The sequence below is a fragment of the Heterodontus francisci genome, chromosome 30 (assembly GCF_036365525.1).
Source record: "Heterodontus francisci isolate sHetFra1 chromosome 30, sHetFra1.hap1, whole genome shotgun sequence".
Classification (NCBI taxonomy): Eukaryota; Metazoa; Chordata; class Chondrichthyes; order Heterodontiformes; family Heterodontidae; genus Heterodontus; species Heterodontus francisci.
In genome coordinates, this window is record NC_090400.1 from 26327142 (window position 1) to 26399230 (window position 72089).

Here is a 72089-nt window from a genome sequence, read left to right on the forward strand (position 1 = left end):
AGTAACTAACAACAGTCACTGCAGTTCAAAGTACCTCATTGTAGGCAGAGTGTTTTGGGTTGTCTTTGAGGGTGTGATAAGATGTGTATGCAAATACAAATTCTACCATTTTTTCCTGTTCTTGTCCTTCTGCAAGTTACTTTCTCTAAGGCAGGCATCTTCAAAGTCAGGTGACAGGTCCTTATAATAACACAGAGGTGGGTTTTAAGCTGGGGTGTTTAAGTATTTAGCAGGCGTGAAATGTCGAAGATTGTGGCATCATGGGACTGATCAATTTCAACAGGAAAAGTGCATTATCATAAAAGCAAAATACTGCAGATGCTGGAAATCATTATCATTTTACTTTCAGGTTTTGCATCTCCAATACGAGTGAGTGGATGTGATGTGTCATGTTGATTTAAAATATGATCATTTAATTATGCTAAGTAGCAACAATTTTACATTCCCATTACTAATTCATATCCTCACTTTTCTCCTCCAGGGCCATCATGAAAAGAACAGTAGCCTACGGCCTTTCTGGATGACAATTTCTCAGAGCAGTGGATTCCTTCTGAGGATGCACCTTCACAGGACACATGCCAACCAGGCACCAGCACGGATAAATGCACTTTCATGGGTCCTGTTCGATAGTTAGTTGAGTTTTCAGCTGTTGAGTCATAGCTCGCAATGAGAGAGTGGTGACAGGGACAGCTGTGGAGAGCCTGTGTTAGAGGATGCAGCTCTCTCCAAGTGCTGCTCAGTTGGACAGGGATGCTGAATGCTAGGGGGCCATTTTTTGATGAAAAGGAGAATAATAGAAGGCCAGTATCAAATTTATGAGGTACTTGCAGCCACGGCAAGCACACTGTCTACAGTAGTATAGAGGATTGAGGGGTCAGGAAAAGCATTTGTGGATTGATGTCAAAGGCCATTGTAAGGATATTTTCCATGGATAGACTGTCTCCTCCATGGAACTTCAGTTGTTGCAATCTAATCAGTCCATGCAGGCCCTTAACACAGCTATGTAGATGATGGATGCCAACATGTCTGCTGCCATAAACAGGATGACAGGTACCTTAGCCATGGCCTTACAAGGCGTCACTGATCTGCCCCAAGTTGTTCTGCAGAGTAGGAGTGATGTGCTGCTGGCCCAGGAGAGGGATGATGATGAAGGGGACATGGAAGTGGGAATTCCACTCTAAACACTCCTACGTCTCACCAATCGCACCCTGCACCACCGCACGCCCCACCCCCCCCACCCCCACCACCCCCCGCTACCTCAGCTAGTACCAGACCACTTGCTTCCAATGACCAAATCTGTCCCTGCACAGGTACAGGTGGAGCAGTCTTTGGACAGGCCCTCACATGCTCCAATACGCAATAGTGCCTCTCCCTGTACACTCTCATAGGTGGTTAGTACCTCCTGTGAACTCAGCCCCTATGCTGGTCCCCTCTCAGTTGTCCACCTGCAGCTCCCTCCCTTTCCATTGCTGCTGCTGCTGATTGTCTTCCTTATCCAAAATCCAATCTGAAGTAACCACATGGGTGGCACAGTGGCGCAGTGGTTAGCACTGCAGCCTCACAGCTCCAGGGGCCCGGGTTCGATTCTGGGTACTGCCTGTGCGGAGTTTGCAAGTTCTCCCTGTGTCTGCGTGGGTTTCCTCCGGGTGCTCCGGTTTCCTCCCACATGCCAAAGACTTGCAGGTTAATAGGTTAATTGGCCATCATAAATTGCCCCTAGTAGAGGTAGTTGGTAAAGAAATATAAAGGGACCGGTGGGGAATATGGGATTCGTGTAGGATTAGTATAAATGGGTGGTTGATGGTCGGCACAGACTCGGTGGGCCGAAGGGCCTGTTTCAGTGCTGTATCTCTAAAACTAAAACTAAAAACACCACCTATCCTGATATTTTCTGTGTCAACAGCTCCAACCGTATGTCTCTCACAAGTACTCTAGGAAAACCATTTCCCAGAGGGAGCTGAGAAAGCAGCTTGTGAGTACTGAGCCTTCATTAATCTCAGCACAGCTGAACTTTAGCCAGCTCCATGAAGTGCTGCTCAATCATAGAATCCAAGAATGGTTACAGCACAGAAGGGGGTCATTCAGCCAGTCATGTCTGTGCTGGCTCTCTGCAAGAGCAACTCACCTAGTCCTACTCACCCACCATTTCCCCGTAGCCCTGCAATTGCACCTCCATTTAATGCTGAATTTCTTAACCTCCATGCAAGAGGTATTAGGTTTAAATTGTGGCAGAAATCTCAATACATTACCTTAATTTAAACATTACCATTACTAACCAACCTCTCCAGAGGGGGTTACTCATACAGATACAAACCTGCTGTGGTTAAACAGGCAGGATGTATGTTCATGGTGGGTTGGATTCATGTTTTAGATGATTGCTAATTTAAGCCGCTAACCCTATTGCACCCTTCATGGGCGTTGGGTATGTGGGATTAAAATTCTCCCCACTATGAAATGGCCTGAATATTTAATTCCACTCATCGAGGAGCTGGGGTGTTGCAGGAATTATTGTCTATCTTTGACTATCTTTGACTAAACTAAAAATAGAGGAGCTGAAAGCCATGGTACTGGATGCAGTGCAAGGACAGCTGATCTCCTGTGAGGGAGTTGTTATTTGGGGTGGAACCCGAAAATGGCAGATTTCTGACCAATGCAAAAATCACTGAAAACTCTGGTGTGGGGTGGGGGTGTGGGGGTGCAGGTAGTGGATAAGTCTGCAACCCAGCCCCTCCGTACCTGTGGGAGGTCCTGTGCTATTCCTCCACTTGCATCCTCACTAGACCCAATGGACCTCTCAACTGCTAAGGGATAGCATGACCCCTGCTCAGGGGCCAGTAAAGGCCCCAGAAGTTACCAAGCCAAAGGCAATCCAGCCTTAAGGTGTTGGTCATCTTTAAAACCAATAAAACTGAAGTCCCTTAGTAGCTGAAGAAGAAAATATCTAAGTATATTCAGCCTGGGAAGGGCATCCAGTAATTCTGAGTGGAGTGGCTGTGGGCTACTTCAACTTCCACCAGCCTCTGATGTACCCTCACAGGTTACCCACCCAACCCTTAGCCATGTTAATGACTGTTCTTGCAATTTTGAAGGGTTCATGGTCTTGTATCTGTTTCCACTAATGCTCTTCCACAGATGGAGAGTCACTTTGGTATTATGACTTTAAGTCCCTAATCAGCCTCCAAGTGAATGCAGATTCCTGTATAAGATGTTGGTCCTATCTCAGTTAATTCTTGCTTTTTGACCTGTAATCCCCCTCCTTGTTGAATTTCCCATTTCCAAGCTCCCCTGACTGAACAAAGGGATGAAGCAATGGCGATATCAGGCCAGCATCAGATTTCCCCCATGTTTCATGTTGTTTTCAGTCAGTGATGTTAATCACAGCTAAAAGTCTAGCTTATCTCCAGCATCATCAAAGGTTCCACTTTCTGCGCTGATGAAGTCAGGGTTTCAGCCGTGGTTTCTCCTGTCAACAGGAAATGCCCAACTGTGCAATGCAGAGCAGCTAGTGTTGGCGCTCTGTAATTAAGAGGCGAGCAGAAGATGATTATTAATATTTGAAATGGTTAACATGAAGCTCAGTGTAAAATATTTGTGCCAGATTGTTCCTGATTTGTAGGAAAGTTGTCACAGTTTGGGGACAAGAATGACCTCACACCAATCCTGAATACCGCTTTTCTTCTCAGGATCATGCAGACATCATGGTCATCACCAGATGGAAAGTCTGCACTGCTCTGCGTAGATAGTTGACTATTCAATAAAATTAATATGGAGGTGAGACCATGCTCACCATATGGTTGTGGTCTTTCTGCTTGCAAAATTTTCTGTAAATCAACTACTAGGAGCTAAGGGAAAAATATCCCTAGTTTTTCTCCCTCATCTACTGTCCATCGTTTATTTTTCCTACCTTCAGTCCTTCACAGAACTTCTCTCCTTTCTTTCCTACCTCTGTCTCTAGTATCTCAGGATGTATGCATGTATCGTTCTGTCTGCCTTCAATCCTTCTGAGTATATTCTAACTCTCTTTCCCTATTTCAGGTGCCTCAGAATGTCTCTATGTCTGTGTATCACTGGCTTAGTCTCTGAGTGTGATTGTCTGTTCCTCTTTCTTCCTCTTCCTGACTCCAAACCCTCATAGTGAGCATCTCTCACTTTTTGTGTTTCTAGCTCTTCAGAGCATGTGCATATGTGCCTTTCGATGCTTCCAGTCCTTTGGTATGTGTCTCTCTCTCCAGTTCTTGAGTGTCCATGTCTCTATCAATCAGAGTATCTCTCTTTCTGTCTCCATTCCCTCAGTGTTTGTGTGCCTCTCACTTTGTTTCTCACTATGTCGCTCTTTCTCAGTCTCCATGAGTGTTTCTCCATTCGCCTGTAGTATCTGATGTCCTTTTGAAGCTTTTTTACTAATCTGCTGACAAGCTCCTATATCGAACAGAATTGCCCTGCTTAAAATTCACCTCAGTTTTTGACAGCTGAGAAATGTATTTAATGTTATAAACCTTATTGTCACAGAATGGCGAGTAAAGGTTTCGCGGCCCTTTTTGTAAACAGACACAATGAAATGTTGCAGGCACATTGTCCCTGTGGTTTCTGGTACACTGCCACAGGTGTTGTTCTTTATTATATTGCTGATATGTCTGTAACCACACTACCAGGGGGCTGCTGAGTCCAGGTGCAGGATTGACTTGCTTCAGTTGCAATGCTTTTATAATTACAATGCGCATTTCTGAACTGGCTCTAGAGTCTGTTTTTACATAAACAGGGCCTTCAGACAACAGGACAGTTATACTGAGCAAATGATAGAAATATCACTACAGAGGGAGTCCATTCAGTCACATTGTGCCTGTGTTAGTGCTGGCATCATGTTGGAACTTCCTAATTTAATTTCCCTGCTCCTTGTAAGATTTTTTTCAAATAATTCCCTTTCTTCACACTGTAATTGGCATGGCTTCAATAGGCATTGTCCCTTTTCATCTCTCATTGGCTATCAGATGGCACAAGAGTGGACTGTTATGCTAACAACTAGGTCTACAAGCCCAGGCACTAGCTACCTAGCAATGATAAAGGAGAAGTGCCTCCGCAGGCTCCAGTTCAACAGAGTGGTAGCTACAGAGCAATGGCATCTGCTGTAAAAAGACCTGTAGCTAATCACAAAGTTAGTACTCCCTAAACAGAAACAGCAGCATGACAGGCTGCCCAATGTCATCATACTGTTGGATTTCTCAAAGTACAGCAGGTTATTGGTGGTACCCATTAGGCCAGCTAGTGCCTTGGCACAGTGCCAAGACCCACATTATCAGAAAGGGGTCCTATTCCATCAATGTAATGCCAATAACATCTCAGCAGTCACCATGGAACAAGTGAAGTCTGAAGGTAGAAGAACACTTGGGAAATAGTAACCATTTCTATTCAAATATTAATATCTTTTACTCCTCTTCTTGATGTATTTGTAGTAAATCTAATTTGGTTCGTAACTACCAGATTAAAAACTGATCTTAAAAAAGACGAGTCAAAGATGCAGATGTTTGACTGGAGATTAACTAATTTCAGTGGGATGAAAGGGAACCTGCTCCAAATTAATTGGTTGGAAAAAAAATGGGAAAACAAACAGTTGATTAGCACTTTAAATATGAGATAGAGCGATGCAAATTAAAGACATCCACACTGTGTGTAAATACTGGGGTTGTATGGATAGAGAGATCAATGGAAAAATAGGTTTAAAAAAGGTCTTATTGTAACCATACTATACAGAAGAAAACTAGGAGAAATCTGAAAGACTGTAGAAGGAAAGATAAAGGGAAATTAGAAATGATAAAGGGAAACAGAAATTGATTGTATGAACACATAAGGAGTGAAAGGACAGTTAAAGAAGGAGCTGGGACTATCTGGAAATGCAAGGCCCACTTTACATTTGAGAGTGAAGCAATGATGGAGATGCATACGTATTTCACCTCAGTTATTAGGTATGTGAACATGGGACTGTAGGAATACCTGGGGAGGATGTGGAAGAGCCACTACAGGAGATAATTCAAAAGGAAACTATATAAAATACCTAATGGGTCAGAAGGGAGTAAGATCACCAGGCCCAGATGGTATGCATGAAGAATACAAAAGGAGGCTAGGGAGGAGATATTGGAAGCATTAACTAAAATTTTCCAAACCTCAGTGGAAACAGGAAGTGTGCCAAAGGATTGATGGTGCCGAATATTATACCACTCTTCAAGTAAAGGTAAAGGGCTAAGTCAGGAAATGATAGGGTATATAGTTCGTCCTTGGTTGTGGGTGAAATTTTTGGGTGCAAAATTCAACTCTGTAGCATCCAGCAGCCACTTCTGGCACAACATGCCATCTTGAGAAGGACGCTTATGCAGGCATCCCCTGCGGTTGCCAGAATTTGTTGAACCAGTACTATTGCCTACTGGCTTATGTAATGCCCATTGCCCAAATTTGGACCATGTGTGCCCATTGTACAAATTTGTCCATCACTCTCCAGAGGCTGAATTTTCACCACAGAGGCGGAAGCAGGCGCCAGCTCTGTGTTTGGGTCAGAAACCTGCCTCCGGTGGGAAACTCATTGAAGTTCAGAGTTTCACGGGGCTGAGCCCTTAATTGATATGGAGATGGGCTTCCTGTCCACCTAGAGCCAGTGGGGGCAGGAATAGAGGTGGGTCAGATGAAGTGTGGGGCTCATTTAGACTCCCCAAGGAAGTCATCACTGAGGCTGTTAGTTGTCCTGAGGAGTGTGCCCAAAACCTTCCACTCCACCAGAGGGCAGTGAGATGTCTCAGGAGAGCCGGAGGCCTGGGGCAGAGCAGACCCTCGCTTCATCGATGCCGACCTGGTTTTAATGCTAGAGGCCGTGAGGAAGAGGAGGGAGGTCCTCTTCCCAGAGGAAGGCAGGAGAAGGCCACCTCTCTGTTCAGTGTCATCTCCTTCTGCCTCCAATTCCTCTTCCTCTCTTACTTACTGCTTCTGGTCCTCACAATGAACTGTCTCCTTCCAGAGCCTCGCCATCCTCAAGGTCCATAGATGGCCATGTTATGGAGAACGCAGCAGGCTGCCACAATAACAAAGATCCTTGCAGGAGGGCATTGGAGGGCACAGCCCAACCTTTCCAGGCACTGGAACCACATCTTCAGAAGCCTGAAGGCTGACTCAATGGTTGTACTCAATAAACAGGTGGCATTGGTTGTATCACCTCTGTACCTCTGTCTGGGGCTTCTATAAAGGAATCAGTAGCCATGTCTTCAAGGGATTTCCCTTGTGCCTGGGGATTCATCCAAATACTATGGGGGTTGGACTGAAGATCTGAGGCAGCCTGGACTGGCAGAGGTGAAGGAGTCATGGCAGCTGCCAGGAAAGTGAGCGCGCACATGGAGGAAGTTCCTGTTGTGGTCGCAGACCACTTGGACATTGAGGGAGTGGAAGCCCTTCCTGTTGATGGATCTTACTGGCCAGTCGCTGGGTGCCTTGATGGCCACATGGGTGCAATTGACGATGGCCTGCATCTGGGGGAATCCAGCGATGGAGGCCGAACCCAAAGCCTTCTGTCCCTGCAAAGCTGTGTCTGTCATTAAATTAAAGTACTGTCCAGCTCTGGCAAAGAGGGCATCAGTGACCAGTGAGATGCAGTGATGTGCAGCTGTTTTTGAGATGCCGCTAAGGTCTGCTGCTGATCCTTGGAAGGAGCCAGAAGCAGAGATGTTCAAGGCCACAGTGACTTTGACAGCCTCTGACAGGGCATGGCGACCAGTTCTGTAAGGTGTGAGGTCTTTGGTGATGAGGGCACAGATGTCTGTGACCATCTGCCTGGAGAGTCACAGTCTCCGGCGGCATTGGTTCTCAGTGATCTCCAGGTAGCTCTGTCTTTGGTGCTCAATCCAGTGTTGAGGGTTTGGCCTCCATTGCCTTCCTGCCCTTCTTTCCTCTCCTGTGGCCTCCTGATGCATAGGGTTCTGAACTTCCAGCGGTGGCTGTTATTCCTATTTGTCACTGTGCTCAAATTATGACAGGCATGCCCCATTGCCAGCTGGAACCTTCCACCTGGGCAGATGTGCACCCAACAGTCCATGGCAGCCTTGCCCCTTGCTCTCTGGCCCCATGATCTCAGGGGGTGCCAACCCCATTCAAAGCCTGGGTGCTGAGTGCTCAATCTCCCTGAGACCTGTGCAGTGCCAAGGACACCCCCTTGCCAAGTGCCCAGACTCCCTTTGCCCCACTGACCCTTTTATGGTACTGGGGTGACGCTCTGGGGCAGCCATGACTGGCTCCCCACTCTTTACCCGCCTGCCTTCAGTGGTCAGTTTCTGAAGGCATGGGTAAACTGTCCGCCCCTTTAAAAATTAATAGGTCAGCCTCTAATAAGCTCTTAATGAGCTCCTAAACTGTGTTAATTTGCTTCAATTGGAGTGAGAGTGGTATTCCTGTCCTGCCCTACCCCCACCCCCCCACATGACTGATTATTGCCGGCGCCAGGAATGGTGCCTTGAAATTGGCATGCTGCCCAGTGCCAGTATTTTTGGGGAACCCCTGCCTTCGTTCCTGTCTTCAGGGGACCCTGGAAATTCTGCACTCCACAAATTCTGGCCTCTTCAGCATTCCCAATTTTAAACACTCTCGCATTAACGACTGTGGCTTCAGCTACCTCGGCCCTAATTTATGGAATTCTGTCCTTATATCTCTCCATCTTGCTTCTTCACATTACTCCTTTGAGTCACACCTTAAGGCTTTGACCAAGGTTTCTGTCATCTGGCCTAATATCTCCTTAAGTGGCTTGGTATTCGATTGTGTTCCATAACGCTCCTGGGAGATTTTATTATGCTACAGACAATATATAAATGCAAGTTTTGTTGTTGCTATTGTTGCTCATCCTCCCCCGCTCTGTTATCCTTACGTAACCAATCAGGTCCAGTATAGCTCTTTGAAAGGCGATTAAGAGTTTAACACTTCTGTACTCTCCCAGTTTGGGCCCATTCCCTTTCCTTCATGTGCCAATTAGTCCCACAAGCAGAGAAGTAGCCTTGATCTGTTGCAAGGTTAAGGAGCACAAACAGCAACAGACAACTGCTCAACTAGTAGCCCACTTTGTGTGCCAGTAAATGACTGTGCATCATGCAAATAGGTAGCATTACAAGTATTTTCTGCAAAGCCATTTATGATTTCACAGTGACCACAGCTTCAGGTGTAAGTTATAATTTGTGTTTACGCCCTGCTGCAAAATAGTTATGCACAGTATGCATTCAAAGGGCAATAAGGTTGTTTGAGTGCTTTGGATGGGGCAGCAGTGAAAGAGTAACAGATCTTGAAGAAACACTTTGTGGCATATATACTTGAAGCAGCTATTTGATACAGGATGATGGTGAATCATTTTACTTTGGCAACTTTCCTTAGGTCTGCTGTTCTCTCCCTCCTTTGGGACCAGGTTCTCTGAGTGTAGGTGAGAGTATTCAACCTATCGGCTGTCTCCTGTTGCACCACTCTTTTCTGTTGCGAGCCAAACTGGCCCCATGGAACAGTAGAATTTTGCAGCACAGAAGGAGGAATTTTGACCCATTGTGCTTGCACTGACTCTGAAAGAAGTATCTCCAACCCATTCCCCAACTTTAGAGAATCATAGAAATACTTGGCTTTATCTAGCATAACCAACTACAGAATTCGTAGTTCTGGGCTGTGTGGGTGGCAAGTCTCCATGATTGAGAAAAGTGGCAACTCTAAAGCCTTATTTATCAAGTACAGTCAGAGAGGGACTGGATAGCTGCCAGTTGGAGAAGAAGGTCAGGGCAGGTAGTGCAAGAGTCCCCGGAGGGCATCCCATTTTCTAACCAGTATTCAATTCTGAGTACCGATGGGAAGGAGGGTTACTCTGTAGGGTGCAGTGAGAGTCATGATCGAAACACCATGGGTGACTCAGCTGTGCTGGGAGGGAGGAAACAGGGCAAGAGAGCAATAGTGGTAAGGGATTCTTTGGTTAGAGGAACAGATAGGGGTTTTTGTGGTCGCAGACGTGATTCCAGGATGGTATGTTGCCTCCCTGGTGCAAGGGTCATATCACCGAGCGGCTACAGAACATTCTGGAGGGCGAGGGTGCACAGCTGGAGGTCGTGGTCCACATTGGTACCAACGACATAGCAAGAAAGAGGTATAGGGTCCTGCCGGCTGAGTTTAGGGAGGTGGGAAAGAGATTAGTAATCAGGACAACAAGGGTAATAATCTCCTGATTACTCCCAAGACCATGTGCTAGTGAGTTTAGTAATACAGAAATACACCAGATGGAGGTGTGGCTGGAGAGATGGGGCAGGAGGGATGGCTTCAGATTTATGGGGCATTGGGACCAGTTCTGGGGAAGGTGGGACCTGTATAAGCTGGATGGTCTGCACCTGAACAGGACTGGGACAAATATCCTTGCAGGAAGGTTTGCTAGTGCTGCTGGGGATGGTTTAAACTAGATTGGCAGGGGGATGGGAACCTGAGCGTAGTCTTAGAAAGGACAATTTCAGGGCAGGGAACAGGAAGCAGAAAATTGGCGAGTGACTCTAAAAGACAGAAGAAGAAAAGGTTAAAAAGTGTGCAACACAGGAATTTGACAGTGTTAAAGGGTATTTATTTAAATGGAAGGTGTATAGATAATAAAGCAGATGAGTTGAGATCACAAATAAAAACAAGAAATGCTGGAACCACTCAGCAGGTCTGGCAGCATCTGTGGAAAGAGAAGCAGAGTTAACGTTTCGGGTCAGTGACCCTTCTTCGGAACTAGCAAATATTAGAAATGTCAAAGGTTATAAGCAAGTGAGCTGGGGGTGGGGCAAGAGATAACAAAGGAGAAGGTGTAGATTGGACAAGGTCACAGAATAGCTGACCAAGAGGTCATGGAGCAAAGGCAAACAATATGTTAATGGTGTGTTGAAAGACAAAGCATTAGTACAGATAGGGTATTAACGAACTGAAGATTGAACAGCAGCAAGTGCAAACATGAAAAAAAATAGTGGGTAAGCAAACTGAACAAACTACAATGAAATGAAATAAACAAAAGAAAAAAAATTGTAAAAAATGTAAAAAAGAAAAAATAACTAAAAATAAAAGTAAAATGGGGGGCCCATCATGCTCTGAAATTATTGAACTCAATGTTCAGTCCGGCAGGCTGTAGTGTGGCTAATCGGAAAATGAGATGCTGTTCCTCGAGCTTGGAACACTGCAGCAAACCCAGGATAGAGATGTGAGCATGAGAGCAGGGGGGAGTGTTGAAATGGCAAGCAACCGGAAACTCAGGGTCCTGCTTGCGGACTGAGCGGAGGTGTTCCACAAAGCGGTCACCCAGTCTGCGTTTGGTCTCCCTAATGTAGAGGAGACAACATTGTGAGCAGCGAATACAGTATACTATATTGAAAGAGATCACAGATAGACACATGGCAACATGATATCATTGCTATAACAGAAATTTGGCTTAAGGAGGGGCAAGAATGGAAGCTCAACATCCCTAGATTTAGAGTATTCAGCCGTGATAGAAAGGGAGATAAAAAAAGGGGGGGGGGGAGTGGTGTAGCATTATCAGTCAAGGAATCATTAACGGCTTTGAGGAGGGATGATATGCTAAATGAATCATCAAACAAGGCCATTTGGGTGGAGCTCAGAAATAAAAAGCGGGCAGCCACATTACTGGGAGTGTACTATAGATCCCCAAATAGTGAGAGGTAGATAGAGGAACAAATATGTTGGCAAATTTCTGAGTGCAATAACTTTAGGGCGGTGATAGTTGGGGATTTCAACTACCCCAATATCGACTGGGATACAAACTGTGTGAAGGGCACAGAGGGGACAAAATTCTTGAACTGCATCCAAGAGAACTTTTTTAGCCAGTACGTAACAAGCCCAATGAAAGGGGTGCAATTCTAGATTTAGTCTTCAGTAATGAAACTGGGCAAGTGAATGAAGTAACAGCGGGTGACCATTTTGGAACTAGTGACCATAATACAGTTAGTTTTAATCATGGAAAAGGACAAAGATAAAACAGAAGCAAAGGTTCTAAATTGGGGGAAGGCAAATTTTACGAAAGTGAGAGGTGACCTGGTGAAGGTGGACTACAGCTACGTGAAGGAAAATCAGTGGCAAACCAGTGGGAGGCATTCAAGTGCAAGATACTAGAGGCACAGTGTAGGTATGTCTCCACAAAGATAAAGGGTGGTGCTGCCAAATCTAGAGCTCATTGGTTATCTAGAAGCTTACAGGGTAAGTTAAAGCAAAACAAGAAAGCTTATGATGATCACAAATATCTTAATACTTTAAAAAGCCGAGAGGAGTATAGAAGGTGCAGGGGTGAAGTAAAAAAGGAGATTAGGAAAGCAAAGAGAGGTCATGAAAAATTATTGACAGGCAAAATCAAGGAAAATCCAACGATTTTTTTTATCAGTACATTAAGAGTAAGAGGATAACTAAGGAAAGGGTAGGGCCTATAAGAGATGTACAGTGGTGCTGATGCGTGGATGCAGAAGATATGGGCAAGGTTCTTAAGGTGTTTTTTGTCTCTGTCTTGACAGAGCAGAGGGTGATGCAGACATTGTATTTACAGAAGAGGAGTGTGAAATATTAGAAACAATAAGCATAATGAGAGAGGAAGTGCTTGAAGGTCTGACATCCCTGAAAGTGGATAAATCGTCAGGACCAGATGTTTTGCATCCCAGGCTGTTAAAGGAAGCCAGATAGGAAATATTGGATGCGCTGAGGATCATCGTCAAATTCTCAGTAGATACAGGCGAGGTACCAGATGATTGGAGGTCTGCAAACGATGTACCATTGTTTAAAAAGGGGGCGAGAGATAGGCCAGGTAATTATCGGCCGGTCAGTCTGACCTCGTTGGTGGGTAAATTGTCAGAATCTATTCTGAGAGACAGGATAAACTGTCACTTAGAAAGGCACGGATTAATCAGGGATAGTCAGCATGGATTTCTCAAGGGAAGGTCATGTCTTACTAACTTGATAGAGTTTTTTGAGGAAATAACAAAGAGGATTGATGAGGGTAGTGCAGTGGATGTAGTTTACATGGATTTTAGTAAGGTATTTGACAAGGTCCCAGATGGCAGACTGGTCAGTAAAATGAAAGCCCATGGGATACAGGAGAAAGTGGCAGGTTGGATCCAGAATTGGCTCAGTGACAGGAAGCAAAGGGTAGTAGTCGACGGATGTTTTTGTGAATGGAAGGCGGTGGTGTTCCACAGGGCTCAGTGTTGGGTTCCTTGCTGTTTGTGGTATATATTAATTTGGACTTAAATGTGGGAGGCATGATTGGGAAATATGCTGATGACACAAAAATTGGCCGTGTAGTTAATAGTGAGGAGCAGAGTCGTGGACTCCAGAATGATATCAATGGTTTGGTTGAGTGGGCAGAAAAGTGGCAAATGGAATTCAATCCTGAGAAGTGTAAGGTGATGCATTTGGGGAGGGCAAATAAAGTGAGGGAATATACAATAAATGGGAGGATATTGAGAGAGGTAGAAGAAGTGAGAGACCTTGGAGTGCATGTCCATAGGTCCCTGAAGGTGGCAGGAAAGGTAGATAGAGTGGTGAAGAAGGCATATAGATTGCTTTCCTTTATTGGCCGAGGTATAGAGTACAAAAGCAGGGATGTAGTGCTGGAGCTGTATAGATCGCTGATTAGGTCATAGCTGAAGTATTGCATACATTTCTGGTCACCACATTACAGGAAGGACATAATTGCTCTGGAGAGACTGCAGAGGAGATTTACAAGAATGTTGCCAGGGATTGAGGGTTGCAGCTATGAGGAAAGATTGGATAGGTTGGGGTTGTTTTCCCTGGAATTGAGGAGGCTGAGGGATGACTTGATTGAGGTGTACAAAATTATGAGGGGCCTGGATAGAGTAGACAGAAAGGACCTGTTTCCCCTGGTGAGGAGGTCGGTTACCAGGGAAGACAGATTTAAGGTGATTGGTGGAAGGATTAGAGGGGATATGAGGAGAAACGTTTTCACCCAGAGGGTGGTGGGTGTCTGGAATTCACTGCCAGGATCGATGGTGGAGGCAGAGACCCTTAATTCTTTTAAAAGGTACCTGGACATGCACCTAAGGTGCTGTAACCTGCGGGGCTATGGACCAGGTGCTGGAAGGTGGGCTCATTTGGCTGGTGTGGACATGATGGGCTGAATGGCCTCCTTCTGTGGTGTATTTTGTTCTATGTTCTCAATGAGAATGCAACTGTTTAAATAGCCGGTGGAGCACTTTAAATCCATATCCGAACGATCCTTCAGGTAGCCTACTGAGCATAGAATAGCATACAGCTCTAGAGATCTGACTGCACAGTGGTACACATTGCCTGAATTAGGCCTGTGCTGAACAAATCAACTTCCTTATTCAGAATAAGGTACTGTCAACTAGGCCTCAAGGTCAATCTGGAATATTTGGAGAAGGCATGAGTGACTCACATGATGTTGTTTCTCCCCTTTTTAACATGTTACTTGTTTGAAATTGTTACAATGTCAGTAAATTTTCTTCAGATTATGAAACAATATTTTGTGAATTTTATTTTATTTGCTTTTGTGTTGTCACATGCCAAGTAACCAGCATCCACCATATACCAAAATTGTATTTTAAATAATAATGACATGTTAGCTCTGTTTTAAAGAGGTGGTTTGTCAGCAGTGTTAATGAGTGAATTAAGTACAAGTCAGTCTGAAAATGACTGGCAAGGTTCCATTTGTATAAAGAGCTATATTAGTCATATAAGGGGTGAATTCTGATTGAACGATGACTTGCTTATTGCCTTAAATGGTGATTATTTTTTCAGAAGGGCACATACAACTCAACGGGCGAGAAAGTGAAAAAAAAAAACCACGCTCTCGCTCGCAACAGTCAAACGTTAACTTTTCATTTCCATACTCTGACTTTGTCAGCTGCAGCAGTTTCTAAATTAATCAGTTTTGAACTGAAACTCTTGTCTGAGCTGTGCTGAGTTGGACTAATTCCTCAGTTTTGCAATGAGGCGATAGCAGTTTGCAGCACCGCCACATACAGAAAGAGAATGGAGAAGGCGGCCGAGATGAGGTAGTGTGGGTGGTAAAGCTCACAGCCTGGGAATGCAGCAAGCACTCAACCACAGGCTGGGGAGGGGAAGTTGCTGTTAGCACAGATAAGAAATATCTGCTGCCCCAAAGGAGCATGTAAACTTCTCCGATTGCACAGAGGCACATGTTAGCTGTATAAAACCTGTGATGAACAAGCCAACTTCCTCATTCAGTGTAAAGCACAGTCAGCTAGGCCTCAAGGTCAAATATGGGTTCTCAGTAAACTCAGTGAAAAACTCCAACCCCATTCTAAGATGCTAGACTGATACAGTGTTCCAACAAAGTCAGCTTCCTCTTTCTGTGAATAGCTTTTTTTCAATTGTTTCAGTTTTTCAGACGCTTTTATTGCAGAACTTCACCAGGCTCCAAATTAAAACCTGTTTTTAAACTGCCACTAACCGTTCATTTCTAACAATAAATAAAGAATAACGGATAACCAGGAGTGGGTTTACAGGCTGGATTCTAATCGTGGAGTTTGGATGGTTTACACACAAAATAACAGATATCTGAAAGTAAGGTACAGGCTGGAAACTAATCTAGGGGTTTGGGTGATTTTATATATAGAATGCTGGACACCTGGGAGTAAGTTAGAGGGTGGAATCTAATTAAGGGCTTTGGATGATTTATGAAAGTGTATATTTACTGACTGAGTACGCTGGTAGCACAGGCACTGTGAGCGTGGAATTGGAAAATCAGATGAAGAGGCTGTAGACTTGTATCTAGCCTGTTCCACATGCCACACAATTTCCTGCCGAGAGAAATAAGTGACACAAAGCTCTAAAAGTAATAAAAATTTATGCTCATGACAATCACTCGTGATGCCCCTTGCCTTTTTGTGTGGAATGCACTGACAAGTTTGTTTGCCGATATGGAATGGGCACTAAAGGAAAGGCATCTTCTAGCCTTTTGCTAATTGGGTCCTTTATTATTGAAGTTGAAGTTTGTCTGTTGAAACACGTTGGATTCCTTCTCCTGTATCTTACTATGGCATTAATTTCTTCTTTTGCTTGGCTTTTGTTTTTGCATTTTATTTGAATTTCTGCCCAGTTTGCTTGCCATGATGCTATTGTCAACTGCAATTTTAGTTGTGCAATCAAATATTTGGTGATGGGAATTCATCTGGGATTCATCTTGCCAGCGGAGACTGGGAGGAAGAAGAGAGCATTTCTGAGGCAGGATCAGAGGCTGCTGTGATTACCCCTGAAAAGTTCTCCTTGCGCCTGCCCTGATCCCGGGTGTCAGATCTATAGTATTTGGTGGAGCTAATGTGGCATGTCACAAGGCAGCCTGTGGCCAAGTTATGCTATTTCCTCAAGCTGGACCTTCAGACCACAACTAACACAGAGACAGCTCTGTCAATGATGATGAAGGTTGTGACAGCCTTGAATGTCTACACCACCCAAACATTTCAAGTTAACTCCAGAAATGTCAGCCAGATAAGTTCCTTTGCTGTGAATTGATCTATCAAGCAGGTGACAGTATATTGTTTGCCAGAGGGAACTGTTCCATCAATTTCCCCTTAGAGGGAGAGCAGTGGCACAAGAGGATACCGGACTTTTACCGGAATTCTTATAGTGCAAGCCATTATAGATGGCATGTGTCCATCAGTGTCCTACCAGTAATCCCATGGCATACACAAGCAAAAGGTGTTTCACTTAATTAATGTGCAGGCATCTGTGAGCATGTGTAAGCTAATGCCCAGTTACCTGGTGGTGGCCATGACATATTCATTTTACACTATTGTTTGCAGGAAGAAGCCTGGACAGATGAGTCGTCAGGAACTAAGGAAGATATGTGCCAAGGGTGAGCTAATTAACAGTCAATGTTTTAACCCATAGGTCAGTTTGCCAGTGTTTTACAAGAAAAATCAGCATTTCTCCACTGGAATTGGAGGTTGGATGATGGAACTGTAGGAAGCAGTTTTCCACTTGAGGAACACATGTTTTTGGAGGTGTTGATAATTTCTGAAAATTTGAGTTATAACTGTGTTTATTTATTGTTTAACCATGAGGAAGATATATATAACAAGCAAGCTGTTCAAGGCAGGTTTTGAAAAGTGTCCGTTTTCTTCAAAGGAATGTACTGGGGCAGACCCAGCAATTGTCTTTGTTGAGGTTTTATCTTCTTCAAGTCTAGCTGCAGATGCTCTATTAAGTTAAGGAGCTTTTTCTTTATTCTTTCATGGGATGTGGGCGTCACTGGCCAGGCCAGCATTTACTGCCCATCCCTATTGCCCTTGAGAAGGTGGTGGTGAGCTGCCTTCTTAAACTACTGCAGCCCACCTGGTGTAGGTACACCCACAGTGCTGTTAGGAAGTGAGTTCCAGGATTTTGATTCAGCGACAGTGAGGGAACAGCGATATAGTCCCAAGTCAGGATGGTGTGTGGCTTGGAGGGGAACTTGCAGGTGGTGGTGTTCCCATGCGTCTGCTGCCCTTGTCCTTCTAGGTGGTAGAGGTCGCGGGTTTGGAAGGTGCTGTTGAAGGAGCTTTGGTGAGTTGCTGCAGTGCATCTTGTATATGGTACACACTGCTGCCACTGTGTTTCGGCGTTGGTGGGAGTGAATGTTTAAGTTGGGGGATGGGGTGCCCATCAAGCGAACTTCTTTGTCCTGGATAGTGTCGAGTTTCTTGAATATTGTTGTAGCTGCACCCATTCAGGCAAGTGAAGAGTATTCCATCACACTCCTGGCTTGTGCCTTATAGCTGGTGGATGGGCTTTGAGAAGTCAAGAAATAAGTAACTCGCCTCAGAATTCCTAGTCTCTAACCTGTGCTTGTAGTCATGCTCTTCATATGGCTGGTTCAGTTCAGTTTCTGATGGTAACCCCCAGAATGTTGATAGTGGGAGATTCAGTGATGGTAATGCCACTGAAAGTAAAGGGGAGATGGTTGGATCCTCTCTTGTTGGAGATGGTCATTGCCTAGCACCCGTGTGGGGTAAATGTGTTTTCGTGCCACTTATCAGCCCAAGCCTGAATGTTGTCAAGGTCTCGCTCTAAATGAACACGGGCTGCTTCAGTATTTGAGGAGTTGTGAATGTTACTGCACATTATGCAATTATCAGCGAACATCCCTACTTCTGACATTATGATTGAAGGAAGGTCATTGATGAAGCAGCTGAAGATGGTTGGGCATAAGACACCACCCTAAGGAACTCCTGCAGCGATGTCCTGAGATGATTGGCTTCCAACAGCCACAACCATCTTCCTTGGCTCTAGGTATGACTCCAACCAGTAGAGAGTTTTCCCCCTGATTACCATTGACTTCAATTTTGCCAGGGCTGCTTGATGCCATACTCGGTCAAATGCTGTCATGATGTCAAGCGCAGTCATTTTCACCTCATCTCTTGAGTTCTGCTCTTTTGTCCATGTTTAGTCCAAGGCTGTAATGAGGTCATGAGCTGAGTGACCCTGGTGAAACCCAAACTGAGCATCAGTGAGCAAGTTATTGCTGTGTAAGTGCTACTTGATAGCACTGTCGATGACACCTTCCATCACTTCGCTGATGATTGAGAGTAGAGTGTGGGGTGGTAATTGGCTGGATTGGATTTGTCCTGCTTTTTGTGGACAGGACATACCTGGGAAATTGTTCACATTGTCAAGTAGATGCCACTGTTGTAGCTGTACTGGAACATCTTGGCTAGGGGAGCGACTAGTTCTTCAGTACTATTGCCAGAATGTTGTCAGGGTCCATAGCCTTTGCAGTGTCCAGTGCCTCAGCTGTTTCTTGATATCACATGGAGTGAAGCAAATTGGCTGAAGACTGGCATCTGTGATGCTGGGGACCTCAGGAGGAGGCCAAGTTGGATCATCCAGTTGGCACTTCTGGCTGAAGATGGTTGCAAATGCTTCAGCCTTGTCTTTTGTACTGAAATGCTGGGCACCTCATCATTGAGGATGGGGATGTTTGTGGAGCCTCCTTCTCTGGTTAGTTGTTTAGTTGTCCACCAGCATTCATGATTGGATGTGGCAGGACTGCAGAACTTTGATCTGATCCATTAGTTGTGGTTAGAATGTGGGAATTTGTTAGCACAAGGAATAGTTGAGGTGAATAGCATAGATACATTTAAGAGGACAGTAACAAAACAAAAGATTGGTCTAGAGGAGCTGAAAATGGGAATAACAGAATCATTACCAATAATTGCCATCTGAAAAAAATAGGGGCAGAGGTTCTGATCTGAAATTGGCAAAATGAGGCTCCTGTGTAAAAAGAGGTAATAATAAGCCAGGGTTTCTGCTCTTTATCACTGCATAGAGGCAGTTGACTATTGGCTAAAGCTAGGAACTTTCAGCTGTGACACCCTTCACATTGAAATAGTTTACTACCTAGACACTCACTTGTGAACAAAACCCAAGCAACTCACTATCACATCTGCCTCTTCCCTGACCTCACAGCATCCCTGAGGTAGGCATTATGCCAATTGAACTTTTTTAGATAAACAACTTTTACTTTTACTTCATACTTCAAGAGGAATAATTTTGAGTTAGTTTCATCAAAAGAAAACCTCAGATCAGAGTACTGGTGAGAAGCCACACCCAAACATTTATCTATTTTTTTCCTCTTTCTGATGCTCATCAAGCTGCTGTGCATTTCAAACCATTTCTAACATATCAACACATCATTGTTAAAAGTAGCGGACAAACATCTAATGTACTGCCGTGATCTTCCTCTATGTGTTATTTTAATAGGGTGGGTGGAGAGGGATTGACCTATTTAAACTAAATCGATTAAATATTGGCTTGCTGTTATCACCAACAGTATTTTTTGGCTTATGTTGCAGAGAATTACATTGCGTCTATAGCACAGAAACAGGCCATTTGACCTAATCGACCTGATCTATTTTGACATTTATGCTCCACATGAGCCTCGTCCCACCATTCTTCATCTAATCCTAACAGCATATCCTTATATAATCAAAACAGAAAATGCTCAGAATACTCAGCAGATCAGGCAGCATCTATGGAGAGAGAAACAGTCAATGGGCTGGATCTTTCCTACGGGCTCCAGGAACAAATGGGGGCCCTAAGGTGGCACTTGCTGGCAGCACAATCTGCACGGAGGTGGCCTCATTGAGATCCTGAGACCAATTTGTAGCTTCCCAGCTGCTGCCTAGCTAACTAAGCACAGAGCTGGGATTGAACCTGAGCTGGGCCGTGCCTGTCCTCCATCCAAGGGGTAATGGCCACAGCTGACTCTGCCTCCCCCGCATTTTCCTGCTCTGATGTGATGCGTGCTTCACCCTGTGTCATGCTCTCTAATAATGCGTGAGGACCGACCAAGGTGCAAGTATCTACGCTGGTGGAAGGTGCGCAAGAAAGATGTAGTGGTGCAGGCTCCGAAGTGTCTTCCTCTTCTGGCTCCTCAGGATCTTGTTGGTTCTGTGTGGATTCCTGCACCTCTGCAGCTCGCCCTGTGGGAGTCATAAGAGAAGATGGTGATGAGAGTTTGGGACAAAGAATAGATGCTCATGCTGCTTAAAATAATGAGATGACAGCTTGTGCCTTGATAGCTTGTTGCACAAGGAGAATTGTCATGCATTCCCTGAACCTAGCCATGTTGAGATATTTTCACCCTGTCTACTGTGGATGGCTGTTTCTCCATCCCCAGCGTCCCTGTGGCTTAACACTCTAGCCACATCAAGGGCCAGCTCCTCAAGTACATCAGTGACATGAACTGTGGCACCTTAACATCCATGCACACCCTTTCATTCTCCTTGGCATTCAACACCCGCTTGACATGAAAGCTAAAGAATGATGCAATTAGGACAATGCTTCTCTCCTTTGCCAGCTTTTCAGTCACATAAGATGTTGCAGTCTACACTCCAGTCTGCCCTCCAACATCACTAGTGTTCTGACCTATGCTTATGGGTCTTCAGGGAGGTCGAGCACACAGCCCTCCCATGGTCAGGAGAACTCTATGCACCCTCAGGATGTCCCTCTCTTTTGTACTATGGTGACTGCTGATCAGGAGGCATGCCATCTGTGTCTATCTTTGGACTCACCTTTCCAGATCTGAGCAGGTCATTGAAGCATTTCCAGCACTGCATCCAGTTCCTCCTCATCACTCTTCTGCTGCTGACCTCTTGAGCCACCGCCAGCCATGCCCTTTTGGTAAGTCTTGCAGACTTTCTGTTGCCACTGGCAGGGAACAGGATGTTTCTGTGCTCAGTCACCGCCTCCAGCAGCACCTGCAGTGAGGTGTCAGAAAAACAGGAGGTCTGGCCTGGCATGGTGAAGGAGGGCCATCCTTCTCACTTCCCTTTGCTCTGCTCCTTCTTCCATTCTTAGGACAAATGGCACCTCAGCAACGGCTGCTGCTTGTCCTTTAAATCGGCTCCACTGCTCCCTATGTCCCACCTCCCTTCCACTTCTGCTGCCACTAATTGGACAGCAATTGTGACTTCAGGCTAATTACCTACTTTCCATATTGAAATTGCAAAGCATGTGCATTGCCAATGCAGTGCCGGGTCAGGACATGGAAGTGACTGCAATGTTGGGGTTCTGGCACTGGAATGGAAATCCCACTCATGCAGTGAGCAAGTGCTATTATAATGCTGCCTGCCCTGCTGTGTATTTTCTGCATTTTCTGTTTATAGTAATCTTTTGTTGGTTTGATTCTTGTAATCGTGGGAAAGCTGTCAGTTTGACATAAATAAGTCTTCCACCATGTTGCAATAATGTAAATTCCTTGCACTGTTGAATAACACTGATAAACTGGACTGGATTTGCACAGGTCTGTAAAATATTCCTGAGAATATCACATTCACGTGAGTACTCTGAAATAGAATTGGAGAAATGGAAACTTGTATGTTTATGGGAATTTATTTTTTAAAAATTAGAATAGTAACCTGCTTTGAGCCTGACTATGACGAGCCTGACTATGACGAGACCGCTATTACTATTGATTTGGCCAATAGCTGTTTTTATTGGATGTGATCTGTGAACTGACTGTGCATGTACACTATTAACAGTCAATCTTTAACCACATTAAAAACTGTTCAGTTAGCATGCATTAGAACGTGAGGGAAGTCACACATCCTTTATCTCTGGTATGTCTGGTCTGTCTCATTACTATCTCTATCAGTGAAACAGTCCTCAAATTGCCACCACAACTAATTACCTGTTTTCTTAAAAGCATTAATAAAACACTCCTTACATGTAGCATTTTGGTGTTATGGGTATTACAGTATAATCATTTGAATCGGGGGTCTGCGACTACTAATCCATTTGGAAAGGAGTCCTTAAACCAAAGAAGTTTGAGAACCATGCTGTAACAAACGGGGGCACCAGCAATTGTGGATTGTGACCACAGAATCAACATAGTCAGCCCAATTTTGACCGACTGCCCCACTCCATGCCGAATCAGAATGGGGCATGTGGGGGTTTAAAATTGAAGCATCATTCCACACATCAGATCTATGGCCACTTTGTGCCATGCACCATTTTTACAGGCACGTTATCACTAGCATGCAAGATGCTTGCATCAATGACATGCAAAAGTTGGGGTCTGATGATGTAATTCAGACCTGATGAGATTTCAATATGCAGTTGCACGCTTGGCATCTAATGTCAGTCTCGCCAACAAATCAGGTGAATCCAGGAGCAGGCCCAAGAGAGGGCCAAGGAGGTAAGTAAATTTATTTTTAAAGCTTTTTGTTGCAGATCAGAAGGAGCAAGAGTGCCCAAGGCCCCACAAGGAGACCTTGGGCCTCCACTGCTCCTGATTGTCCCCTCCCTCCTCCAACTGTGATTGATTGCCAACAGTCTGTACCATGCTAACCTTTGCCTTGTTAGACCTCCCCAAATGCATTACCTCACACTTCTCCAGGTTGAATTCCATTTGCCACTTTTCTGCCCACCTGACCAGTTCATTGATAACTTCCTGCAGTCTACAGCTATCCTCTTCGCTATCGACCATGTGACCAATTTCTGTGTCGTCTGCAAACTTCTTGATCATGCCCCCTACATTTACGCCCAAATCGTTAATATATACCACAAAAAGCAGGGGACCTAGTACTGAGTCCTGTGGAATGCCACTGGAAACAGCCTTCCAGTTGAAAAAACACCCATCAACAATACCTTTTGTTTCCTGCCACCGAGCCAATTTTGTATCCAGCTTACTAAATTTCCGTGGATCCCGTGGGCTTTTATCCAGTCTGCCATGTGGGACCTTGTCAAAAGCCTTGCTAAAATCCATGTAGACCACATCAACTGCACTACCCTCATCAATCCTCCTTGTTACTTCTTCAAAAAATTCAATTAGTCAGACAAGATCTTCCCTTAACAAATCCATGCTGACTATCCTTGCTTAATCCATGCCCTTCTAAGTGACAGTTTATCCTGTCTCTCAGAATTGATTCCAATAATTTGCCCACTACTGAGGTTAGACTGACTGGCCTGTAATTATTCAGTCTATCCCTCTCTCCCTTCTTAAACACATGGACAAATTTAGCAGTCCTCCAATCCTCCGGAACCGCACGCAACATAATGGGATTTCGTTTTCACAAGGACTGTGAGGTGGCCACTTCTACCAATTCTGTCAAGGACAGACGCATCTGCAGCAGGTAGATTGGTGAGGACTAGGTCTAGTAGGTTTTTTCCCTCTTGTTGGTTCCCTCACCACTTGCCACAGGCCCTGTCTGGCAGCTGTGTCCTTCAGGACACGACCAACTTAGTCAATAGTGGCACAACTGAGCCACTCTTAGTGATGAACATTGACGTCCCCACACAGACTACATTTTGTGCCCTTTCCACCCTCAGTGCTTCTTCCAAGTAGTGTTCAACATGGATGAGTACTGATTCATCAGCTGAAGGGGGGAGAGGGGCAATGGTAGCTGGTAATCAGCAGGTGGTTACCTTGCCCATATTTGACTTGATGCCATGAGACTTCATGGGATCCAGAGTCAATGTTGAGGACTCCCAGAGCAACAACTCCCTCTCGACTGTATGCCACTGTGCCGCCACCTCTGGTGGGTCTGTCCTGCTGGTGGGCCAAGACATACCCAGGAATGGTGATGATGGCGTCTGGGACGTTGGATGTAGGGTATGTTTCTGTGCGTATGATTATGTCAGGCTGTTGCATGACTATTCTGTGCGACAGCTCTCCCTGTCAGCGAGCCCAGAGCTTCTTTTGATCATCCTCCAAGGCCATCTGCAGGCTCCCCTGCTGAAAGTCTGCAGCCTTCCAACAACCCAAGAGAAAAAAGGCTGTCTTGGTTACAGCCTCCCTTCCTCTTTCTCTCCACCTGCCTCTTCCTCCTCCTTCTTCTTCCCTTCCTCCCCCTCCTGCTCATCCCTCTTCTTGCCGCTTGTCCTGCTCTGCATAGTCTCTACTCTTCTCAAAGGCATGCTTGATTCTAAGAGGAAAGCCCACTAGTGCTCACATGCATGACAGCAACTGGGTTATGGTTAAGTCAACAGAAAGTACTTCAGTACTTGCCAACCACTCTCTGCAGACTTTTGAAACTTGAAAAAACTATGGAAAGCACCAAAAACATGTAGATTTGTAGCAACAACTGGAAGAAATAAACCAGCAATGAACCTGCATATAAGTTGATGATCTCTTTAAATAGGGCTGGTGGTGGTGGTGGAGGGGGGGTGGGGGGGGTGGTCCTTCACGCTGCTTAATATTGTGTTCAGTTTTGCAAGGTTAAGAGAAGGCATAGCTGGAGTGTGAAGCTCCAAAATGGCAGCACTGGTGTCAAGTCAGCACTTCTCACTGATTGACATCATGATATGCCTGCTCTGCATTCTTCTGGTGGATGTTAAGGGCACACATGCTAACCCCTTTATCAATATGGTGTCCTGCGCACTTCGCATCAGAAGTGTGCGCATTTAATCTTATTAAGAGCGTTGTTAATGAATTTCTCCAGAATTTTGTTGGAAGTGCAATAAAAAGGGTAGGTAATAAGGTTATTTCAGGATCATTATTGCATGCTAATGGGAGAGATTGATCATTATGGACAAATAGAAAGGGTGTTACAAAAGTAAGCTAGCAAAGTAATTGCACTCTACCCCATCTGGTTAGAGGCCAAATGGCCTCCTTCTGTGCCGTAAATGATTCTATGACTCAATGCAGCTCTCCCTACTGTTAAAAGAGTTTGCAATGCTTTCTGTTTGTTACAAAAAAAAATACAATGGGGACAGCCACTGGGAACTGATTCAGGAGCCTCACAGCAATGCAACAGTTTCCACGTATAGGAATCAATGGTTGCTTTTAGAACTTGCCCTCCAATAGCAGCCTATATGGAACAGGTAGGTGGCTGTCAAGTTGTTGCCAATCCTTTGACAATACAAGCCTCTGAGAAATTATCAGGAGAAGGATCCCAAAATATTCACAACTATAGTAGGATCGGCGATTCCTGGTCCCTAGGGAAGGGGGATGTTTACTAGCTCTGGAATGTGTACAGTTAGCTTGTCAGTGGTTCTCAAGGAGGTCCTCAAGACACTGTTCAGGAATCCTCCACATCTTATCCTCTTGTAGGCGTTCAACACAGTTGTCATCAGTTGCAGCTGGAGTGGTCAATCAACATCTCAGGACCCACTCTTCTGTTTTCCACATCAAATATCTTTGATGGGATCAAGGTGTACGCGTATTGAGCACTCAATATTTTTTTTAATCAATGGTCACGCATGAATGTTGAGGTGCAATGAACTGTATTGTGACTGTTCTCACAGTAGTCTCCCAGTGTTGCCCAGAAAATTTTTGTGGAGTAATTACTTTCACTTTTAGCTACTTTCATTATGCATTGTATATCCTTGGCCACATATATAATTCTGGAAGCTTATATAGCTCATTGACTTGTGTTCCTGGTGATATGCAGCCTCCCACAGGAATCCTAAGGGCACTCATAGTGCCCAAACATAGATGCTAACAAGCCCAATTTATTGCCCCACATGTTTAGACTAGTAAAAGGCAGATTAAGGCTTGATATCAGAAAGTTACTCTTCAAACAATCTAGCATGCCCATGCTATTTGAACTCCATTAGATAGCTGTGCCTCTAGTTGGTCTGCCAGCTGCACGCTCAAATCTCCTTGGTTATCTTCACTGGTCCTGTTCATCCCTTTCAAATATGTGTAATTAAAAACAAAACTTCATGCTGCACCCATGATGGTGGGGTTCACTGACAGAGTCCCTGAATATTTTTGTAAGCTATACACCTTTCATGCTCTGTCAGCTCCTTCAGAGGGAAAGGGAGAAGAATTGCTCTGGTCACTGAGTGTAGCACTATTTTAACTATATGCATGATGATTTCCTTGTTTCATATATATATTGAGATCATAGACATGTTCTAACATGGTGATTTGGCAAAGAAAGAAAATATAAAAGTAGGCAGGAAGTGTCCCAGAATTTTCCAGTTTTATTAATTTAATGAAGTTTCCTTTTGTAATCTGTTGTTCGCTGTTTTTATACCTATTAGATCCATTTTTATTCTTTTGTACCCAATGGTATTCTATTGTACCTTATCATATTCCATGGTATCTTTTTGTATCCTATTAAATTCTCCAGTATTCTCATTTTATATTGTCTCCTATTGTATTCTATGGCATCATGTTGTAATCGATTGTATCCTATTGTATTCTATGGAATCCTTTTCTATCAAATAGTATTGTACCGAGTTGCACTCTATTCTACTGTGCATTGTTTTATTCTGTGGTATCCTATTGTAGTCATGCCAGTACAAGTTATTAAAGATTAACATTCAGCGAGGGTTATCCAAATGGACTGAGACAGTTTTATTTAATTAATAATAGATTCAATCTCTGTAATCATCCAATCTATCCACAATTCAATACTCTAGTACACATGCTATCATAGTTACAGCTTGGTGCAACTGTACACATGCCAACATAGCCATGTGTGGTATGATAGATTGTGCCATCACTGAACAGAATAATTCACAGATAATGAGCGGTAAACATAATTGGAGGACTGTATTCAAAAGGTGTTCATTTCAGCTTTAGCCTCTTAATGGTGTTTAATTAGCCTACATTAAGTGTGAGAATTGTAGCATAGATATTAGTTTACAGTGTGGTAGTGGTTATACTGAGTAACACACTATACTGTCAAAATGCAATTGTAGGGAAAGAGTTCTAAAATATAGACTATAAAAATAAGCCTTAATGAATTTTGTGGTCAAGTGGAGTGGAGTGGATGTTTGATTGTATTCTGAATAAAAAGCTTTCCCTTAAAATTATATATTTCTATTTATGTCAATAGTAAATTTAGCTAAGATGCAGAACTCAGAGATATTGTACTATTAGGGTTGACAGTTTCCTTCCAGTTTTTTATGCTTATTCAGTATTTGTCCAATCCTCAATTCATAACCAATTATTGTGAAGATCAAATATTTATAAATAATAAGTAAGGTCTGTTTCCTATATTACAATAGTGACAATACATCAAAGGTACTTAATTGTAAAGCACTTTGTGATGTCCTCAGGTTGTGAATGGCACTATAAGTGCACATTTTTTCTTATGGAGTGAATGGATTATACAGATATCCATTCAAGTGGCACAGTAATCATACCCTTACCAACCTGGAAAGAGAGTTTTGGGAGCAAGTGATGAATAGTTTTGCAATCAGACCTGCACTAACACTGCAAGTGTGTAATGGGAGTGAAGGGTGAAGTATCATATACAATGACCTGTCCTAACACTGATAGTGTGTTCTAGGAGTAAAATGGATCATAATCATACATGTACAATTTGTCAAAATGTAAACTGGGAGTGAAGGGTGAAGCAGCCTATAGTCAGACCAACACTAATTGTGTGTACTGGGAGTGATGTGTCCTATAATCAGACTTCTGCTAACACTGATAGTGTGTACTAGCAGTGAATAAATCTGCTATAAGGACCGTGATAACACTGATAGTGATTTCTGAGAGTTAAGGGTGATGTCTCCTGTAATCACACCCACATTAACACTGATATGTATATTGAGATTCACTGCTGTAATCATTGTAAGGAGGCCCAGTTATAGAGTACTATATTCTTTTTTATTCAAACCTACCATGTGATCAATAAGATAAAAACTGATCTGATTTAAAATCTCTCCAGTTTAAATTGTGTGATCCATAATGATAAACTAGATTACCTATATCAGCAACATGTTGCTGGTAGGGGCAGCACAGTGGCGCAGTGGTTAGCACCGCAGCCTCACAGCTCCAGCGACCTGGGTTCAATTCTGGGTACTGCCTGTGTGGAGTTTGCAAGTTCTCCCTGTGTCTGCGTGGGTTTTCTCCGGGTGCTCTGGTTTCCTCCCACAAGCCAAAAGACTTGTAGGTTGGTAGGTAAATTGGCCATTATAAATTTCCACTAGTATAGGTAGGTGGTAGGGAAATATAGGGACAGGTGGGGATGTGGTAGGAATATGGGATTAATGTAGGATTAGTATAAATGAGTGGTTGATGGTCGGCACAGACTCGGTGGGCCAAAGGGCCTGTTTCAGTGCTGTATCTCTAAAACAAAACAAAAACAAAACTAATGTTTACACAGCTTTTATTGATGTCAGGATTTTTGGTATGATCATGGATTTGTAGTGATTTCCATTTTTATTACATATGTAGAATTGGAGCAAAATTGGATAAAATCTCACCCAGTTTCTGAGGTTAGTTTCAATGTCAGATAATTTTGGACTGTGAAGGGGAACAATATTAGTCTCATGTGCCAGTAAGTCATGTTAGGGCCAGACATCCATAGTACTGCAAGGCAGGTATGTCAATGCCAGATAGAAAAGTCAATGCCATACATCCATGCTACTGCCAACCACCTATGTAAGTGAGTCCCACCAAGGTTAGTGCCAGACAGGTGTTGTGGTGCCAGACATCTATGCTAATGCTGGACAGGCTTATTAATATAATACAACAGTGCTAGAGCCAGACAATGATGCAACCAAAACATGGAGTGGGATCTAAAGCTTTTATGTGAGAAAAAGTGAACTCAATTGTTATCTCCCAAAAGATATGTTGGAATTTGCAGATGTCAGGACATTGGTGATTGATTATGTTTCATGAACACTAATTTCAAAATGTTGCAACTGGGGATTTCATTGGTACAACAAGAGGACCTAGATATAAGATAGAACATTTCAGAACTTGACTTGTCAGGTCTTGAATTGCAGGACTGTGTTGTCACGGGATGGGTTGCAACTGCAAACTGTTCCTAGGGGCGGTGGGCAAGTGTAGGAGCCAGGTGGAAATCCACAGGGATTTCCAAGATAAAGGCTGAGATAGAATAGAGAAAACCTAAATGAAGTCCTAAATAGCTAAAGGAGCTATGTGCCATAATTTGCTGGTGATAATGGGAATGGCATGCATTGAGAATAAGCTAAGGCTGAGACTGTGATTTCTTCTAAGTTGAAAAGAACTCACTGTCTAAGCTCAAACATTAGCTAGTGGAGGCCAGGCAGCTACCATAGTAATGATATTCCAGTAAGGGTCAGTGCCTTTAGGAAGGGAAGAGAAAAATAAATACAGGCAAAAACCTGGTACAATATTGTAAATAGTTGATATCATACCATCTATCGTATGTTTTCCAGAGACCCCATCCAACACAAACACTGACGCTGTAACACGATGAAAATGAGCTCGTTGCTCAATAGCTAAGCCTTGGATGAATGGCAGGCTTCATGGTTTCAAGTTATCTTTACTGTTAAGAAAAAAAAATTCTTGAACATGTTAGGCCTGTGTGGAAACAGCAATGAACTTTAATTGCGTCAGATCAGATCGGGAGATGGTTAGATACGGAGGTTGTTCAAAATGTTTTGCTTGTATAGTAATCATTTTCAGGGGATTGAACCAACCCCTGCCAACCACCTTCTTCCCCTCACAGTGAGATAGAAAGGCTGAGACTGTGAGGGAAAATCTGCCACTAATCCACACAGCCTCGGACCAACATCCAAAGTAGCAACCAAATCACTTAGTTGTAGTGACCAAGATAAATTGGTATTTAACACTAATAGATAGCAGGGTGTAATGTCCATGCCTATCAGTCTTATTCTTTGCACAATTCCAGATTGACAGCCCTTTGCCATTTATGTCTCTTAGCTCAATTAATATTTCATTTCATTCTAAGTATTTTGTACTCTTTATACTGGAAGTAGAGTCTTGGACTGGCCAAACTTAGTGACTCATTAATATGAACAAGTGGATATTGGATTGGATCCAACTCTGCTCAAGATAAGCCAGCTAATGGTAATTAAATGGAACGATTTCTGCTTTGTGAATTACTCGTAGCATAAAGTGAACTCATCTCAGTGGTAGGTTTCATGCTGGGAATCACTTAGGGTCAGCTGAATGTAAAGGGCCAACTGTTTACTTGTGGAATTAAATCTGCCAGATGATTGAACGTAGCCAAACACAAGATAAGAGCTCATGATGTTGAGGGTAATATAATAGCATGGATAGAGGATTGGCTAACTAACAGGAAACAGAGTTGGGATAAATGGGGAATTTTCAGGTTGGCAAACTGTAACTAGTGGAGTGCCACAGGAATCAGTGCTGGGGCCTCAACTATTTAAGATGTATATTAATGAATTGGATGAAGGTACTGAGTGTATTGTAGCCAAGTTTGCTGACGATATCATGATAGGTAGGAAAGCAAGTTGTGAGGAGGACACAAAGGGCTGGATTTTACCTTAGGCAGATGGGAATTCGCCACCAACATTTATGTCGGTGGCGAACCCGCTTCCGCCTAGCCCGGGGACCCATTCTGCATTTTACGGATCCCCGGGCTTTAGTTGTCCCGAGGCAGGACTTCTACCCACTTGAGGGAGTAAGTCCCGCCTCATTGAGCTGCAGGCCAATCAGCGGGCTGGCAGCTCTTAGTCCCAGCAGCACCACCGGGAGTGGTGGCCACTGCTGGGACTGCAGCCCAGCCAACGCCATGGAGCCTAGAGATGAGGTAAGTTGGGCTTGCCTCACCAGAGGGAATCGGTCCTTCCCTGGTGAGACTAGAGTGGTCCTTTGGGGGGAAGGGGGGTGTCTTGTGTCCCGGGGTGGGTTGGGAGGGGGGTGGCCCTCAATCAGGCACTCTGTGCCCGACTGCCATGCCAAAGTGTCTGCAAAGAGATAGACATTGGTTAAGTGAATGGTCAAAAATTTGGCAGATGGAGAATAATGTTGGAAAATGTGAGGTTGTCCACTTTGGCAGGAAGAATAGAAAAGCAGAATATTATTTACATGGAGAGAGACTGCAGAATGCTGTGATACAGAGGGATCTGGATGTCCTTGTATATGAATCACAAAATGTTTGCATGCAGGCACAGTAAGTAATTAGGAAGGCAAATGGAATATTGGCGTTCATTGCAAGGGGGATGGAGTATAAAAGTAGGAAAGTTTTGCTACAACTGTACAGGGCATTGGTGAGGTCACACCTAGAGAACTGTGTACAGTTTTGGTCTCCTTACTTAAGGAAGGATATACTTGCAGTGGAAGCAGTTCAGAGAAGGTTCACTAGGCTGATTACTGGGATGAAGGGGTTGTCTTTTGAGGAAAGGTTGAGCAGGTTGGGCCTATACTTGTTGGAGTTTAGAAGAATGAAAGAATGAAATATATAAGATTCTGAGGGGGCTTGACAGGGTGGATGCTGAGAAGATGTTTCCCCTTGTGGGGGAATCTAGAACTAGGGGGCACAGTTTCAAAATAAGGGGCCTCCCATTTAAGACAGAGATGAGGAGGAATTGTTGTCCCAAGCTTTTGGTTGCCTATCTGAATATTTCCTTATATGGCTTGATGTCAAATTGTATTTGATAAAGCATCTGTGATGTGCATTGGGGCATTTTACTACTGTTAAGTTGATATATAAATGCAAGTTGTTGATGAAATGTAGAAAATGCAGCAGCCAATTTGAGCATAACAAACTCCCACAAACAGCAATGAAATAAATGACTAGATCATCTGATTTAAGTCTTGGTTGAAGGATCTCTTACACTCACCTGAAAGGGCAGATGAAGCTTTGATTTAATGTTTCATCTGAAAATGGTACCTATGAGAGTGCAGCAATCCCTCAGTACTGCACGGATGTGCCGGCTGAGATTATGTGCTCAAGTCTCTGGAATGTTTCCTGAACCCAGAACTTTCAGAGGCAAGAGTACTACTATTAAACTAGGTCTGACAGAATTGAAAAGAACATTGTGTCTACTCTTATCTCTTGGGGCTATGTGACTGTGTTATTTATTAAAAATGATTGAAGCTGCATTGCCAGCACAGTGTTCAAATGTTAAGGAATTAAGACTCTTTGTAATGTCAGAAGGTGTAATTTAATGTATCTCGTGTAAAGTGTTGACCTTTAAATAAGCAAAGAACAAATTTCAACAGACGAGAACAATATGTCTGTGCGTGTCGTAGTATAGAGAACCTTGGTACACAACTTCCTTCTTTCGCAACACTTAGACCACTGAGGTTTAGGTTGCTTAGAGACAAGTATAAAATAATTCTTTGGGTCAAAGGAGTGAGTTCCGGCTGTGGTTTGCAAAGCTACTACTTTCAGCTAAGAATGACACCAGAACGCTCAAAGTTTCCAGAAACTTTACAATGATGTTGAATGAACATCACTTAAAGTGTGTTTTCTGTGTGAGCTCTTTTGCAATGTGTGCATATGTGTGCTGGAAGGTGGGATCAGATTGGGTGGCTAGTTTTTTCAGTCAGCACAGACACAATGGGCTAATGGCCTCTTTCTGTGCCATATGGTTCTATGTTAGACATAGTGAAAATGTACTTAAGATTTCAATGTGAGTAACAGAAAACTGCACAGCAAACCAAACGTAAATGACCAAAGAGTGCTCTGTCTCTCAGCAAAACTTGCCACATTCCTTAAATGTCTTGTTAGAAAAGTAGTCTAAAAGTCAAAATTCATCTAATGCCACCTAAATCCACATTTCTCCGATGCCACTTCAGCTCCTGCCTGTCAGGTGCCATCTCAACACTTGTTCATGTAATACGACCTTAAGCCATGCCAATATAATACCACCTCAACCCATGTCCACTGAACAGCACCTCAACCAACTTCCAACTAAAGCACCTCAACCTATTTCTATTTAATGATGTCTCAACCCACATCTATCTAATGCTAACTTCACTCATATTTATCTAATATTATTTGAATCCATGCCATTTTCATGTCATTTCAACCCATGACAGTCTAAAGCCACCTCAATCAATTTTCATCTAATATCACCTTAACCTATTTCTTTCGAATGCACCTCAACCTCTTTCTGCCTAAATCCACATCTATCTAATACCGACTCAACCAATTTCCATTTAATAATGCCTTGACCTACTTTTATCTGTTACCTCTGAACATATCTAACCTATGATGCTTGTATGCTTAATCCTTCTTAACCTATTGATATTTTTGGCCTCACAGCCCACTCTGACCACACTTCCCCATTTCTCTAGTTGCCTTCAAGAAACTCAATTTCCTCTGTGATGCACATCTTTCCCCTCAATACTTTTTATTTTTCTATAAAGCCCAAATCATCAAAAACTTGAAGACTGCTCCCATATATGGGGAGAATATTCTCACTCATCTATCACACAGCTGGTTGGATAAAAGAAAATGCTTGTCATCTGTTAGGTAATCCTCCTCTCATTTGTAGCCTCCAATTACTCTTTCATTCATTGGTGCAACATTTACCATCTTAATTTTACTGACATCAGTATTACTCTGAACTTCCCTCTTTTGTTCCTGGTTTGTAAGTATGCTCTTAGGAGTGTTTTCCTTGGAGAAGAGAAGGCTGAGAGCTGATTTGATAGAGGTATTTAAAATCATGAGGGGTCTGAACAGAGTAGATAGAGAGAAACTGTTCCCACTCATGAAAGAATCAAGAACAAGAGGGCACACATTTAAAGTATTTGGTAAGAGAAGCAAAAGTGACATGAGGAAAAACTTTTTCACACAGCGAGTGGTTAAGGTTCGGAATGCTCTGCCTGAGAACGTGGTGGAGGCAGGTTCAATTGAAGCATTCAAAAAGGAATTAGAAAGTTATATGGAAAGGAAGAATGTGCAGAGTTACAGGGAGAAGGCGGGGGAATGGAACTGAGGGAATTGTTCTTTCAGAGAGACAGTGTGGACACAGTGGGCCGAATGGCCTCCTTCTGCACTGTAACGATTCTGTGATTCTGTGATTCAGTTTTAGACACTCATCTTTCCATCCCCCAAAGTCTTCACTGTAAGCTCTGGTGCACTATAATTCACACTCATACAAATTTCTTCTACAGTACTTTCTGACTGCCTGTCCAATAGGAAATAGTCCTGAAGTGGTTTTAAGTTCAAACTGAAAGTTGTGAAATTTAATTCAATAAATCTTCCCATTTGTGACCAGATCATGAAAGCTGTTGGATTATTTTTAAAAGGCCAACTGGTTCACCAACATCCTTCAGGACTTGAGCACAAAAATCCAGGCTGACACTCCAGTGCTGTACTGAGGGTGTGCTGCACTGTTGGAAGTGCTATATGTCAGATGAGATGTTAAACTGAGGCCCTCTAAGGTGAGGTAAAAGATCTCATGACACTATTTTGAAGAAGAGCTGGGGAGTTATCCCTGGTGTCCTGGCCAATATTTATCCCTCAACATCTCAAAACCTGATTATCGATTCATTATCGCATTGTTGTTTGTTGGAACTTGCTATGCTCAAATTAACTGCTGTGTTTCCTACAACAGTGACTGGACTTCAAAAGTACTTGTTAGCTGCAAAGCAATTTGCAACGTCCTCGGATCGTGAAAGATGCTATATAAATGTCTTTTTTTTTCACTGAAGGGAACTTGGTACCCCTAACAATAACTTCATTCCACAATACGTAGTTAGCTTTTGATACTTTCTGAAGTGGTACAGCAAACCAATCACTGCAACTAGGTATGGGTAATAAATGTAGCCTTGCCAACATTGATAAGGAATTAAAAACAAACCGAGTCCTGGATGAGCCAAAATTTCCTGTAGCTCAATGTCATCAAATCTGAAACCATGATGCTCAGCCGTTGCTAACACTTATTTGCCTCTGGATTCAACTCAAGCAATCAGTGATGTACAAAATTGCTTCTGAAACATTTCTCTATGCCTTCATTGCTTCCATCCCACAGACTTCAGTTAATGCTGCAGAGCTCTGTGCCCTCTCCTCTCCTGTATCATAGCAAATCAATTTCAAGATACTTGAGACCATTTTCAAATCCTTCGAAATCAACACCACACTATCTGGAAAATTTTCTTCATCCTTAGGTTTGAGGCTGCATCTTCCATTCCTCTGACTTGATTATTGTTTGCTCCCCATTCTGTCTGCTCCATCATCAGAGGATGATCTTTCAACAACTACATCCCTTCCCTATGAAACATGCTTCCAAAAATTCTTTGCAATGGTACTTCTCTCCTTGCTTTAAAAATCCCATACTCTGCCTTCGGTCTTACCCCACATTCCTTTACCACCTATTTGATGCTCACCTCTGCCCTTCACCATGTGCTTTGACATGTCTTGTACATGAGGGGTACTATATAAATCTAAGCTACTGTAGTTACATGTATGCACATATATACATACATAGAAAACACCATCATAACTACATAAATGTACAAATATGCACACGTGCATGTACACACACACACAAGTATTAATCAAGCTTCGCCCATCCATGCTTACACACTTTGGTGATAATAAATTATCATCTTGGACCCTTCTGGAACTGTGATAAAATAAACTCTTTCAAATCATTTTCTGTATTCGGAATTCCCAACCACAATTTGATCTCTGCCATCTTTCTGTTTCCATTTTATTATGCAAACTGAGGTTATTATTTAAGACTGGAAGAATGGCCGAGGCTGAACTTTCCAAGTACCCCAGGAAGTGATGCAAAGGAACTTCCTGAGGACAACCAGAAAGAAATGAAAACAAGCAGCAAAATGAACAAAGGAAAGGAATATATATAGATATATAAATATGTGTATATATATATATATATATATATATATATATATATTGCTTTCCTTTGTTCAATTTGCTGCTTGTTTATATATATATATATATTTAATATAATATATATATTTAACTGCCATTACATAAAATGCTCAAGATTGTTAGTTCCATTAGTGAAAGCACTGTTAACAGTATTGCTATATATAATGCCGATAATTAAGTAAAGGACTGCCACTATTATTACTGCCATTGGTAAAGTGCTAATAATATTATAACTACAATTAGATAAAGCACAGCCAATGTTATTACTAATTAATTATTAATTGGACAAAGCAATTAATATCATTCCTGCCATTAGCTAAAGCAGTGCTAATATCATTACTGCCAATGTGTAAGGAACTATCAATAGTATTGTTGCCATTAGATAAAGGATTATCACTGTCAATATTTTTAATGCCATTCAGTGACACACTATTGGTAGTATTGCTACTGTTAACTAAAGAACTGTTGGCAGTATTATTACCATTGGTTAAAGTAGATGGAATTATTACTAAAATTATATAAAATAATGCTAATATTATTAATGGATCTCTTTTAGCTTACTGGATACTCACCAAGGTAAAACCTGATAGCTGTTTCAGTTCAATAGCTTTTTTCTGGGTTCTGGGTATAATCAATTTCCAATTCAAATCAATACATTGTTACAAAAAGACAAGAGGTTCTGAATTTTCTAAACAGACTTACCATTTAGACATAAAACTATCTTATGGAGGATAACTAGCCAGGACAGAATTTTGCAGATGTATTTATGTTTACACCAAACTACTGCAAATAGATCATTGTTAACACTCTGGATCAGTCTGGATGGGAAAAACAGGGGACCAGGTTTGCTACAGAAACTGCCGTGATGCTGTTTAGTGAATAACAGATCTATAAAAGCCCCAAATAGCAGCAGTTAGCTCTTGTGTATGAAATGTTCATCATCAAACTCCTTCTACTTCACTACAAGGAAAACCTAAAATATTCCCTCGAATATTTCAAAATTTTCATTGTTTTAATATTTGATGCAAGAACAATTCCAGCCTGTGATATAATTATTGTCTGAAGAAGCCCCCAGGTCACACCAATTTGCCTGGTAAGATTATATCATTATTATGGCATATTTTTAGTGTGGTCACCTCCTCATCAGCAGAATGACACTGATACCTTAACTCGCAATGACTTGAGATATTCAATTGCAACTGAATACGGCAAATAAAAACTTGAAAAAGCAAAGGGCGTTGGCTGGTTGGTTGCTGTCCTCCAAGGCTAGAAGATGAAATAGGAACTTGATGCCACATTTTCATCCTCTGTGAACCACGCTGAAGCACACTGTATGAGCTACAATAACTGGTGATTTTTCTTATGGGTTGTTACTGCTATATTTTCAGAAGTTTAAAAAAAGTTGTTTGACATTTATACTGGCTGACATGCAAACATGTAACATGAACAAACAAAACTCTTGACCTTTTCAAGCCCAGGTTACTGTTAAGTTAGTTTGGGTTTCATTCTTTTAACTAATTTTTGGATATGACTGAATTGGATGTGGTTGCTCTGAAGTTTATTTTTTGTTATTAGTTGGAGTAATTATTATCTTATCAGAATGACAAACTACTTGAATCCATTAATACCTATATTATCAATGAAAAGACATATTCATCTTGTACCTTATTACGCCTCTCAGAAACATCCCAAAGTGCTACATTGACCACAAATTATGTTGATGAGCAATGACTGCTGTTATATCCAGAGCAAAATAATTGGGTGGCCATCTGGCAGGGTAGGAAGAGGCAGGCAGTGCAGGAATCTTTTGGGAGTGTGACACTTTCAAACTGGTTATCAGAGCTGGTTACTGCAGTGATGACACCTTGGGGGAGTGTGCACGAAAGCACATATACAGCACCATGGGGAAAATGACGGTACTGAGTGGGCACTTTGTAGAAATGCAGTCGCTATAGGGGATTCAATAATCAGGGGAATAGACAGGCATTTCTGCACCCACCATCACATGATATGTTGCCTCCCTGTGCCAGGCTGAAGGACATCACTGAATGGGTGCAGAACATTTTGTGGAGGGAAGTGGAACTGTAAGAAGTTGAAGTCCATGATGGAACCAATAGCATAGGTAGGAAAAGGCTTGAGGCCTTACACATACAGTTTCAGGAGCGACAGAGGAAGTTAAAGAGCAGGACCTCAAAATAGTAATCTCTGGATTATTCCCAGTGCTACGTGCTAGAAAATATAGGAGCAAAAAGATGGGTTAATGCAGAGCTGGAGAAATGGTGCAAGAAGAAGGGCTTCAGATTTCTTGGGAAGTGGGACCAGTTCTGGGACATGAAGGACCTGTGCAAGATTAATGGGTTACATCTCTACAGCTTTGGGATCAATGTCCTCACAAGGAGGTGAGCTAGTGCTGTGGGGGAGGTTTTAAACTATTCTGGCAGGGGGAGGGGCATACGGATGAAGTATTAGAGAGAAGATACAAGGTGCACAGAGGACTGTAGGAGACAAACAGTATTAGAAGCAGTAGTTCGGAAATAGAAGGGTTCAGATGAGTAAAATGCAAGGCAGATGAAGGTGGCTTTAGAGTGCATGTGCATGAATGCCCAGAGTTAAATAAAGATGGTGAGCAGTAGGCACAAGTAGCCGCATGGGATTCTAATATAGTGGCAATATTGGAGACCTGACTCAATGACTATAATACATTCAGGAATGATAGGAAAGATTTAAAAAAGGAAGGGGTGGCAATATTGTTCAAAGATACTGTTAACGGACTAGAAAGGGATGATATATTTGAGGGTTCAAAGATAGAATCTATTTTGAAGGAATTAAGGAATGATACAGAAGGTTTTACACTGCTGGGTGTGTACTATAGGCCACTAGGTGGGAAGAAGACTGAAGAGCAGATTTGCAGGTAAATTTCAGAAAGGTGCAAGATCTTTAGAGTAGTGATAATGGGGGACTTCAATTATCCTAATATAGACTGGGAAAATCAATGTACAGGGAAAAGAGGGAGAGGAATTCCTGAAATGTGTACAAGAGAACTTTCTTATCAGTACATTTCCAGCCTAATGAAGAAAGAAGCAGTACTGGATTTAGTTCTGGGAATAAAGTGGGGAAAGTGGAGCATGTTTGGGAAACAGCGATCATTATATTATTTGGTAGGGAGTAGTTATGGAAAAGGATGAGGAAAAATCAAGTGTGAAAATATTCAACTGGAGGAGGGTTATAAAGGATCTGGACCAGGTTAATTGGAATGAAAGGTTGCAAGGTAAATCAGTAAATGAGGAATCCTTCAAAGGGGAGATAGTTTGGGTACAGACTAGAAACGTTCCCACCAGGAGGAAAGAAAGGACATTCAAAGCTAGAGCTCCCTGGATGTCTAACGATGTAGTGAGTAAAATTAAACAGGAAAGGGTTTATGATAATTGTTCGGTTCTTAATTCAGTAGAGAACTGAGCTGAATACAAAAGATAAAGGGGAGAACTGAAAAAAAGAATTAAGAGGGGCCTAATTTGTATGTTCATATAAGCATAGAGAATGCATAAGAATAGATTAACAAGTAACATAAAAGGGAACTTAAAGTAATTTATATATTTATAGCTAAAGAATAGGCAAAGGAAGGGTGGGGCCAATTAGGGATAAAAAAAATTGTTTTGTGTAGGCAGAGGGAATGGCTGAGGTATCAACTAAGTACGTTGCATCTGTCTTCACTAAAACAGGTGCTGCTGCCAATGTCACAATAAATGAGGAAGTAGTAGAGACATTGCATCAGACAAAAATAAAGAGAAGGTCCTTAAAATCTTGACAGTGCTCAAAGTAGAAAAGTCACCCAGTCCAAAAAGGATGCCTTCTAGTTGTTGAGGCAAGTAAGACTGGAAATTATGAAGTGTCTGGCCATAACCTCCCAATTTTCCTTAGATATGCGAGTGATGCAGGAGGACTGAAGGATTGGAAGTTCAAAAAGGAGTCAGGAAATACTTGGACTATTACAAGCCATTAAGCTTCACATCAGTGGTGGGGAAACTTTTAAAGATCCATTAATCCTGGACAAAATTAATTGTCACTTGGAAAAATATGGCTTAATAAAAAGCATGCATGGATTTGTTAAAGACAAATCATGTTTGACTAACTTGATTGAGTTCTTTGATGAAGCAATGGAAAGGATAATGTATTGATGTTGTGGTTGATGGGGTTCCAAAAGGTTTTTGATAAAATACCATTCATGGACTTGTTATCAAAATTGATGCCCATGGGATTAAAGGAGCAGTGGCTAAGTGCGGCACAGTGGTGCAGTGGTTAGCACCGCAGCCTCACAGCTCCAGCGACCCGGGTTCAATTCTAGGTACTGCCTGTGTGGAGTTTGCAAGTTCTCCCTGTGTCTGCGTGGGTTTCCTCTGGGTGCTCCGGTTTCCTCCCACAGCCAAAAGACTTGCAGGTTGATAGGTGAATTGGCCATTATAAATTGTCACTAGTATAGGTAGGGGAATATAGGGACAGGGGAGGATGTGGTAGGAATATGGGATTAGTGTAGGATTAGTATAAATGGGTGGTTAATGGTCGGCACAGACTCGGTGGGCCAAAGGGCCTGTTTCAGTGCTGTATATCTAAATCTAAAATTGGCTAAGGGACAGAAAGTAGTGAAGAACAATTGTTTTTCAGACCTGAGGGAAGTGTCCATTGATGTACCCCAGGGTTCAGTGTTGGGACAACTGCTCTTTTTGTGATCAAAGATCAGCATGCTGAAGATGAGCTTCAGATCTTTAGACAGATCTAGAGGCCCTTCAGCATGCACAGCTAGGGAGTGCAGAATGGTTACGGTGTGTGGCACTCTGCACAACATTACACAGCAGAGAGGTTTGGAACTGCAGAAAGAATAAGAATCAGAGTACAGATCATCTGTGGATGATTCCAAGGAAGAGGAAAATGAGGAAGAGGAAAATGTTGATGGAAGTGCAACCAGCTACTCAAATTGCTACCCAGGATGTCAGGGATGCCCTATTAATGCAAGACTCATTTAGGTTGCACTAGTGGACCAATGCCAGAACCACATGCAATGGCCTCTCATCCTGTATCCCCTACCAATGCCACTGACACAAACAACCAACTACCCCCTGTACATCCCTACATTCATTTTTCATCAAGCAAGTGAAAAGATGACATGCCACCAAGCAGCCAAGAATGGGCAAGACAGGAAAGTGGTGCAAACTAGTAAAATTTATGTGCTTCTACGAAAGAACAAAACATCACCATAGCATTTTTTCATACAGCCATGTGCATACCCCTGTGCAATTACAAAGCTTTATTCTTCCTTTTCCTACATAGTGTAACCCCTGTGGCTTGAACAGAGGTAGTGGCAGGCTCCTCAGATTCCTGCTTTGATTGCTGAAATACTCTTGGCTGATGACCTGCTGGTTTTGGAGCCAGTGAGGACCCTGCCAAAGATTGCTACGTCTGCACCTCGGACATGAGGCAGCATGTTGGCTACTGGCTGGAGATGGGTGGGCAATGGGTGAGAAGTGGAAGTGCTTTGAATGGAGTCTATATTTCCATGTCTCCTTCTCATGGCTCAGCTGCACTTCACGGCTACTACTTTGCTGGAGAGCACTTTGCTGTAGGTCAGTATGGTGTTGTAAGGTCAAGGCTAAGGTATCTGTCATCCTATTTAAGGCGTAGACATGTTGGCATCCAAAATCTGCACTGCCATGTTCAAGGAATGCATGGACTCATTTGATTGCCATATTTGATATCCCACAGAGTGGCCACTCGATCCATGCAGGAAGATATTGACACAATTCCATGCTTGAGGCAGACTCCTCCAATCTCTCTGCAACTGTGGTAATTCTACTTTGAAGGCTTGTCAGTGCTTTGCACATTCTCTGCTGTTCCTCAATGATACTCCTTTTCATCGATGGCTCCTGGCATAAGGATCTCTATCTGGCTCAGAAGAGCCTGGAGAGGGCTGTGCCCTCTGACACAATCTCGCCATTGCTGTCCCTGCTATGACTATCTGCTCTTGCTTACTTGTGAAGTATAAGAAAACAGGTGAAAACTGAACTATCTGGTCCTACCGAATTGCGAGTACCTGAGCTGGTGCATGGTAAGCATGAGTCCTGTGATGATGCATCCACAGAAAGAATTAACTGCTCTGAGAATTCATTGTCTGTGAGGTACATGGTTCTGCTGTACACATGAAGGCCCTGGTGAAGAGAAAAGATCTAATACTTGCAAAGAAAGTATGTTGTAAAGTATCATTGTGAATATGATCATATTTCACTTGCTGTTGAAATCAAGACATGATTGAGTTATGTATGATATCTGGATCGCTGATATTTAATTGTGTCACCAGGTAGCTGGGAACTCCCCATCTCTCTATCTCCAATGGCCAGTGTCGCCTAACCGCCACTGATCCCCAGCACTCCCTCCTCCCTGGGCATGCATTCCCAGTGGCATTAAGGTGCCTATCACTGGAGTCTCTGCCTCTCCCCAAAGCTGTGTGCTCTCTTCTCCTGCAAGAAGAGAAAGCAGAGATATGGGTTTAGAAATTGCTTGTGTTGAGAGGGGGGAAGGACAGTGGAGGGTGACGTATGAGTGCAAGAGGGCAATAGGATGAAAGTGAGTGTTGGCTGTTCAGATGGGGATATGAGGAGATGTGTGGAGAGAGAGGGAGGAGTGGAGCTGAAAAGGGTTTTGGTCTGAGGAGTGCTGTGCAGGAGAATGCAGGGAAAGTCAGAGTGTGGGTCTTGGCAACTGGAAGTGTTATGCCACTCACCTGTCATGCTCTCCTGAGGTCCTGGATCCGCTTGGTGCACTGTCTCCAGGTTGGAGAGACCACACTTCTGCTGCTGACTTCCTCAGTCACTTCCATTCACACCTGCTTGGTTTGATAGACTGCCCTCTTCCCCTCAGCCGTGAGAAAGAACACCTCACTGCAGTCCCTCAGATCCTGCAACAGGATCTCCAGGAAAGAGTCTGAGTCCCGGGGAGCAGTCTTCCGAAGTCTCCTCCATATTTCTGTGGTTGCTGTAGCCTCAAAACCCATGTTCAGTTGAGCTTTTCTGATCCCTGCCAGCTTCCCTTTAATTAGAAATTCTTCATTTTTTTATTCTTTCTTGGGACGTGGGCATCGCTGGCAAGGCCAACGTTTATTGCCCATCCCTAAATATCCTTGAGAAGGTGGTGGTGAGCTGCCTTCTTGAACCACTGCAGTCCATCTGGTACAGGTACTCCCACAGTGCTGTTAGGGAGGGAGTTCTAGGATTTTGATCCAGCGACAGTGAAGGAACAGTAATATAGTTCCAAGTCAGGATATTGTGTGACTTGGAGGGAAGCTTGCAGTTGATGGTGTTCCCCTATGTCTGCTGCCCTTGTCCTTCTAGGTGGAAGAGATCACGGGTTTGGAAAGTGCTGTCGAAGGAGTTGTGGTGAGTTGCTGCGGTGCATCTTGTATATGGTACACATTGCCACCACTGTGTGTCAGTGGTGGAGGGAGTGAATGTATAAGATGGTGGATGGGGTGCCACTCCAGCAGGCTGCTTTGTCCTGGATGGTCGAGCTTCCTGGGTGTTGTTAGAGCCACACTCATCCAGGCAAGTGAAGAGTATTCCATCACACTCCTGACTTGTGCCTTGTAGATGGTGGCAGGCTTTGGGGAATTAGGACTTGGTTACTCACCACTGGGCGGCACAGTGGCGCAGTGGTTAGCACTGCAGCCGCACAGCTCCAGCGACCCGGGTTCAATTCTGGGTACTGCCTGTGTGGAGTTTGCAAGTTCTCCCTGTGTCTGCATGGGTTTCCTCCGGGTGCTCCGGTTTCCTCCCACATGCCAAAGACTTGCAGGTTGATAGGTAAATTGGCCATTATAAGTTGCCCCTAGTATAGGTAGGTGGTAGGGAAATATAGAGACAGGTGGGGATGTGGTAGGAATATGGAATTAGTGTAAGATTAGTATAAATGGGTGGTTGATGGTTGGCACAGACTCGGTGGGCCGAAGGGCCTGTTTCAGTGCTGTATCTCTAAAACTAAAAACTAAAAACTAAAAAAAACTAAAATTCCCAGCCTCTGACCTGCTCTTGTAGCTACAGTATTTATGTGTTTGGTCCAGTTCAGTTTCTGGTCAATAGTAACTCCCAGGAGGTTGATAGTGGGGAATTCAGCAATGGTAATGCCGTTGAATGTCATGGGGAGATGGTTAGATTCTCTCTTATTGGAGATGGTCATTGCCTGGCACTTGTGCAATGCGAATGTTACTTGATACATATCAGTCCAAGCCTGAATATTGTTCAGGTCTTGCTGCATATGGACACGGACTGCTTCAGTATCCGAGGAGTTGCAAATGGTATTGAACATCATACAATTATCAGCGAACATCCCCACTTCTGATCTTATGGTGGAGGGAAGGTCATTGATGAAGCAGCTGAAGATGGTTGGGCCTAGGACACTACCCTGAGGAACTCCTGCAGCAATGTCTTGGGGCTGAGATGATTGACCTCCAACAACCACAACTATCTTCCTTTGTGCTAGTTTTGACTCCAATCAGGGAAGAGCTTTCCCCTTAATGCCCACTGATTTCAGTCTGGCTAGGGCTCCTTGATGTCACACTTGTTCCTTTGGCAGGTCCAGCACATGATCCTGTCTGCCCTCTCTGATTGGTCAGGGAACCCAGAGGTTAACAAGTTAGAGAGCCATGACAAAGCCTGCTGGAGATTTCAACAGGTTCCAGACCTGCTAATGGTCCTGCTTGTTTTGGCACGGTCTAGGTTTTGAAAATGCCACCCATAGAATCATAGAGCACAGAAAGAGGCCACTCTGGCCATCATGTCTGAGCTAGCTCATTGAAAGAGGTATCCAGTTAGTTACATTCCCTGCTCTTTCCCCAAAGCCCTGGAATCTTTTCTTTTTCAAGTGTATATCCAATTCCATTTTGAAAGGTATTATTGAATCTGTTTCCACCACCTCTTCAGACAGTGTATTTCACACAATAACAACTTGCTGTGTTAAAAAAAAGCCTCATTATGTCTCACTGATGCTTTTGCTAATAACCTGAAATCTATGTCCTCTGGTTACTGACCCATTCTTATTTACTCTATCAAAATTCAATACTCAAGCTAAAGCCTGACTGGAGATTTATAAAGCATGACGTCCTTGCTTTTGTATTCCCTGCCTGTATTTATAAAGCCTTCTCAACTTGTGCTACCACCTTCAAAGATTTGTGTATGTGAACCCCCCACCCCCCAGTTCTAAGTTCTGGGGGGCAGGTGACTTCAGAAACTGTCAAGCCAAACTCTGAGCAGTTCATTCATCTTGCCTCATCACTGGGGTAAGATACCCCTCAAACTGAGTACCGGTAATCATTCACAATATATTAGAACTCGATTTAAAATTGATTTTCCTCTGGTTGTGGTTTGGCTGAGCAATTGACTTCTTTGATGTTGAGTTTTCAAATACTGCAGCTGCAACAGGTCTATGGGAGTCACTCATTTCGTTACCAGTGTCAGAAGATGTTGCAGTTACTGTTTTGTTGGCAGGTTTTTTCTACAGGGACATTGCCGGAACATTTGCAGCTTCCTGTTTGCTATGAGTAAACCCACATCGGACCATCATATATGCGCCATCACAGCGACTGATAGAGGCAATATGCAAATAATAGGACAAAGCTCATTTTTTAAATAACTAATATGGGTCCATAGCAGAATTGTCTCTTACTGACTTGATACAAACATATAAACACACATCCCTTTACATACAATCAACACACACACTTGGACTCATACACACATGTACTTACACCTTAATACAAGCTCACATCTAAACTCACACATGTACTTAGACATTTACTCACAAACAGAACATCTCTGTGTTTAGTTGCACGTGCGTCTACGGACCCATGCAAAAGGGAAATTGAGTGAGCACATGAATGTATGAAAGTGAAGGACAGGAAAAGGCCATTTGATCCATTGAGTCTGTCATATGCTGTCATAGTATGGCATCTACATGTCATCACCCCCCATTGGCTTCTCCCCCATTCCCCCTCTGCCATCCCTACACCCACACACATCAGCCATGCACCTTCTAGAAGAGGCAAAAATAGAGAAAATATCTTAGGGCAATTTAGGAAAAAAAACTTCGGGAAATTCTTCAGCAATTACATTGGTGATCATATAAGTTCCAGGAGTCTAGTGACTGGGTGACACCCCTCTCCTGCAAAGTACCCACCTATATGAGGTTATGTTGACCACAAGAACTGATTCAGATCCCAAAGTGTCAGTGTTGGCTCTGTGGTAGCACTCTTGCCTCTCTGTTAGAAAATTGTGGGTTTATGTCGCACGCCAGAAACCTGAGTACAAAATCTAGGCTGACACCACAATGCATTGCTGATTTAGTCTTTCGGATAAGATGTTTAACCAAGGCCTCATCTGCCCTATTATGTGGCTTCCTAGTGTCCTGACCAATATTTATTCCTCAATCAACATCATTAAAAACATATTATCTAGTCATTATCTCATTGCTGTTTGGGACCTTTTTATGTACAAATTACTGCCATGTTTCCTACATTACAACACTGCCTAGACTTCAGAAATACTTCACTGTCAATAAAGTGCTTTGGGACATCCTGAGGTTATGAAAGGTGCTCAGTAAATGAAAATTCTTTTTTTGAATATTTTCTCATTGCCTGTACTGGCAATTTGATCCAGAGGCCAACAACTCTCAGAAGAAATGCTTTCTAACATCTAACTTAACTCTATACTTATGATCCTCCCTCATAGTCCAGCTCAAATAACCTATCCCTATGGACTGAGTTTAAACTTTTCACTACTTTAAAGACTTCATCAAATTTCATCGGAATTTATCCTTTTCAAAGTAAAAAGCTTCAGCTCTTCAAGTCTATTGCGGTAACTAGCACTTATAAAATAAATATCAATCTGGAGGCCTTCCTCTGAACCTTTTCCAGGATGTCTATGTCACCCATCATGTGAAGAGACCAAAACTGAACACAGTATTCTAAAACAGGCCATGTACAGAGTCATATTAAAATGTTGATTGTATTTAATCACCCTGGAAAACATCCTAATTCTCCATCCTCTTTAGTAATAGCCTCACTATACCAGCCATGAACTTCTAATGATTCATGCATTTTAACACCCAGCTACTTCTCCCACACAGCAACCTTTGAGAATGCAACACTGCAAGGTGCATACATGTTTGGTTTTGCCCCAGCTAAATGCAAAACAATTTATGTTAAAACACATTTGCTATATACGGATCCATTCCCCCGTTGCATCAAATCTGTCTGTCGTCTATAATTTTCTATTAAGGCCCTCACACCTGCAGATATTCTTGTACCACCTGTGACCCTGCAGACAGTTTTATTGACTCCTTTATCCTGAATCAGTGATAAAGATAATGAAGTGCAATAGTCCTAGCAGCAATCCCCATAGGACTCCATTAGTGATCGGACTCCATCCAATTAATAACAAACTTCTGCTTATGTGAGTGCAAAATGAGTCCTCATCCAATCTGAATGCTGCTTGCTAATAACACAGGACTCAAACTTATTTAATAGCCCTTTGCAAACATAAGAACATCAGAACAGGAGTAGGTCAATCAACCGCTTGAGTCTGTTCTGCCATTCAATAAAATCATGACTTAACAAATTCCATCCATCTGCCTTGGCTCCATATCCCTGAGTAGCTTTGGCTAGCAAAAATCTATCAATCTCAGATTTTAAATGATTAAGTGTGCTAGCATATACTGCTTTTGTGGGAGAGAAAGGTCCACACCTCCACCACTCTTTATGTGAAGATGTGTGTCTAAACTTCCCACCTTGAATGGCCTGGCTCTGATTTTAAGCTTATGGCCCTTATCCTAGACTCCTCCACACCAGTGGAAATGATTTCTGTCTATCTACCCTATTAATTCCTTTCAAAATCTTGAAAACCCTCAATCAAATCACCCCCTAACCTTCTATATTCCAGGAAATACAAACCTAGTTCATGTAAGCTCTCCTCACAATCCAACTTTTGTTAAGTTTATTGAAAATCAAAATGCAATGTCAACTGGGCTACTGGCCTCCATCAACTTAGCAAATTCTTCGAATAATTCAACTAGGCTGGTGACACAGAGCTTTCATTTCCAGGAAATGTGTTGAGATTCTCGAATAGCCTGTTTTCTATTAAAGTGTTGTACAGTATATCTGTAATGCTCCTTTCAGCAACTTGCTGATAACTGAAGCCAAACTAATGGGCCTGTATTTTCCTGGTTTTGAGTTATTTCTTTTCTAAAATATTGGTATCATATGGGCCAGTCCATGTCAACAGCTACAAACACCAGTGAGCTGTTAAAAATACAAGCAAGGGGTGCACAGAACATAGCCCATCTCTTTGAGCACACTGGCATGAATATCATCAAGACCAGCCTGATCTTTTTTGAGACCCCTTACTCTAGTCAGGACTATATCGATACACACTTTGACATTTGCAATTTTAGCATTAGCTTGACAATGTATTATTGATAACTAAGTACCATATTCTATAGTGAAGACTGATGAAAAGTAGCCGTTTAAAACCTCTGCCACATCCTGGGAGTCAACCCAAATCTGTGGTGTAGTAGGTTATCTCATGCTATTTTCACTTCCGGGCGCTGTGTTTAAATCCAGGTCAAACTAAACTGATAAAAGTCTTCTTCCTCTGCCAACTATATAGAAAATTTAATTCCACTGATAGACAAAAGTCATTACCTCTGCTCTCATTTTTTCATGTTAGCCAGAATTCTTCACATACAATTAATTATTCATCCATTGTTCAGGCAGGCTAACACTCACCACCTCCAATGAAGTAACATAAATGAGTCTCAGCAACATAATTTTTTTTTGTCAAGTGTTAATTTAAACTCCTTGAGTGATGTTGAACTTTTATATTGTTGTAAAGACATAGTAAGAAAATGTTAATATTCATGTAAAAATCTAAATGAGTTCTAACATGACACAATGAAAGTTCCGATGAAGGGTCACTGACCCGAAACGTTAACTCTGCTTCTCTTTCCACAGATGCTGCCAGACCTGCTGAGTGATTCCAGCATTTCTTGTTTTTATTACAATGAAAGACTGTCTGTGTGATGGTTTGCTGGAGAGGAAGATCCAGGGGTCACTCAAATGAAAGGATGCCACATGCAGAAAAATCTTCAGAAATTACTAGGCTTCACCTTGCTGGTTTTAAACCATGCTGTTGCAAACAATGAAATATTTGCATTATATCTTAAGACTGAATGGCCTACTCCTGCTCCTAACACATCTCTCAAATGGTCCTAATGTGTTTCACATACAATTAATAAATTTGAAGTGCAGTTAGTGTTGTTAGGTAGGCAGACAGAGCAACTAATTTTGTATTGAGAAATATGCAACAAACAGCATTTGGTTCAATGACTGGTGAACCTGTTTCTTGATGATAATAAAAGCAGAAAATTGTGGAGTACTCAGCAGATCAGACAGCATCTGTGGAGAGAGAAACACAGTTAAAATTTCAGATTGATAACATTCTGTCATCAGCTGAAACGTTAACTCTGTTTCTCTCTGCACAGATGCAGACTGACCTGTTGAGTATTGCCAGCATTTTCTGTTTTTATTTCAGATTTCAGCATCTGCAGTACTTTTCTTTTGTCTGTCTTTGATGATGTTGGTTGAGGGAGGAATTTTGGCCAGGTCTCAGGGAAAACTGCCTGTTCTTCTTTGAATAGTACTATGGATTTTTTTGAATATATCAATCTGATCCAAAGTAGTGGGCAGACATGACCTTGCTGAATGTCTCATCCCTCAATACTACACCGGAAGGTCAACTTAGACAATGAGCTTAAATCCTGCAGTGTATAGACCCCACTAGTGAGATAATATATCATGAACCTGGAGAGTTGTGTTACCCTTGTTTGGGATGCAGCTATGATTATATTGAATTTTTAAATACTAGCAGCTCTATTTGGCTATATGAATGCAAATCCCAAGCAGTGTGCCTAAACCATACAAATCAAAATCTCTTGGATATTTTGTGGTACCTAAATTCATTATCTAAAACACACCTCCACACAATAGCATATACAGAATGGGTATAGTTGTATCATGCAGCCAGATTTATGCTTTTCCAAGAACATGCATAAAAAGTTACACTAACACGTGGAGGCAACATTATCCAGTCAACCCTGTAGTTCCACAGTGTTCGAAATTGATTATATAGGCCAAATGAGACAAAATTTGTTTCAGAAACCATGCAAAGAATTCGAAATATTGATATTTATCTCACTTAAGCTGACAGGGCGTTTGGTATGTGAGACGGATTCACAGATTGCAAACTACTGACAATTATTTTTCTCATAAATCTGATGTGAATGTCTGTGCATGATGCTGAAGTGAGTTACCGTTCCCAATATTTAAATAAGGTTTTGTGTGCAAAGTGTGATTTGTACCGTTAGAAATGTGTTGGTTTGTCTTTATGATTGGGCCTCTGGGCGTGTTAGAAACCGATTGCACGTTTCCTGTGGTTTTATCACGTGTGATCGTGGGGTTAAATACGGCAAAGTGACGGTTAAGGTCCTACTTACAGAGAAAGAGAGTCCATGGCTTGGTAAGATTCAGGAGTTAGGTTGGGTAATTGGGCATTATACTCTTTTGTATAATGTTACTGCGTTTCGTTAAAGCTGTTAAGATATAATGTTCTATGTTAACTTAAAGAAATAATTGTAAGAAGTTTTAATGTTACGGATGTACAATTGTTAAAAGTTTTAATTTGTAACGTGCATTGTTATTAATACCGGGAAAAGTAGATTGTCTTCAGGTGTTTTCGTTCAATATTTACTGATATTGCTGTAATGAAGTTGCTTTAGTTCGTTCTGTTATCGGGTATTTTTCTTATACTAACTTTCCACGCTTCGCGTAAGTTAAACTTCGATTGTAAAGGAGCAATATGTTGAACTGGCCCGGTTGGAAGCTCCATGAGTCAACCCTAACGTTCGGAATATCTCGGTGTCTGTTCAGCGATCTCTTGAGTTCTGCCATTCTATGCAACTCGGGGTTGCTGTCCAGAGGTCGATGGCCCATCAGTTTGGGGTTGGCTAGGTTCCTGGGAAGCCGGTTGACGAACTGTCTCTCACCCATTTTTCACTAACATGTTCAATAAATTTGAGATTTGATTGATAATCATAGATTTTTTTTGTAAAAGTTTAATCTGCACTGTCTGCGTTATTGTACAATGTGACGGGGTGCGAGTGTTCACTGTTCATCGAGTTGCAGCTTGGTTCCATTCTGCTGGAACACGTGGTTTGTAGCATTCTAAGGGGGATATGAGTCGGAATACTTGTAATAAATCGAAGATAAATCTGCTCTGTAAATAAAATGGTAATTAGATGGATTCAAATGTTTAATATAGAATGGATGGGTGGGAAAAGCAGAAGTACAAGACGTCGCTGGAGAGAAGCGGAAGAGGACCTATTGATAGACAGTGCAGTCATCCATAAAGTAGAAAGCACTACTAAACCATTCAACCCAGTGTAGTGTTTCCTACTTTATGGATGAGTGCACTGTGAGCTTCTGAGAGAAGACGAGCAGCACAAGAATACAACTCAACCAACCAAGAACTTTGAAGAATACGTGGAAGGGGAAGTGAACCAGTGGGGATCTTCAATTCAATGTATTTCCGTGTCTTCCTGTTCCAGTTGTGTGTGTCCTATGTATATTTTCAAACTCTTGGGTTCTAAACTGGGCTTTAATGTGGTGAATGAGTTGGAGTAAAGACTGTTGCTCTTGTGCTGGTGTCTTGTGTGACTTTTTTGGGGGGGGGGGTGGTGTTATCGCTGGTTGGCAGGCGCTCTCAGGAGACGCCCTTAATCAGATTACACTTTATATGGTTTTATGGAGGCTCATCCTTAAGTAAAGAATGGCGGCTGAGGCGTTGGGCTACAGTATGCAGACCATAGAGGGCCACTACCCTCAGTCCAGAACGGCTTCAGCCATGGCTGTGTGGAGGTTCCGCTCTTTCATGCCCTAGGTTTGTTGCGTACAGAGATAATAACAGCCCTGTCATTTCCGGCTCTAATTCCGCCCGTTTGTTTCCAACCCATTCCACAAATCCCAAAACCCTCCCGCTCAACCCAGTGGCCTTGGGCTGGCCACTCCACCTGGACCCGCTGCACTGATAGGGACGGCCCAGCTCTGGATGTCTGTCTCAGAAACTCATGACTGATTGAATCATCCTCGGCCTGGGCGTAGTCTTTGCGCCCGCTGTGCTGCTCTATTCTGGGTTTCATCCTGGATGGAGGTGTCGGTGAGGCTGGAGCTTCCTAATTTTACACCTTGGAGTGGCTGGGTTAGTAGGAAGAGACCAACTAAATCTCTCCCTCAACTCATATAAGCCATTAGTTTGTTATATTTCCTTTCACTGAGGAGGAAAATGTTCTGAGTGATAACCGAACTGGTGGGATCAAAGTCTGCTGGTTGGAGGTGTTCCTCAATTTTGAACTGACCGGGACATCCTCAACCCAGATATAATAAGTGCCCAGTACAAAACTACTCCCAAAAATAACTGGGATAAATAGAATATTGGCCCATTGGGGGAGGAGGTGCTTTTGAAAACTTTGAAAGACGATCTAAAGGGAGCTTTACCCTGCATCTAACAGGAGCTGGGGCTGCTTGAGGAGGCAATAAAAAGCAGCTTTACGCTGCACCTAAAAAAGGAAGTGAAAGGACTCAGCCTGGTTTACGAGCTGGGAGTGGTGAGGACTGAGGAAGTAGTCTGCAATACCCCATAATTGGGCCGTAGCCACCTAATTTAGTCTTTGATTATAACCACAACAAATGTGAATTTTGTTGAGGTGCCAGTTTGGAACGTAATATTTCAGATCAAAGTTAAAAGTAATAAGGGCACCGAACCAAAATTCAAGTTCTCTTCAATCTCAACCGCCTACGTTAATCTAATTCCTGTGCATTGTCAGGCTTGGTAGTTACTCTCAGTCTGTAGGTGTATTGCTGTCTCCATTGATATTTCATTAGCTCCTTCACCACCATTGGCCTCAATTAAGTTGATGCTATTATGTCTGATGTTTGAAAGGACTGGTGCGAATCCACCTATAAACGTTCAAAGGTGAGTGTGTGGAAAAGCTTCCCGGGAGCTGTTTCCTGAACCCATTAGCTTTCTCCTGCCACCTTTCCCGAGATGACAATATCCATTTGCAGTGAGCTGTGGGTTGGAGGCGAATGTGACGTTACAGCGCATGAAAGCTTAATTTTAACCATTTAATTCCATGAATGATATTTCCCTGGCAGGGCTTGCGCCTCAGATATAAAGTACTAATTCAAAATATTGCTACCACTGCCCAGGCAGACTAATTTGCTTAATAAACAGGATTAATGTAATAATGTGGGCATTTATAATGTAGTTATTAATACTTGCCATTCAATTTTGTGATAGACTATATCTTCCTAACTAGATTATGGTAGTACAGTACCCGCTCGGCACAACATCAATCGATTAGCTTTCATGCGCCTTACTAAGTAATTCTTTGTATTTCTCACTGCCACTGGGTTTGCTCTGTTTTTACCAAGTAAACTTTTGCAAACTATTTCTTCCGCAAACCAATCGGGCGGGGCAAAAAACCCCGCCGACCACATACCCGTCCGACCCCTCCCACTCGGCAAAAAAGCGCATCAGAATTGATGGAGACAATGGCGCTGCTTTTGGTTATTAATTGATTATTAATTAATTGGTCCCTCATGGACCACCAGTGGTCCGCAGACCACACTTTCAGAACCACTGATCTAGTGCAGCAAGAAGGTACAAAGCAAAATACTATGAATGCTGGAATCTTTCCTCAGCAACTGATTCTGGCTCCGACTTACTCCATGTGGATTCCAACTGAAATTCCACCCTCCATGTTTTGGATCTAACAACAACAGATAGCCACCACTAACGTGTGCCCTTCAAGGAGGTGGCACAGTCTCAAGCCACCCTGTTGTGGATGCCCACCAGTGCTGATACCTTGATTACCAACCCAGCTCCTGAAAGTGTTTCCCCGATGCCCAACCTCCTCCACCCTTCCTGGCAAACGACACTATCTCATCTGATGGCTTCCCAGTGAAGCCAACACTGAGCTTCCACCTCCTTGTTGCCTCATTACACCAGGCCCATTCAGTGTTCCTTGAACAACTGCTCTCACCGCATCCTGAGATACATGTCCAATGCCATGTACTGCCACATGCACCCTTTCGATCTCTCTCTTCAGTAGCACCGACTCTATCTCAAAGCTGTCCTGGTCCAAAGTTCCATTTCAATCTTTGCCTCATCTAGAACTTTCACAAAAACTTGTAAACTTCCTTTCAGGTGTGGTGGATCACAAGCTTCAACAACTGATAGATACCAATGCCTCTCCACATCCTTCTTCCCCTTCACTTTCCTCTGACCCAATCTCTACTTCCAATCTTACTGATTGCTGTGCTTTCATGATCCCCCATGACCTTCCCCTCTCTGAACCTGAACAATCAGTCCTCAGCAAAGACCTCAGTTTCATCTCTTTATGCCCCCACCTCAATGAATTTCAAGCTCGGCAAGATGCTAAGTTCTTCTCCGGTTGCCTTTGCTTCTGTGCCCACTTCTTTGGCCGTTTCCTTTGCCCAGCAGACCCTTTCTCCAGTCATCAGAATTCTCATTCGACCTGGACCCCTTCCTCTGGTTTCTTACTGTGTCTTGGTCTTTACATTGAAAACTGCCAGCGTGACATTGGCCATTTCAATTTCTCTGCTCCGCTCACTTACTCTAACCTGTCTCCCTCTGAACTTACAGCACTCTGTTCTCTCAGGTCCAACTTTACTATGATCATCATACCTGGTGACAAGGGTGGTGCTGCTGTTTGGCAAATTGACCTCTACTTAGCGGAAGCTGAATGTTAACTCTCTGATACCTCCTCCTTCCATCCCCCGGACCATGGTCCCACCACTGACCATCAAGTCATCGTTTGAAAGGCTGTCCCTGAGCTCAAAACCTCTGGAGATCTTCCCTCCACAGCTTCTAACCTCATAGTCCCCTAACCCTGAATAGCCCACTTCTACATCCTTCCCAAGATCCACAAACAAGATTGCCCTTGTAGACCCATTGTGGCAGCCTTTTCTTGCCCTGCAGAACTGATTTCCTGCTAGTTTGACTCTATTTTTCTCCCCTTATCCAGTCTCTTCCCACCTACATCCATGACTCTCTGATGCCCTCCACCACTTGGAGAGTTTGCAATTTCGTGGCCTTAGCTGTCTCCTTTTCACCGTGGACAACAATCTCTCTACACCTCCAACCCGATCAAGGACTTGTCTGAGAGCTCTCAGCTTCTTCCTTGAACAGTGGCCCAGCCAGTCTTCATCTAACACCACTCTCCTCCATCTGGCTGAACTTGTCTCATATTGAACGACTTCTCCTTTAACTCACATCCTCCAAATAAAAGGTGTTGCAATGGGTACCTGCATGGGTCCTAGCTATACCTGCCTTTCCCTGGGATATACTTTGCTTCAGTTTTACTCAGGCCCCACCCTCACCTCTTTTGGTGGTACATTGATGACTATATCTGTGTTGTTTCCTACTCTGCCCCTAAACTGGAAAATCTCATCAACTTGACTTCCAATTTTTGCCCTTTCCATGCCTTCACGTGGTACATCTTTGACTCTTCCTTGCCTTCTCTGTCTCCATTTCTGGGAATAGGTCATCGATCAATATTCACTGTAAGCCCACTGACTCCCACAGCTACCTTAGCTACTCTTCCTCACACCCTTCTTCCTGTAAGGACTCCATTCCATTCTCCAAGTTTTTCTGTCTCCTTCACATCTGTTATGACGATACCACCAGTGCTTCTGATATGTCTTCCTTTTTCAACAACCAAGGATTCCTCCCACTGAGGTTGATAGGGCTCTCAACTGTGTCCATTCCACTTCCTGCTCTTCTGCTCTCACCCCTTGCCCCCTCCCAGAACCATGACAGGTTTCCCCTTGCCCTCACCTTCTACCTCATTAGCCTCCGCATTCAACACATCATCCTCCGCCATTTCCACCTCCTCCAGCCTGACACCCTGGTCCATTGGTCAATCATTGCCAACACCCTGTCCCCTTCCCACGGCACTTTCCCATGCAAGCAGAGGAGGTGCAACACTGCTGTTTTACCTCCTCCCTTCTCACCATCCAGGGCCCCAAAAACATTCCTTCCAGGTGAAACAGTGATTTACTTGTACTTCTTTCAATTTGGTACACTGTATTTGCTGCTCGCAATGTGGTTTCCTCTACAGTGGGGAGACCAAACACGACCGCTTTGCAGAATACCCCTGTTCAGTCTGCAAGCTTGACCCCGAGATTCTGGTCGCCTGTTATTTTAATTGCCCCCTGCACTCCCACTGTGACGTTTCTGTCCTCGACCTCCTGCACATTTCCAATGAAGCTCAACGCAAGGTCGAGGATCAACACCTCATCTTTCAATTAGGCACTTTGCAACCTTCCAGACTAACATTGAGTTCAACAATCTCAAATCATAACATCTGCCTCTACATTTTTTTTCTTCCTTTTTTGTGCTTTTTTTGTTTTCAGATGGCAGCTGTTGATTCCACTTTTCGCATATACATCTTCTGTAGAAGCTTTTTGTTTCTTTAATAATAACAGAAATGCAGGAAATACTCTGCAACTCCACCAGCATCTGTGGGGAAAGAACAGAGTTAATGGCCGGTCTTCTACACCCTCCCAGGGGCGGGCTAGAGGGTGGTGGGGTGGGGGTGGGGGAGGGGGAGTGCATAAAATCCAGACCAGGCCAATTAAGGGCTTGGGCCTTGCAAAATTGCTGCATGGTTTCCAGGCCTGGCGGAGGTGGGTGGGGGCCTCCACCACATTGTAAAATTCTGGCCAACATTTCAGGTCAATGACCTTTCACAGATTCTTTACTTGTTCCATTGCAATCCCTTTTGCCATGCGCCATCATCCCTTTTGCCATTTAATATCTCCTGCCTTCCACCTTATTACAGACCTTCCCTTTTGTTTGTTTTTCCCCTTCCCCTTTTCCCTTCCTCTGAACTTGCTTAAAACCTGTTACGTCTCCAGCTTTTTCCAGTTCTGACAAAAGGTCATTGATCTGAAACATTAACTGTTTCTGTCTCCACAGATGCAGCAAGTAGGTACATCACTAAGGATTATACATTTTTTAAAAATAAAGATAATGGGATCGGTCTTGACATTATGTGATGGTGTAAAACAGGTGAACAATGGAAATAATAACCAGGAAGGCTGTAACAAAGGCTGCCAATGCACTATCTCTCAATTTACACTATTGCACAAAGTTAACATCTACTCCAATCGGTACTACTAAATCTCCTGTGCTGTTACACGTGCTGCAATGGTTGCCGACCCTGATTGGAGGCATTTCTGGAAATCTGATCATGTGACATCTTGATCATGTGTGCCCAATCAAATGACATGATCATATGACTTCAACAAATGTTTTTGCATTTACCTTACAAAGGTTGGGTCCTCTGTAATTTTTAGCTTTTGGTTTTTTGCCAGCAGCTGTTGTGGCACAAGTTTGTCTGCGGCTGCATCAAGCTCTCCGTAGACCCCCAGTACACAAACACCAATTGTCACTATGTGCTGAGCTTCTATCTGTTATGAAGGATGGGTCTGGCCACGCTGCCGCAGAATGCTCCATGCAGTTGGACTGTGCTGTACTACCTGATCCTCGTGAAAAAGTTTGTGCAGAAAAACGTCTTTGACCACAAGTCCTTCAGGCAGTGGTCGGTATGTAACGTTCTTGATGCCCTGTGGGAAAAGGTGATGGTGGGTCCTGTCAGATGGTTTCTTGAGGAAACTGTCAAGGTCATTCAGCAGCCGCCTCATCAGCAGAACTTTCAAATAAGCACCAAGATGTAGCTTGGTGGCTGTAGTAGGGAAAGTACAGTTGCCCACCTCCTTCCGGAATGTGCCTTTGCAAAGAAGGTCTGCAAAGAGATGCAGTGGTTTTTGTCAAGGTTCATCCCGAGCAGCTCTGTAATACAAGACTGTATGTGCTGTTTCCAGGAATGCACACTGAGACAAACATCAATTGCTGCTGAAGGACCATCAACTCAGTGAAAGACACACTTTGATCTCCCTGAAACTTGCTGGGCTTCTGGTGCAAAAAGCTGTCGATGAGCTGGTCTTGCAGACTGGCACAATCCAAGGTTCAGGACCATGTGGTGAGGGACGCACTAAAGCATGGGGCAGCCTTGGCAGTGGCTCAATGGGAAAAGGCCACTATCACTGCATAGTACATCAAGGGGCTAGAACTCGTGTAAAACCCATCGGGCTGTATACACCAGAGAATGTTTAACATGAAATGTGTATTTTAAATATAAGCTGTAATTGTTAGTGTAGTGAGGAACCTCAGAGTGCCACACACTGTATTGAATAAATTGGAATGTATTGCACTTTATGTAATATCAAATTTAAATTACGGAACGTACTTTACAAATTTTATGAATAAAGTGTATTTTTGGGAAAAAAAAAACTTCCAAGATCCAGAGGCCTCCTGTAAACAGGCGAAAAGACGAACCCGAGGGGAAGAGGGGAATCCAAGGGATTCAGAGACCCCCATTTCACAGACGCTTCCATTTCAGAACCTCTCATTTGCCGAGTCTCCCGAAATTCCGAAACTGCCCGATTGCCGATTCTCCAGCCCCCGCCCCCTCCTATCAGCACTCTACTCCATTTGGTCGTGGCTCGCTGCAGGTCGTATTACCAAGCAGGGAAGTCATACTGAGGTGGGAAATTTAAATTCCTTATCTCCCGGGCTGCTAGAGGCAATATTCATGGATGTACACCCCGGTTCTGGGAACCCCAGTCATTCATGGAGGCTTGGCAATACTACGTGGGGAGTCAACGCCAAATATAGTCTTCAGGTAAAAGAGGTGGCAAGGAATAATTGGATGGGGTGCATTGAATATACTTTAGTCTTCATTTTAAAGACAAACAGGAATTCAAGATGCAGAGGAGTAGAATTGGTTTGCAGTATAGGAGATTCCCTGCAGCACAGGTTGAGGAGCTGGGAGATACGAACTGAGATGCTACATTGACACCACTAGCAGGATAGGGTTACACAGGCAGTGCCATTATATACGTGGCTGTAGGAATTTATAATGTAAAAGATTAAGACTAACGTCGAAAGTAACAAAACAAGAGGAAGTAGGTTTTGTGGACAGGAAACGTGTGCAGATTTAACAACTTTTATATGAATGCATAGCATTAATGTATTTCTTGCAAAAGAAAAATGTCTTGCAAGACCTGAGGATGCCCCAAAGCACTTACAGCCAATGAAGCACTTTGATGTATAATCACTGTTGTAGAGATAATAGGTGGAATTTTCCTCAGCAAGGAATGTAGGTTTAGGTGCATGCAGGGAGTTACATCCCCTAAAAGTGACGTTGGGTCGGGATCCCAACATCATCCTGGCCTCTTCCAGGCTTCACTGGGGTGGGTTTGAAAGTAAGTGGTGTACCCCTGTGGTGTAGCTGTAAGTGATTATTATATGCTATTGGCTCATTAGCACTGCTTTAACTTTCAATTTTGGATTTCCCAGCCAGGGCATCTGTTTCCCAAGCTGTTAGTAACTCACCAGGGTCACTGAGGCAACTGCACAGTGGGAAATGCTTCTTCAGTGAAACAGACAAGCTGGGAAGGCTTTGATCAGTGAAACTGAAGGGCTTCAGCCATGGTCAGGTGATAGGATGCTGCTCACAGTACTCCTTCTCAGAGAGTGCTTTCACTGCTTGACAGGTGATTGCCAACTTTCTGGAAGGTACTTCACCTGTATTGCACTTCACTCACCTTCATCTGCACTTCCTTGCTGCCAGCCTTCACCACGGCATGGGAGCAGCTCTTACAGCTCCACAATGCACCTCTGTTGAAGAGCAAGAGGAGAAGCAACGCCAGCAACCAGCAGCAGGAACAGAAGCAACATCATCACCAACACCAGCACCAACACTCTTCTCTTCAGCCACATGCCCCTCCACAGGACAGAGGAGATGGACACAGAGATCCAATTCCAAAGAGACGAGCCCTCCAACACAGGGTCTACAGGCAGAGGATCAGCTCGCTCGACGTGTGTGAGCACCAGTGTCTCAGGAGGCTTGGGTTTTCACGGCAGGTCACTGCTGACATCTGCAGCCTCCTGGAACAAGACTTCCTTCCCAGTGGGCCAGGTGGGCATGCATTGCCAGTGAGGACCACCACCTCCCCAGTCTCGTGTCTTTGCCCTCTCCTTGAAGTTGTGTGCTCGCTTCTCCTGCAAGGAGAGAAAGCAGAGAGTTATGAGTGCTGGAAATGACTTGTGTCATTGTGTCATGACTAGGTAGCTGGGAAGGACAATATTTGTGGAGGGTGACAGTGAGGCATGGATGCGAGAGGACAATAGGATGAGAGTGAGTGTGAGTGTTTGCTGTTCAGAGGGGGATGTGTGGAGTTGCCTGGAGAGAAAGGGATGAGTGGAGCTTCAAGAGGTGTTGGTTTGAGGAGTGCTGTGCAGGAGAATGCTGGGAAAGTCAGAATGTGGGGCTTGACACCTGAAAGTGTTATAGCACTCACCTTTCCAGCCCTCCTGAGGTCCTAGATCCTTGGTGCGCTGTCTCCAGGTTGGAGGGACCACACATCTGCTGCTGACTTCCTCGGCCAATTTAATCCTTTCCTGATTTGGTGGAGAGGCTGTCCTCTTCCTCCTGTCCTCAGGAGAGCTCACTTCATTACAGCCCCTCAGATCCTGTAGCAGGATCTCTAGGCAAGAGTGAGAGACCCAGGGAGCAGCCTTCCCAGGTCTCCTCTCCATTCCTGTGGTTTCCGCAGCCTCAAAATCCAAGTGCCTGTGAGGCCTTACAGCCCATGTTGTGGTCCCTTTAATTCAAAATCGTTCCTTTGACAGATCCAGTGTGTCATCCCACCTGTCTTCCATGTTTGGTCAGACAACCTGGAGGCAGGATACTAATTGCATTGTTCAGTTTAAGAGCCTTGGCAAAGCCTGCTCCAGCTGTCATTGGGTTCCTGACCTGTTAATAGTCCTGTTGTTTGGCCAGAGACTATGTTGTGAAAATTCCACCCAATATCTCAACAGTTCACAATTGGTGTAATGGACCAATGAGCAGGACAGGGTGAAATCTGGGGCTTTGGGAGAGTCTGATGAGATGGTTTCTAAGAAGGACTTGGAGAGGAAGAAAACATGAAAAAGTGGGTTTGGGAAAGGGGTCTAGAAGGTGAAAGATCAGCTTCTCATGATGTAATAGCGGGAACAGAGAATGAGGAGTAGCCCTGAGTTAGAGGAGTAGAGGATGTGAACAAGCATGTATCATGTATAGGGTGAGAAAGCTGTGCAGCCATTTGAAAACAAGGATTAGACGCTTGAAATTGATTTACTCAGGACGTAGAGCTACTGGAACTGGATGGGAATGGGGATGATGGATCATGTGTCTTAGAGAGAGTGAACTTAGGTCACAGAGTTTGTGAAGGGGCACTGGGAAGGGAGCGCTGGTGCAAATTATCTTGAGGTAATGAAGGTGTGAAGGGTTTCAATAGTGATGGGAGAGAAGTGGAAGAATGTATTTTTGTTTTGAACACAGCACTGACATTGCATAACACCACACCAAATTTAGCTGGGGAGGCCAATGGAAGTGGGAACTGGAGCACATAGATACTGGAAGGAGACAAAATGCATGAGTTCAGTTTTATTGGGATTAAGCTGATAGAAGTTTAGACTATTCCAGGACTTGACGTGGAACAGGTTGTCAGAAAATATGGTAGCTGTTTGAGTTGAAGACACACCAGAGTGAGCTGGTAACAGCGAGATGAAGAAAGAGCAAAAACAGTTTTTTCATAAAGGGAATTTGGCTAAAGTGGAATTTAGGAGCAGGGGGGTAAAAGGAGGAATGCAGTTTAATTGAAGTTTAAGTAGTTAAGAATTCAAGCTTAAATATAATTTAACACAATTATGGAAGACAGGCAGCATAGGAAAAGAAAGTGATATTGGGTTCCTCTAGGTGATGAGATGTTCAAGTAGCAAATGTTAACTTGGGTATACACATCCAAGACAAGTTTCTCCAATTAAGATTATTTCAGCTCAATATTTCAGAACTTAGCATGGAGTTGGAGACAATCTGATGCAGAATGGATGGACAGGGAATTTGAGAGCAATCACCCCTCCCCACCTTCTTATTGTAAGGGGAAATAAACTTTCTCTATGAAAACCCAGTAGAGAATAAACAAAAATTGGCAGTGATACTCAACAAGTACTTTGCCTCAGTTTTTACACAAGAGAAAGACATTGGAGAGGACGTACATTTTGAATCAATTAAAAATCGGATGGTGATGTCATAATATATGAAGGAAAGTATTAGTGAAGTTAATTAAGCTAAAGAAAGGAAGAAGCAGAAGAGTCCCGAGAAATTATATTTTGGGGTGCAAGACGCATCAAGTAATAGAACACTGGATTTAAAACAAGAGGTATAGAATATAAAAGTTGAGATGTCATGGTAAATTGATATAAAACCTCAGTAAGATCACAATTGTAGTACTCTGCTGTTTTGGGCTCCACATTACAAGATGTTGAGGCATAAAACAGGGCATAGCAAATTCACTATGGTGCTGTCTATTATGAGGAAATACATATACAAATACAGACTTGAAAAATTGGAGCTGTTTTTGTTCAAGCAGAGGAAATTATATGGTGATTGGATAGCAGCCTTTAAAATTATGAAAGTATTAGATAGGATAGATAAAAACACGCTGTTTCCAGTTGTATAGGGGTCGAGAACAAGGGAACATAGAAATAAGATTACATGCAAGCGATTTAGGACAGAGAAGTTATGGCAGAATGTGTAGGAGGGTGCCAAGTATGAGGTTGATTTTCTAACACAGCCTATTGCCAACACATCTGTCAAATGGAGAGCTGACAGCTGGAAATCAGGATAGGGTTGTCTGATCATGCCCAAGGCCCGCCTGATGAAAGTTAGCCTGCAAACAAGAAAGAGAAAAGCAAGAAAAGATGCTGTAGCACCTCAGGGGGGTGTGACCTCCAGCCTGGCTATCTTCAATGCCCTGTAGCCTCTCACTGCCAATAGTGCCAACTTTTAATTGTAACAGGATCTGTGTAGTGGCAGTGATTCTTATCTTCTTGTATTCTCCATTTTGTTGTGTGCCAAATTCTCCTGCATGATGAATGGATTAGTCTATGCTCTGTTACAAATTTTCAAGATGCCTGAGGCAGTTTGGCAATTGTGTATGACAATTGATTGAATCATTAGATGTTATAAACGGGATTTAAAATTATCAATTAGAAGAAGTGACTCAGTGACAAGAGTGTTTTTTTCTGTGAGATGTATTGATGCATTTGTACAGACTGGTTGTGACTAACTCATCTCTCGCCTCACAGGAGAAAATGCTGCCACTGTTCCACTGCTCTGCGGGGACCGTCAACTGACTCTCCACCAACTTCCAGCCAAAAGAGCTAGCACAGGCACGATGGGCTGAATGGCCTCCTTTGGTTCTGTATGATTCCATGAGAAACAGGAAGAAGTAACAAAAATGGCCAAGTGGGCAGCAGCAGGTTTTGAGGACATGACTTCAACAGAAGAAGTGCAGTGAAGTCTCTTACTTATTCTAATTTGAGGAAAGGCATGGGAAGTGGTGGAGGGAAGGAATGCTAGTGCTGGGGCTAAATTCGGGTAGTGCAGTGCTGTGCGGAGAGTAAGAGAAAGAGGCTATAACCACATCCCCCCCAGGTCTTGGAACAGTCCCTTAGATTTGAGCTACTTTCACCCCCAGTTTCCTAATCTATGTTCTCCCTTCGTAATTCAATTATGTAACTTGCCCCCCCAACCCCCAAGAACTCACAAAAGAGTTGCTCTTCCTTGTTCACCCTTATGGGCATGCTTTTCTTGCAGAGGAGTACAAGTAATTGACATCGAAAAGGTAAATCCAGAGCACAGCTGAACTGAACTTTGCCTCTCCTAGGAGTCTGCGTGTCTGGAGGAGTTGGTTGATGGGGGTGGGGATGTGGGCGTGGATGAGAGCGATTGTGTCCAGAAGTATAGGACGGGCTAGATGGATCAGCTGATTTGCACCAATCCTTGAAATTTCATACATTCATTAATTAAAACAGAACAATTGGACACGATACAAAATGACAACCAATAAATTTAAGACTGATACCCAAGTTTTTCACTTGTGGGACAGTGAAGACTAAAATTCTGGAATCATTCCCAGGTGATGTAATGGTCGGACTGCAGGTTATTTCTGGATGGATGAGTTAGATTTGGGCCATATTTATTTTATACATTGTGACCACCCAGCCTACACTGTTTTCAATATTGTGATACAGCTCCACCAGAGGGCACTTCATCCTTAGAATTAAGCTGTATTTCAATCTGTTCAGCAGCTTAACACAAAGCAGGGAGGGAATCATTGAGGATTTGAGCAGTGCTGAGATATCTTGGCAATGCAGTTTAATCTGATACCTTCATAAATATCCATTAAACATGCTTCCCGTGACTTATATGTAAACTATGTACTAAACCCTGCTCCTGAGCTATCATACTGGATCTAGAGACCTCATACTGGGCCTACAACTCCATGGGCCCTGGGCCTTGATACTGCACCCTAAACCCTGATACTGGGACCCCTGATACTGAAATGAGTGATAACATACAGCCTTAATAAACAGCCACCACCTTCTACAGGTAGATTATTTTGTTAAGGTTTCTGCTCAGGTCATTTTCACTTAGCCAACTTTTTAGTACAGAAAGAAGTTTTGTCTCTTGAATCTTGTCTGACAGACATTACTGGGTGATACTGGAAGCTTTTGTAATTGAGCAATGGCCAAAATGTAAGCCTCACATGTCAAAAAACAGTGGGGACTATGGTGGAGTTAATGCAACTCTCAGACGGATACATTTCAAGAGCAGCCAAGATACTCCAACAGTGGAACTTTGCTTCCTTTGTCTTTCCCGAAACATCAAAGGGTGGAAGTGCTAGTATTGGATTCTCTCTTTTTGGTTCCAATATCGCCAGATGTGGCCTATGATTGGTGATCAAAATAAACATCCCGCATCAGCATGATGTAGATGTGATTTGGCTGGCCCAGTGATAGCTTGTATTTCCTTTCCAATCTGTGAAAACTTGCTTTCTACAGAGGCCAATGACTAAGATGCCCTCACAATCGCAGTTCATACAATCTACCTCCCCCAGACTCAGTACACACAGACTCTGCACTCATCTAATTCCCGAGCATTTCACAGAGACACTCTCTTCTTCAACACCTCACAGTTCATACTAACACTCTCATAAATAAGAACAGAAAATGCTGGAAATACTCAACAGGTCTGGCAGCATCTGTGGAGAGAGAAGCAGAGTTAACGTTTCAGGTTGATGACCTTTCATCAGAACTGGAACAAGTTAGAAATGTAATAGGTTTTACACAAGTGAAAGGGGAAAGATGGAGAAAGAAAAAAGGAAAGGTCTGTGATAGGCTGGAAAACAGGAGAGATTAAATAACAAGAAAGTTGTGGTGCAGGGCTAAAGGGAGTGGTAATGGGACAAGTAAAGAAACAAAAGATGTGTCTAGAGGAGGTGTGAATGGCAGAATGATGAACAGCGGCCGTCTGAAAGCAAAAACAAGGAAAATGAGACTAAAACTGAAACCTATGAAGAAAAAGGAAACAAAATGGGGGCAGAGATTATGATCTGAAGTTGTTGAGAAGGCTGTAAAGTGCCTAACTGAAAGATGAGGAACTGACCCTCAAGCTTACGTGGAGCTTCATTGGAACACTGTAGGAGGCAGAGGATAGAGAGGTCAGTATGAGAGCAAGGTGAAGAATGAAAATGACAGGCGACCGAAAGCTCAGGGTCATACTTTTCTGTCTTTCTTTGTCAATGCAATCTACCAATATCCTTCCCTTCCAACCCAATTGAGTTAATACTTTTCTCACTTTACCCTTTAACCATCATCACTAAAATTGATTCATTGGTCATCTATGTTATGTTGTCTGTGGGAGATTGCTGTGTGCAAATGGGATGCCATGTTTCCATACATAGCACTTTGTTGTCATCATTCTCAGGATGTGAGTTGTGCTCTGTAAATGCAAGCTTTTTCTTTAATCTTTCCCCACTCTCTCCTGTTCAAGTTGGCGCTCTTCGCCAAAGTTCATGCTGGCAGTCTTTGCTGTCCTCCTGTGTATGCTGATACACTGCTCACCACCCTCTCTCAATGACTGCTGGCATGCTCCTCCCTAACTCCCTAGTTAATGCAGACTTCTCCTTCCTTTCCCACCCAAAGTGTTACTCTCAGATTCTGCCCCTTTCCTGTATGAATGCAAGTTGTTATCGCGTGCAGAGTACAGATTTTAATACAACTGGTTGCACTTCACAAACCTGCAGCAATTCTTTGAGTGTTAGCATCAAACCTTTCCAAGTCAGGTGTAGCACAGGTTAGATGTAGAGTAAAGTTCCCTTTACACTGTACTCTGTCCCATCCAGCACTGTCAGGGCAGGTTAGTTACAGTGAAACTCTCTCTATTTTGTTATTCCCCCTACCCACCCCCCCGCCACCCCCACCACCACCATTGAAAAGAGGAGAGATGGATAAACCCAACAATGACAGGCCAGTCATCCTAATGTCTGTGGTGGGGAAACTTTTAGAGAGAATAATCCAAGACAAAATTAATTGCCACTTGGAAACATGTAGGCTAATGAATGACAGCTAGTATTGATTTGTTAAAGGAAAATCATTGACTAACTCAACTGAGTTATTTGATGAAGTATCACAGAATCACAGAATAATACAGTGCAGAAGAGGCCCTACGGCCCATCAAGTCTGCAGCCGATGCATTAAAACACCTGACCTGTCTACCTAATCCCATTTGCCAGCACTTGGCCCCTGGCCTTGAATGTTATGACGTGCCAAGTGCTCATCCAGGTGCTTTTTAAAGGATGTGAGGTAACCTGCATCTACCACCCTCCCAGACAGGGCATTCCAGACCGTCACCACCCTCTGGGTAAAAAAGTTCTTCCTCAAATCCCCCTTAAACCTTCCGCCCCTAACTAAGGGGAACAGCTTCTCCCTCTCCACCCTGTCCATGCCCCTCATAATCTTGTACACCTCGATCAGGTCACCCCTCAGTCTTCTCTGCTCCAGTGAAAACAACCCAAGCCTATCCAACCTCTCTTCGTAGCTTAAATGTTCCATCCCAGGCAACATCCTGGTGAATTGCCTCTGCACCCCCTCCAATGCAATCACATCCTTCCTATAATGTGGCGTCCAGAATTTCACACAGTACTCCAGCTGTGGCCTGACCAAAGTTCTGTACAACTCCAACATAACCTCGCCGCTTTTGTAATCTATGCCTCGATTGATAAAGGCAAGTGTCCCATATGCCTTTTTCACCACCCTATTAACCTGCCCTTCTGCCTTCTGAGATCTATGGACAAACACGCCAAGGTCCCTTTGTTCCTCGGAACTTCCCAGTGTCAGGCCATTCATTGAATACTTCTGTGTCACATTACTCCTTCCAAAGTGTATCACTTCACACTTTTCAGCGTTAAATTCCATCTGCCACTTTTCTGCCCATTTGACCATCCCGTCTACATCTTCCTGTAACCCAAGACACTCCACCTCACTGTTAACCACTCGGCCAATCATTGTGTCATCTGCGAACTTACTGATCCTACATAGTCATCTATGTCGTTTATATAAATGACAAACAATAGGGGACCCAGCACAGATCCCTGTGGTATGCCACTGGACACTGGCTTCCAGTCACTAAAACAGCTGTCTGTCATCACTCTCTGTCTCCTACAGCTAAGCCAATTTTGAATCCACCTTATCAAGTTACCTTGTATCCCATGTGCATTTGCTTTCTTGATAAGTCTCCCATGTGGGACCTTGTCAAAGGCTTTGCTGAAATCCATGTAAACTACATCACCTGCACTACCCTCATCTACACACCTGGTCACATGCTCAAAAAATTCCATCAAATTTGTTAGGCAAGACCTCCCTCTGACAAAGCCATGCTGACTATTCCTAATCAAATTTTGCCTCTCCAAGTGGTGATAGATTCTCTCCTTCAGAATTTTCTCCAATAGTTTCCCTACCACTGACGTGAGATTCACTGGTCTGTAGTTCCCTGGCTTATCTCTGCAACCTTTATTAAATATTGGGACCACATTAGCTGTTCTCCAGTCCTCTGGCACCTCCCCTGTGGTCAGAGAGGAATTAAAAATTAGGGTCAGAGCCCCTGCAATCTCCACCCTCACCTCCCACAGCATCCTGGGACACATATCGTCCGGACCTGGAGATTTGTCCACTTTTAAGCCTTCCAAAACCTCCAATACCTTGTCACTCCCTATGACAATTTGCTCCAGAACCTCACAGTCTCTCTCTCTAAATTCCATATCTACATCCTCTTTCTCTTGGGTGAAGACAGATGTGAAGTATTCGTTCAACACCCTACCAATGTCCTCTGGCTCCACCCACAGATTTCCCCCTTGGTCCCTAATGGGTCCTACTCTTTCCCTGGTTATCCTCTTCCACTTGATATACTTATAGAATATCTTGGGATTTTCCCTACTTTTACCAGCCAGAACTTTCTCATATCCCCTCTTTGCTCTCCTAATTGCTTTCTTAAGCTCCATCCTACACTTTCTGTACTCCACTAATGCTTCCATTGATTTGCTCTCCTTGTATTTGCTAAATGCCTCTCTTTTCCTTCTCATCGTACCCTGAATGTTTCTGGTCATCCATGGTTCTCTGGGCTTGTTGCTCCTATCTATTACCCTAGAGGGAACATGTTGGGCCTGTACCCTTCCCATTTCCTTTTTGAATGCCCCCCACTGCTCTTCTGTAGATTTCCCAACAAGTAACTCTTTCAAGTCTACCTTGGCCAGATCCTGCCTTATTTTACTACAATTCGCTCTCCCCCAATCCAAAACCTTTTTTTGCAACTTGTCTATTTCTTTCTCCATAACAAGCTTAAATTGTACCATGTTGTGGTTGCTATCACCAAAATGCTCCCCCACTAACACATCAACCACCTGTCCGGCTTCATTCCCCAGAATTAGGTCCAGCACTGCACCCTCCCTTGTTGGATCCTCTACATATTGAGCTAAAAGATTCTCCTGTATACATTTTAAGAACTGCACTCCATCTAAGACCTTAACACGATGACTATCCCAATTAATGTTGGGAAAGTTGAAATCACCTAATATAATTACCCTATTATTTTTACACACCTCTGCAAATTGCGCACATATTTGCTCCTCAATTTCCCGCTGACTATCTGGGGGTCTATAATAAACACCTAGCAATGTGGCTGTTCCTTTTTTATTCCTAAACTCTACCCATAAAGCTTCATTTGATGCTCCCTCCAATATATCATCTCTCCTTACTGCAGTAACTGACTCCTTAAGTAATATTGCAATGCCCCCTCCTCTTTTACCCCCTCCTCTGTCTCACCTGAAGATTCTATATCCCGGGATAATGAGCTGCCAATCCTGCCCCTCCCTCAACCATGTCTCCACGATGGCTACTATATCACAATTTCACATGTCAATCATTGCCCTTAACTCATCTGTTTTACCTGCAGTACTCCTGGCATTAAAGTAGAGGCCTTCCATCCTGGTCTTACTCCCTTGAAACTTACTTCCGCTGTATTCCCTCTGACTTGTTTGCTATCCTGTGTTTAGCTGTGTCCCTATTCTGCTCGGAGTCTGCATCCCCTCCCCCTGCCAAATTAGTTTAAACTCCTCCCAACAGCAGTAGCAAACCCGCCAGCAAGGATGTTAGTCCCCCTCTGGTTCAGATGTAGACTGTCCCGCTTGTACAGGTCCCACCTTCCCCAGAAACGGTCCCAGTGGTCCAGGAATCTAAAACCTTCTCTCCTGCACCAACTCTTAAGCCACGCATTCATCTGTGCTATTCTCCTATTTCTAGACTTGCTAACATGTGCAACTGGGAGTAATCCAGAGATTACAACCCGAGAGGTCCTGCTTTTTAGTCTACTGCCTAACTCCCTGAATTCTTGATGCAAGACCTCATCCCTCTTTCTACCTATGTCATTGGTACCAACATGTACCATGACCTCTGCCTTATCACCCTGCCCCTTCAGGATGCCCTGCAGCCGTTCAGTGACATCCCGGACCCTGGCACCAGGGAAGCAACACACCATTCTGGAGTCACGTTGAAGGCCACAGTAGCGCCTATCTGTTCCCCTGACTTTTGAATCCCCTATTACTATTGCTCTTCCTCTCTTTCCCCCTACCTGTGCAGACAGGCTGCTTGCGGTGCCAGAAGCTTGGCTCTGTCCGCACTCCCTGGAGGAACCAGCCTCATCAGCCTCCAAAATGGAATACCGATTTGCAAGCGGGACCCCAGGGGACTCCTGAACCTGCCTGATTCTCTTGGACTGCCTGGTGGTCACCCATTCCCTTCCTTCCTCAAGTCCCTTCAGATGCACCTCTCTATACATGCTATCCACAATGCTCTCAGACTCGCGGATGCTCCACAGTATTTCCAGCCACCATTCCAGCTCTGAAACCTGAGCTTCCAGGAGCTGCAGCTGGACACATTTCCTGCACACATGCTGGTCCCGGGGACTGGAAATGCGCCCGGATTCCCACATGCAGCATGAGGAGCAAACCACGGCTTCAAGCTCTCCTGTGATGACTAAACCCTTTAAATTTAAAACTTTAGAAGATTATAATTTAAAAAAAGCTAAGTCTTGCTGAAACAATGACTTATGATTCAATCCACTTTGAAAAATACCCACCAGAACTTATTCACCAGTCAGCTGTGCTCTTTGGAGACTCTCAGCTCCCCTCACTCTGAGGACAGGGAGGTAATGAAAGGAGCTCCTCACTCCCTCCTCACTGAACTTCCTCAGTCACCATACTTCCACTTTAACTCTCTAATGCAACCCAAGTCAGCACTCCAGTGCAAACAAGGTCAGCACTGTGAGATGGCGCACTTTTATACTGACTGACTCGAGCCCCTGAAAATTGGTTTAAGCCAATTCTCTAATTAAGTAACAAGGAAGCTTGAAGGTAAAGTGATTGGTGTTATGTAATAGATTTTAAAAAGGCATCTGGTAGAGTACAACAAAATAGACTAGTTAGCAAAATTGAAGACCGTGGGATTAAAGAGGCAACAGCAGTTTGGATATGAAATTGGCTAATAGACAGAAAGCAGAGAGTAGTGGTGAATAGTTGTTCCTCAGACTGGAGGAAGGTGTGCACTGGTGTCCCATAGGGGTAGGTATTAAGACCACTGCTGTTTCAGATTTATATATTGATGACCTAGACTTGGCTATACAGGGCATAAGTGTGCAAATGACACAACACTCAGAAATTAGTAAACAGTGTGTAGGATAGCAACAGGCTCCAGAAGGTCATGACAGACTGGTGAAATTAGCAGACACATGACAAATGCAATTTAATGCATAGAAATGTGAAGTAATGCATTTTGGTAGAAAGCATATGGGATCCTTGGACTTATAAACTGAGGCGTAGTGTACAAAAGCAAGATAATTATGCTAAACCTTTATAAATCGCTTGTTCAGCAACAGATTTAGTATTGTGTCCAATTCCAGGCATCACACTTTAGAAAGGATGTAAGGCATTAGAGAGGGTACATACTAGGATGGTACCAGTGATTCAGGACTTTGTTACATGGAGAGAATAGAGAAGCTGGGGTTGTTTTCCTTACAGCGGAGAAGGTTAATGGGAGACTTAATAGAGGGGTTCAGAATCACAAGAATGAATAAAAATAAATGGCCGAAGACTGCTTTTGTGATGGTGGGACCTCAAGAGGAGACTGAGATAGATCACCCACTTGGCTCTTCTGGCTGAAGATGGTGGCAAATTCTTCAGCTTTGTCTTTTGCACTCACATGCTTGACTCCACCATCATTGCGGATGGAGTTATGCATGGAGTCTATTCCTCCTGTTTGTTGTTTATTTGTCCATCACCATACACGATTCAATGTTGTAGGATCGCAGAGTTTTGATCTGATCTGTTGGCTGCGGGATCACTTA

At 43.4% G+C, this 72089-nt stretch overlaps 1 long non-coding RNA gene across 2 annotated transcripts; it reads left to right on the top strand.

Moving 5' to 3' along the window:
* Window positions 1–15416: 15416 nt before the first annotated feature.
* Window positions 15417–51795, top strand: LOC137346489 (uncharacterized). Of its 2 annotated transcripts, none has more exons than XR_010968719.1 (4): window positions 15417–15581; window positions 16815–16867; window positions 49054–50617; window positions 51419–51795. It is a non-coding gene; the product is annotated as an uncharacterized lncRNA (long non-coding RNA). The 2 variants fall into 2 exon arrangements; XR_010968720.1 differs by having other exon boundaries at window positions 15417–15576.
* Window positions 51796–72089: the final 20294 nt, after the last annotated feature.